The sequence below is a fragment of the Glycine max genome, chromosome 13 (assembly GCF_000004515.6).
Source record: "Glycine max cultivar Williams 82 chromosome 13, Glycine_max_v4.0, whole genome shotgun sequence".
Lineage (NCBI taxonomy): Eukaryota > Viridiplantae > Streptophyta > Magnoliopsida > Fabales > Fabaceae > Glycine > Glycine max.
This window is the reverse complement of record NC_038249.2, coordinates 44791240-44855352: the sequence shown is the minus strand read 5'-3', so window position 1 is coordinate 44855352 and position 64113 is coordinate 44791240. Positions and strand designations below refer to the sequence as shown.

The window sequence follows — 64113 nt, the reverse complement described above, 5'->3', positions numbered from 1 at the left end:
TATATATATAATTAATTTCTGAGTCTTACAATTCCTAAAGGCTGATTTCATGACCCATGGAGAGAAATATATAAATATTGTATGACTTCAAAGACATCGATCACAAATTGTTGCAATTTGGAAGCTAGCTAAGTCATCACTTCCTAAGTATCATTAGTTAAAAGAGGAATTGCTTTTGCAACTAAGCATATATGAAGAAAATAAAAGATAAAGGGGAATAGACAAAACAAGACGTTTAAATGTACATGAAATACACTTTTTCAATATTAGAATTGCAATTCATACCAAAAAAAACTGTAAATATATCGTGGAGGTAAAACTAAAAAAAGATTACAATTCCAATCTTTAAAAATGAAATGACAATTTCCTCCGTCGCGAACTAACAATCTCGTCGCTCGTGAGTTTAAGCTGTCAAGATACGTGAATGATTAATTGTATTACGTTTCTAACACACTTCCTCATGCAAAAGCTCTTTCTGAAGTATATGGACAATACATAATTAAGTTGATCTATCTTGTGATGAATGTCAACTATTTATTAAAAGAATTTGGGCAACCAGGATTGACTATAAACCATGAGGTTATGTTAATAATTATCCCAAAAAATTAAGCTGTTTGGCGTCAGAAACATATATGTGCGTGCTTTTCTATTATATATCTAACACTCTAAAATAAAAGTGATATGAAACTAATTAAAGAATCAAGAATCAAGATACAATCGTGGCTTAATGTGCGCTGGGAATTGGGTGGAGAACTTTTATTTGATACGTGGCAATCAGTTGGCCTGGCACATATATGTACAAGATTTGAATTAGGTGACTGTAGCATATATAAAAGTTTGAAAAAACTGAAGTCTTCACCCACCAACTTGTCTGGTTAATTGGATGTTGTCAGTATCCTTATGTTCAGGAGCAACACTCATAAAGTTTGACTTATTAGATATCATTGCGTGAGTTTGACCTATTAGCAGTATACAGTAGTGTTTTACATCCTTTCATGTGAAGCATTACGTCAGAAGAAGAGAAATTACAAAGCTAAAGTCATTCGTAACTCTTAAGTCTGTTTAAAGATAAAAGCTTTGCATATTGATCATGTCTCAATTCCCATATGAAAAACACAAAATGTTAGCGTAATGATGTAAAATCTTATTGTGTTCACATGATTGAGTAAAACGATTTATTTAATAAGAGAATTCGTATTTGATTTTTATCTTGTCTAAAAAAATTTTGAACTAATAACAATTATACACTGCTAATGAGATTAGTCTCTGACCCAGTCAATTAAAAAACAATCAGAGTCTCTAACCTAGGATCATACAAAAAAATTCCCTTACGAAAACTACTATAATCTGATAGACACTAAAGGTATCTTTATGTTTATGATATTAAATAAGATTGAAATCTACTAGTATGCATTTTGGCCTCCTCTAATTCATTGAACATGTAAAGTACCTTTGAGTACTACGCGCGCAATTTATTCTACTATCCTAGAAGATTGTGTATGTAGTGGGTTGTCCATTATGTTTTTGTATTTCTAACTGCGTGATACCCTTAATGCTTTCCTGTTTGAGGCAGACGCAAAAGATGCCCTTTTCTTGTCACTATCCTTTTTTGTCAAGGATTTGATCCCAAGCCAACATGAACACATTCTGCTAAGGATAAGCAATATCTCACAAGTTATTACTTATCCATCAAATGTCAAAGAATTCCTTGATAGGTATCACAGCCCGTGTAGTTAATATTCAATGCCAACCCCAGTGGCCTCAGTCGCTTGTGTCCAAAACTTTGTATTGGTTGTTGTGACAATAAAATGAGGTTGCGAGTGAAAGAGGTCCAACCCCTAGGGAAAGGGAAAGGTTTAAAGAAAGAAAAGGGGCGGGGGGGACCTTATATTTTGCTCTTAGTATTATTAGATGATTAATATGTAGCACTTTGAGATATTGACTATTAATTGCCGGATTTATGCCTAGACTAAAGAAGCAAAAAGTGTCACAATAATAATTATGGAAACTCACCTAACATTTTCCAAAGCATATCCAACTCTGTCACCTAATCTAGCTAACACAGTCTTTATGAACAAATAACAATTCCACTTGAAAGAGAAACAATAATTCAACTTCATAAAGAGAAGGGGGAAGGGGAGGAGAGGAGAGGGAATGTCCAAGGGTGTTTTGGAAATTATATTTATGTATGGAATCATGCTACAAGTGATGTGGGACAGAAGAAGCATAATGGTGATATAATAAACAACATGAGTGATAGATGGAGCCCTTTAAGAAGAAAGTTGGAATTGGCTCTCTAGATGGGATTTATTTATTTATTTTATATGCTTTTCTAGTTTATGAAAAGACATCAAACTGCCTTCTGAAATTCCTAAAATAGGCTTCAATTTTGTGTACGTCAAGCTAGGAAAAAACACTATATATCATATTAAGAGAAATAACTTTTGGGGAAGGAAAATTAAAACTAAGGGAAAAGAAAGGACCTGTAGTCGTAACTCAACTATGACAAGGTAGAGTTTTGCGCGCTCCTAATTATACTAGTGAACTTCCCTTCGTCTATGATATCATATCAACAATGAGATATCAGAACTAGGACTGAAGCACTGTAATATGGGACTCTACAAACTTCAAATCCCCGAAATTTCAATAGGAACTTATATCATGATTAAGCGCGAGTCTGAAAAGGTTGCGAGAAATATCAAAAGTGTCTTAATGTAGTTGGTGATATTGCTTAGTGCATGCGTACCCTAGCTTTTAGCAACAACGTCTATAAATCTCGGTTTGAGGGTGTTAATATCGTCTTGTGGGAAATCCTGAGTCATCTATTTAATTCGACATTTGAGGTACATGCATTAGGTTGGAAAATAAAGTCTTAAGTCTTAATAGATGTTTAAAGGATTTTAAGATTATCAAAATAGACTTCGAAAAATAAGTCACAATAAATTGATTCTCCAATGATAATTTTGGTTATTGATCAATGGCAACTTATTTAGATCGACCATCAAACATGTGCATTCTCTTATATTGTGGGTGTTTAGTTTAACTAATGATCTCAAGAAGGAATAAAAAAATTATGATCTCAAGTTTGTGTTTTAAGTTTGTATTTGAGTTAAATACTAAAAAAAAATTATCATTCATAATAATCTCCACTCGTATATGATTATCATTAAAAAAAGAAAGATATATATACCTTTGGTCTAAAAAAAGATATCATATTTAGTGATGGTTTGGATACCAATTAGACATTAAACCACATACAGTTAGTCACATTAAAGTAACATTTATATTATTTTAATGTAAAAAATTATTATCAAGTATTCTTTTTAGGATCAAATTCATGTTTCAAAAATCTTTTGATCATTAAAATGAGGGTTTGTTTTATAAATAAAACAAATATGATGTATAAAGCTCACAAAGCTAGATATCGGTATGCAGCATTAAATAAAGTTCGACACCATGCACCTATTTTCTGGGAATAGCAAAGAACAGATGTATTGTGAAACATTGTATTTGGCTTTTTATGGAAGTATTTTTTTGTTGAATCCTCATGACTATCAGTTAAATAGTTAATTGGAATAATTTGCAATATTTTTAAGCAATTAATCAATTAACCAAGCTGCCATTGTTGGTTAGTAGTGTCTTTTATATTTGTCATTTAAGCATGCAAACTCGTACTGTAATTGTCTATTTTATTACCTCTAGGTAAATATATGCAAGTCGATAATAACTTTTTAGAAAGGAAGATAATTTATATTGCCTTTTTATTTATTTTTTATATTTCTTTTATAAGAAATTAATCTCCAGACTCTCCACAAAGGACCTATATACCTACTTACAAGAATTGGGCAATATAATTTTTATACAATTATTGAAGTGGTGTAAACTGTAAAATTATACATTAAAAATGATATATATGAAAAAAAAATCAAATTCTTAAACAATAATTTTTGGTACAACGTACGTGGACAATTCAATTTCCGATCATGAGTTAAACAAATTATTAAACAGGACAAAGATAGAATAGTTTCTGTATAGATACAGCAAATCCACCAACTGGATTAAGAAATTTAGACCAGCACACTTTTCGTAAGTTCTACAATAATTCTGAATTTCAAAAGCAAGCCACTGATCTTACCTTGGATTTTTTTACCATGTCATAAACTATGGACATGAATAAACCGAAAAAGGCAGACCCAAAGACAAGTGGGAAGACAAACAAAAGTTAGAAAAAAACAGCCAATGAGATATGCGGAAGCAAAAGTTGTACATGGGTGTTCCTCATAAGTTCCAATCAAACGACACGACTCTTTCTCTCTGAGCACAAACAGATGTCTTGCTTTTTAGGTCTTGCTATATTAAGACATTGTAACTGTAAAATAGTGATGCCTACTAGCTACTTCCATATACATAACACACAGCATTTATTGTACTTACATCACTTATAAATTTCATCTTTCTTCTTGTTAAACCAAAATTTGAAGGAAACCCTTGAAAACTTCTTCCTAAATGGACCTTATATGGCCAGAGTCACGTCCATCTGAAAATCTGAAGATCCCATTTTTAGAGACTCCACCTCCATGCTCAAAGCCGCCAGTACCTTCCATGGATACCCAGAAGGAGAAGAAGGAGGACAATGAACACCCCCATGAGTCTGCTTCAGACCTTGTACTGGATCTAAGTCTCCCTAGTAAACATTCAGGTGGTGATGGTGAGTCAAAGCCAGAACTCAACCTCATCAACTGTATCGATACAAATTTGTCCATGAACTCCTCAGAATCAAGTCATGGACATGGTGATGAATTGGAGCCCCGGATATTCTCATGCAACTACTGTCAAAGGAAGTTTTATAGCTCGCAGGCACTTGGGGGACACCAGAATGCGCATAAGCGTGAAAGAACATTGGTCAAAAGAGGACACAAAGCTGGTGCTGCAGTTTCCATAGATTTTGCACGGAGGTACTCCAGCATGGCTTCTTTGCCTTTGCATGGTTCCTATAACAGGTCATCACTCGGAATTCAGGCGCATTCTATGATCAGCAAACCCTCTTATCAATCACCCTTTTTTGGTTTGTCCCGTTCTCATGCTCAGAAGCGGCCTATGTTCTCACAACCGCCAATTGGGACAGAAAGTGAATCTTCTTTGACTGGTGGCATCCCAGTCCCACGGTTAGGGAATTTTTCTCCGAGGCTGGTGCCAGAGGGACTCGGAGGTTACTGGTTGGATAGTGTTAACCATTTGAAGACTAAACAAGAGGAGTTGCACAAGCTTGACTTGTCCCTCAAACTCTAAGTGCAACCCTTCTTCGTGTTAAATCATATCCCATATTAATTGTCTTTAATTTGTCTTTTGACCAAAAGCTTTTTATATTTTTTTTCTCTGTTTTCTTTGTGTTCATGTATCACTAGTATCAGCAGCTGTAAATGCATTTTAGCCACATACCAGAGTTCGTGTCTTGATATTATTTGCCTTGATTTGTATTAAATGGATTCTTCTGGGCTTATTTCTCGAACTTCAAATTTGTTTATGTGTAATATTAGAATAGCCAATTAAAGCTCTCGTGGCATAAAGCTAAAGCTCATAGACGTCGCAGGGTAGGAAAGTTAGGTAAACAACTTCGAAACTAAATAATGCAGCCAAACTTTCTCAATTAACTGCGGAGCCAATCAATATTCTTCACTGATTTTAGCCGTTTAAAATTGGATGGATTTCACAAATATCCATTCAAGGGTCTGCATGTGTCAGCTTGGCTCAAAAACACAAGCAAGGTTCTAAATATATTAATATGTGGAGTTGATTTCACTTGGCTAATTAATGATGTTTTAAGTATATCTTGGTCAAGATTCTACTTCATTATTATTGTGTTAGCGCTATCCTACAAGCTTTTGGATACTGTAGGCGTCGTCTTATACTCCCATGCCAGAAATGAGATGTCCATCACTCTGTACGTGTCTTTGGGTTATTGAAGTTTCCTTTCTCAGTCTCATTAAGGAAAAAGATAAAGGTATGCAATGAGGTTGTCGCTCAGTGATGGTAGTTATATTTGACAGTGCACTTAATTGTCAACCTGGGACTGTTGGGATTAAGGTATATCTGTCTCACATTATGGGTGACAAAGGTCCACACACCATGTAGAAACTTGGGTGCTAGTGACTGACGCTGTTATTAATTCTTATGCAAGATTGGTCCCCCAAATGCACATAAATTTAATGGTTGTGATTGTCTAAGTGACTCCTACTTTGACCCACCTGCAGTTGGAGAAATGGACCTTCTCTATTGGGATCAAAGAAGTAGGTGAGGCAAAGGCATGTGAAAGTAAGCCGCACAATGACACTAAGCTCTGCTTTCACATCATTTCAAAAGAAAAATATTAAATATATATAAGCTTGAATTTTGATCGATCCCCTTGATTTCTTACCTACAAGATATGTTAGGGAGGGGTGGGGGGTCCACAAATTTGTAGGTCCATATCTGGCTGATGTTTACAACCTAATCTCGTATTAATCATGAATGGAATATGTTTTGTGATGGGCTTAAGTAACTGAAAATGTAGTGATCATTATAACAGTTAATTAATCATAGTAATCTCAAACTAACTGACGGGATATATATATATATATATATATATATATATATATATATATATATATATATATATATATAAAATATGCTGAAGCGACAGTGGGAATATCTGTGATGTTTGCAGATATGGATTCTGGTATCTTGTTGCCAATGTGGCATAGCACCTTGGTTGGGCTGTCTATTTTGCTTGTGGTGGCATGCCTCAGTCTTCACCGCACCATTTTTTCATTAAAATATTAAGAACCTTTACTTTTGCCTCTCCACCAAGAAAGAAACACTTTAAATATGCACCAATACAAAGGGTTTACATGGACCACGTGGAGCTATCATTTTTCAACGATTAGGTTAAGTTTTGAAGCAAAAACTGCTTCTTTCATAAGATTTTATATGATAATCAAGCTCGAGATACTCGGTCGTATTCAATGAATGTAGGCTAAGAAATTTGATTTGACATCAACATCTCAGTTAGGCTGATTAGACTTTTCTTTTTTGTTTTTATTCTTTCTTCCCTTTCCTACGTACGGCTGTAGCCTGTACGTATGCCGTCTATCGCGATAGTACTATATCAGGTCATGCAGATTAAATATTATTTATTTAGTATATTTCCCTTTTGGTAAATAAACTAAAGTTATATTCACTTTATTGGGTAATTTTAATTGGGGCTTTTATCTGTAGATAATATAATTAAAGGTGGATGATGAAAATTTGGAAGAGGCTAGCTAGGAATAGATTTTGCGATAATTAATCTCACTTAAAAGGTCTTGCTAGCCTTTATTATAAACATATTTCTAAGTTAGCTAGAAGAGGTGACTTTAGTTCTACAAGTAAATAAAAGAGTGATGGAAAGATTTATATTAAATATTAGTATAAACTACTAAAATAAAACTCTATTTCTTCCCAAACCAAGAACAAGAATCATGTATTAATTCCAAGACACTGACAATGTCTTATGCATGAAAACTACTAATATTAATTAAAGAGCCCAAAATAACTTCACATCTTTATTTTATAAACATTAGTTTCCATTCTCAACAATTCTTTCATTAATTAAATTTTTTAAATCTCCACTAAAATATATATGTTAAGCATGTACTTGGATGATTTTTTTTAGTACATAAGAAAAGAGAAAGCTAACACCCAAAATACACCGCAGCTACCATCAACCAAAAGAGATGGAAGAATGTCTGGAGCGGAAGAAGTCCAGCAAACCCACTCTACTCTAAACTCTGAAAAACACCTTTCTTAATTAGCTAGCCAGAAACTCAGCAGAAAAATTACCTTCCTTGATGCTTATATTATTTGTTTCACCTATTGGATTATGATTTGAAAAGACTATTTTAACATAATTTTTTTTATGAATTATAAAAATTATATAAAAATATTATGATTTATCAGATTTTTTTATAAAATTTTTATGATAGTTTTCATTTTAATGAATTTATATTATAAGAATTTAAAAAATTTAAAAGGACTTTATAAATTTATAAAATTTGAAAGCATTATATGAATATCTAAAAATACATTCAAAATAATAAGAGTCGGTAAAAAAAATGATGAGATTTTGATTAAAAAAGAAGAAGTAAAATTAATACAATTTTTTAATCTTTTAATAGTTACATTATTTCTAACTTTAAGTTCTCTTATATTAATCCTTTTAACAATAGCATCTTCTCATTCTTATTTTTGGATTTGAACAATAGATTTAAAATTATACATTAATTTTTTATTTTTTTGAATTATTACAATTATTTCATGATAAACCCTATGACATGTTTAAATGTGATGTAATAATAAGTCTATACTAGAAGACAATGACAAGGGTTACTGAGTTATGGAAAGCACAGAATTAAGGGCACAAAAGTATTGCTTTGAGCATGTGATAAGTATAGTTAATATAAAGAAAACATGATTAGCATTGACACATAAGATAAACATTAATTTAATTTAAAAAAAAAACAAAAAAGTGTAAGGGGAATAAGTATATTTGACCTTTTCTGGCTTCAAAAGAATAGGAGACATATATATGATACACATTTCTTGAAGAATATTATTTTTTGACAATTGTTTGATGTCTCTTTCAATTGAATATATTTCATTTTTGTGTTGGGCATTGAAGAGAGAAGATGGTATGTATGATAAGAGAAAATAAAATTTGATAATCAATATAAAAAGAAAGAAAAAAATTGAGTAAAATTTGATAAAAATATTTTATAGATATTTTATACTAGAAAGTCAGATCAAATACACCTTAAAAAATAATCCATCTAAATTTGTATGATTTTTAACAACAAATTTTTCTTTTAAGTTATAAAAAATTTTAATTGAATACAACCAAATTTTGTTGTACTCCTTAAAAAATTCTAAAAATCTTAATTAAATATCACAAAATTTATTTATATTATTTAAAAATCCTAATTGAATATCATAATACTTTTTTATTAAATTTTTTATAAAATATTTTGAAATCTTAATCCAATACACCTGATTTGAAAACTGAATTAGTTTTTATTTTAACAAATAGGTTCGAACTGGCTTAACCTAAGAAGGTTGGAAACAGGAACAATCAAAGCCATTATGACCATGGTCTGAGAATTAATTCTACTGTTAATTAATCATCTCTTTCTTTCTCATTGCTCTACCTAACTATTTTCCAGGCTTTCAACTGTATCAATTTTTCTTACAAGTGCACCCGCTTATGTTGTGCTCTTGAATTACCATCTAGATTTTTAAACAGAGAAATGTTAGTCACTTCTACTTCCAAGGGAACAATAATGAGGTAACTCTTCAGTCCCTAAGAAATGCACAGACAAAGAAACAGACTTGGAATGTTTTTTATTCTATGCCACTTTCTGAAGTTTAGGAACCAGAGGAAAAATCAGTTCGGTTTACCAACTGGTTTTAATAATTTGGTTTTTTCGGTGAAATTCGGTTTGGTTTAATTAAATCAATTTTTTTGAGCACCACTATCTAGTTTGGTGCGCGCGACACGTGAAAGGAAAATGACAGTTCAAGAACATGCAAGTAATCTCTATAAGGCTCCCTCAAAAAATAAAAAATAAAAAAAGTAATCTCTATAAGGAGTATTATGGCTCCCCACTTATAAATTATAAATTATGCGTTGAGGAAAACAAATTATTAAGTTTTTTGAGATGCATGTACGTAGTCTTGTTTTTAGTAGAAATATGATACGTGTCCTCTAATTTTAATTATATTGTCGTTTTTAAAAAATTTATAATTAAATTATAATAAGTAATTAGTTAAACATATATTTATTCATTATAACTAATTACATGCTCAATCTTGAGTCTTCGACATTTTTGAAAAACAAATTTGATCATCAACTATGACGATTTTCTATCAATTTAATCTTTGACATTGTGGAAGTCCTTAATTTGAAAAATTATCAGTTTTAATATGCATTACAGCATTAATCTCTTCAATTCCTTAACGTCAAAAAATAAACTGATTTATGGTTGTCAAATTTAGATATTGACCGATTTAGTAATGTTAGAAACTAAATTACTAATAATGATATTTTCAGGAACCGAATTAATTGCCAATTATTAAGGTCATAAACTAAATTTCAATTTTTTTTAATATCAGCCAGTGATCAGATCGGTTAAACAATAATACTAAATCAGTGTTTAATTTAAAAAAAAATCATATTCATGATTTAATGTAACTTAGTTAACAACACACTTAAGGGTAAAAAATTTGTGATTAAATTCCAAATGAATGATTATGTTAATAAAAAAAATCATTCACATATTATATTTCATTAAAATTAACGCTAATAAAAATATTTTTTTCTGTCTTATTATTATATATTAGGTAATCAAATTCACATACTCGCTTAAACTTATATTTTTTATAACTTGCTACACAACAAATTTTGGGTAGTATTCTTTTTTTTGTATTCCTCTTTTCTTTTGTCACATTACTTATGAATATCCTACGCCCACAATTTTTTTTTTTTTTATGAATTTCACTTCTTTCTGTCACCCAAAATTGTATAGAACTCAGATAATTAAAAAAAAAAACCAAAATTGTATAGTGTGATTCTTTTTCCTTATACGTTTGTATTATTTTAAAGTTATAGATATCTCTGTTGTTAGTGGTCACCACTCATTACAAACGGAGAAAAAAAACGAACATCTGCTGTTCATCTGAATGTACGTCTGACATCATAATCATAAAAGTGAACAACCATACATGATTTTCCAAACAGGGAAAAAAATTACTTTCCATCACATACGGAAAGTCATTCCCTATTTTGGTATAAAATATTAATTTCCATCAACAAATTTTTCTTCTTTTTATCCATTCAAACAATACAAATTTTTATTTTATTTTTATCTTTTCTATTTTTCCCTCTCTCATTTCATCTTTTTTCTGTTTTAATTCTAATCAAATATTTTTTTCAACGTAATTTTTTTCATTGTTTAGACATGTTTTTGCTTAAGAGGTTTTCACCATTCCCTACAATGTTCAAATTGATGAGATATAGACTAATCAAATTCTTCTTTTTGGAGTAAAACAAAATACCTTAAACCCAAATTAAAAATTTGGGAACAGTAAATCCAAAATGATAAGATGTAGAGAGATGGTGGTTCAAACCATAAGAGAAAAAATTGAAGGAAGTACAATACTAAAATTTACTGTCTCTAAGGTAGATGTAGTAGATCTTAGGATGCTTATTGGTTCAACCCAACTTTTCTATATTGTTACATTTGTATATGTAAACACAAAAATTAATCTGGGTTAGAACTAAGTTAGAAGACCAATGAAATTATGAAAACAAAGAGAGAGAAAGTTAACGAAAGAGATTAAAGTTGAAGTAGCTACCATGCTTAATCTAACCATAGTAAAAACATATAAAAATGCTTAAAAAATTAGTGTACTCACGTCAAACAAAATGTTTTAAAAAATAAATAATAAATAAAAACAAAAGGCTCGTAAAAATACATATGTATTGAAAAACCAATCCCTTGGTTTAAACATGTATGATTGCATCTACATCAACACAATAAAGTAATGTTAGAAACCACAAAGTTCATTAGATAAAAATAGAAATGGATGAAGAAAAAAAATGTAACAATAGTATGTTTTGGAAATCTTTTATGAGAGGGAAAATGGATTAAAAATTGGAGTTGTGCAAGATAAAGTGTGAGATGAAAAACTATATATATATTTTTATGAAAGAAAGGGAAAATAATTAAATTAAAAGTGAGAAAAAATTATAAAAAAAATACTGTCGTATTTCATAGGGAGAAGGTGATATGCACTAATGTGAAAATTAAAAAAAAAAACTTTTCTTTATCTATTGCTATTGTTATAGATTATATATCTCTCTTCCTAACCTTGTTCATACATACGAGGTATCACAATCTCATTGAGAATATTGAAAATCCAACCATGCTATTTCCTTTCTACCGTCCCCATCTATTTTATTGACTGTTTTCTTATCTACTGTACTTTGGGTGCTGGTATACGAAGTGAATTATTAAATATTTGAACTTTCTAGAATGTGAATGTTATTATACGTGTTTTATAATATATTAAAATTTTAAAATATAAATGATTAACAAATCATTGATAACTTATTTTTTTTGTTACAAAAAAAATACTATGTTAATGTTTGTTTTGGCATCGCGTCTTGCAGATCCATGTTCCTTTAAATGTGTATTATAGTAGCTTCTGGATCGTTTCAGTGAATTTGACGTGATTTTTGTGTTGAACATGAGTATGGGACATTGTTTCAAACATGCATTATATGAGATGACAGTGGAAGAAAATTTCCTGGGTCAAACTAAAGTTAACTTGAGTACTCTTTTAATTGGATTAGCTTGGTTTTTAAATTTTGATTAAATAAAAAAGAAATTTAATCACCTTAGTTTTATTTTTTTTGTATTCGTATGTTGTACATATACTGTATGCATACGCTGCTTATGCAGATGTATTTGTACACGCATCAATCAATGAGTTTCCTTCAAAAAAGAGAAAGAGAGTTTGGGTCGGGTTTGTTATCTCTATAATGCTGTACATATTCTGTTCACTCGTATTAAGCAGCCCAAAGGCTGAGTGGACTGGGCAGCGCCATGTTTCCCATTTTTTCTTCTTTATGGAGAACTTTTACATGTTTGACTCCAGTGTAGTGTAGAAACCCTTTTTGAAAACATTCCTTTTCAAATTTATAATCCAAGTCTCAATTTTTTTATTATACTAATCAATATTCATTTTTAGGAAAATTAATTTTTATAAATTATTTTGATTTTTTTATCAAATTATATAACTTTTCGCATTAAATGCTTTATTTTGAATTTATATTTTTATTCTGTTAAAAATTTATTCTTAAATTTATTTAATTTTAACTTGAATGGAAATTTTAAATCAAGTATAAGTTGAATTTTAATATGAATATAATCTTATCATTTTTTACAAACGTTTATTTTCTAAATTATTTTTAAAATTTCTTTTAAGAAATTGATTTAAAAAAATAGTTCATTAATCCGGTTATATTCTGTCATACATAGTCTGAAATCTAAATGTCCTTGTCAGGTTAATCTCTTTCGCCGTTTACATGTTTAGTTCCTGTTTAGAAGATAGAACAACTTTTTGACTAGCAATAATGCATGCAGCGAAGAAACGCTCCCAATTTTTACTTTAAAAAATATGATTATTAAAATAAAATTAATAAAAAAATATATTTGAGTACTTTCTTACGTTTTTTTTTCTTTTTTAATTATATTGTTCATATAATATAGTTTTATAACATTTTACAATATTATTTTTATTTCTTTTTGTCACATTATTTATTTTATTATATGTTTTTATTTATATATATATTAATTGTTATACAAAAATTAAATTACGGGTATCGTTTTTCGTGTTTTGTTTTCCTAACTTTGAAGATCTGTTGTGACAACGTACAGTCGCCGACTCAATTAATTACTTATACTGTAGTAGTGCTTCTGAAAGAAAAAAAATTCAAAGAACGATCACAATGATTGAGAAAATACATCGGCGTATAAACTTTTGGGCCAAAAGGTCGTCAGCAATCACCATCAAACAAATCAACTTCTAGGCTCTAGCTTCCGAGCGAGCAGGGAAGAAATTGGGTTAGTGGTTCCAAAATAATAGAAATATCTAATATAGTTAATGTTTTCCTTTTTATTGGAGTCTAACTAGTTACTCTATCAGGGAATGAAACATCTTCTGATGGAGTTGTGAACTACAAGGAAAATTTGATTGTCTTTTAAACTTGCAGAAACTTCATGTGGCACCTTATTCAATTTTTTCACCCACAGCGTTTTTGTTGCATATGTAATGGGCACGTTGCTGCATGCAGCAATATAAACTATGACGTTTATTAATACTAGGAGGTCGATTTTTAACTTCAAAACTTGTTCTTTTGATTAATAATGTTATGAATACCCAATTTGAGTAACGTTGGTGCTAGCTTATGTAAAATTTTGCAAGATCATGTGAATCTGCATCCAATTATGTAAGAATAAAATGACCATTAGACTAACCAGACCTACATTAGAATCAACTCTAAATTCCCCGACAATGTTTTACAGTTTACCCGAAAATCATAAACAATTAGAGAAACTTTCCATATTTTCTCTCTGCTATTCATTTATTATTCTGTTTTTCACATATTTTTCTATTCTTCATTGTATTGATATATTTTTTTTTTAAATAGTCGCCATTGTGTTGAACATTAATTCAGATGCCTAATTCACATCATGGCCTTGGGTTTGGATATTTGAGTTAAAATGTCAAGCTCATGTGACAGAGGTTGCAAATAGCTAGCCGATGCCAGTTAAGCAAAGAAATTTGCAAATTTTGTTCCCCATGATCGTGAACTCACCTCAAGAAACTACTGTATTACAACATATACTTAACATTTGTTGGAACACGCTGATGTGATTTTCCCATTCGATTATTAAGAGGATATCTAATTTAAGTGACTCATTTTAAATGTTTAAGTGTGCATTTAGATTAAAGTTTACAAATTTAATTGAGTTAAACTTCAGTTTATAAATTGAGTTTGTAAAACTAACTCAAGTATTACTTCTACAAAATTAAGTTTTTAATTAGGCAAAATTTTCATGTGGAAATGTACTTTAAGGGGTAATTAGACATGTTACCAAAATAATTTTATTTTCTAAAATGAGTTCACTCATTTTACTTTAATAACATAACTTAAGCAACTCATTTTTTTATTTTGTTTATTTGCAATTTATTTTATTTTATCATTATAAAATTAATTTTTTTATTCATAAATATTCATTCCTTATATAAGTAATAATGGTTAAATTTAAGCCACTCATCCTATTAGTTAAGTTCTAATGGAAAAAAAATAAGAAACAATTCCTTAATTTAATCAATCTACTTAAGCAATTTCATTGGAATTAATTTGATAATGAAATCTTTTGCATGTTTGCAAGTCTATTATGATTGGATTAGGAGTGCAGAAAAATTTAATCCAACTTTAAAGAAGTTCTACATTTTTGTTAATGTTAGAGCCTATTTTTTGAGAGTAAGTCATATCAAATGAGAATTCTACAAAAAAGCCTTTCAAAGTTGGTTATTTGACACTTTTTAATATGATTTTTAACCGTTTTTAAATTTGTCGTCGTGAAAAGTTAATATTTTTTACAATAATTTTTAAACCGTCTTAGAATTTAAGTTTCTAAATCATTTTTTAGAAATCATCTTAGAATATTTGACTTTTTGTTTAAATAATGTTAAAACATTATTTATTTAGAATGTATATTTTCTGAGAGGAGTTTTTGAAAATCATTTTAAAATATCTATTTTCTAAGAAGATTTTTAAGAAAACCAATGTTGTTTATTTTTTTAATTTTTATTTTGTTTTACAATTAATCCTTTTTAAGACGTTACAATTTTGTATTATTGGTCACTTCCCATGAATAAACTGGTTGACAACATCTTCATCTTTGTCAACATTTTCATGCTATAATTCTATCTATTTCATTCTAAAAATTCATAAGCAAGGCTAGACAAATTTCCAAATGATGAAGTGATAATAAAAACAAGTGATAATAAAATTTTATTCTAAAAACAAGTGTATTTTATGAGGAATTTTTAGATGCCACGTATCATTCCAATCGAGTACTACATGTAATTGAGAGCTATCTATCATTTTGAGTACAAATGTTCATGCCTCTGTATTATTGGCTAATAACAATTATAACTCTAGAAGGAAAATCTCTCTATATAATTATAAAATCATGTAACCTTAACCAAAGTAGCAAATTCAATCTTTCACTGCTAAAAAATTGTTTTTTTACAACGTACATTCTAAGACGGTTATTACAACTATCTTAAAATGTCAAGCGGTGATATTTTTGCAATTAGGGAGAATGAATTATTTTACGACGTACGTTCTAAGATAATTTTGCTTAACCGTCTTAGAATGTACAACGGTGACAATTCTGTGATTAGGGGAAATGTAAACGATGACGGTTTTATGTAAAGAATCGTCGTTGTTTCGTTCCCCCAAATTACAATCTCCTTTGAAATCCTTGGTTATTTTCACGCGTCCCTCACCTCGCTCAAAGACCGGACCCACTCGCCCTCATGCCCTACTTTGGCCTCCCTCACTGAGTTCATGTGCTCACCTCTGGTAGTTGCTCCGTTTATCTACTCACCGACTGTCGAACCTGTGTCTCTCATGTGTCGCCCCGGCGTCATGTGCAACCATCATCAACTAGGTAACTACCAGTTACGATCCATGTTATTTGATTGTTGTTGTTGTCTCTACCTAAAGCTGCTAAGTTGGGGATTTTGTTGGCAGTGTGTAATGAATGTCGTTTTACTTATCATTTGATTGTATTTCGAACTGCAAAAACTCATGATAAGTCCCTTAACCTGGGTACCATGTATGACCATTGGTAGCTTTGCCTCCTCACATAATTCATATGCTTAGATATTACAAGTTCATTGGCTGAACTTTATTTTCTAGGTGCATAACCAAAAATTTGGAGCAAATTAACTTTCAAAAATCTAGAGCTTAGATATTAGTGATGAAAATGTTTTAAAATAAAAAAAGTTGCTTGAATTTATGTGGCAATGAAAAAGAGCAAGAAAGGGAGGGAGTTTTTGAGAGAAAGGAGTTCAAAAAGAAAGGGCTCGTGAGCTGTGTTGAAGGCTCCATTAAAAAATCAAAACAAAACATTCTAATCTCAGTATCAACGATAATTTTACCTAAAAATGATATCGAAAACCTTTTTCGATAACAGTTTTTCAAAAATCATCTTAAAAAAGTTTACTTTTATTTTTAAAAATGTTATTGTATTTTTTTCTATGACAATTTTGGTATAACCAATGTAGGAATGACGTCGTTAAAATATTTTTTTTGTAGTGGTGTGGCCATACAAGTGTAAGTTGATTATTTGTGACTTGACCTACTCAACCAGACGGTCCAACAACTAGTTAATTTTATTCCATTTTTTTCATAAACTATTTTAACAATTTTCTTGTGCACTATACCAATATTTCTAAATTTAAGTATTTTTTAAAATATTATATAAGAAAAATATCATCATTATCAACATGGCTAAATTATGTGTTAAAACACTAATGTATAATTCCTTTTTTAATGATAAATGTTTTATTTTACTATATAAAAATAAATTAAAAAGATAAATCTTATCAAAAGAAATAAATAGAAAACTCCGTTTGCTTACTTTTTGTATTTTGATGATATACACGTACGTTCATTTGATGCTGCTATTTGTATCACACGTACAGATTCAAATAATGATGGGGACGTTATTTTGCTATATAGAGATCATTGGTGAATTTCTTTGGAGGTATACTGATACATTCATTTATGGCTGTTATTTGTATCACATGTACATGCACGGATTCAAATGATGCCGATGTTATTTTGCTATAGATCATTGATGAATTAGTTTTTTGTATAATTATTAACATATTGTAGCTAGGCCTGGGAGGCTTGGCTGTTCACATTTCGATCACTGCATGTGTTATCATCATCTTTCAACGATAAAGTGACATGTTAATATTTTTTGCCATATATATAGCATGTTTATCAAATTAATCCCAAGAATAGAAAAACAGATGAGGTTTAGTTGGTGGAGCGTGTTTTGCGTAATTTTGGCATGTTTATGTGATCATATTCCTACGCAAACTACGTACTACACCCCTTTGAAGCAGCGTTTGTACATGTTTGGCAAAAAAAAAAAAAACGAAAAACAAAAGGTAATTTAGCATTAATTAGTACCCTCTCAACCATTTAGATCTTTTAACAGCCAAGGGAATCGAACGAAAATGACTGACAAGGAACGAAAGTGTACATGTGCAACGCATGCATATATCTACATCCTAAAATCTTGCAATTAATTACTTTCATTTTGTGTTCCGTTTCGTCCCATGATTTTTAAGCTCAAATCACAAGGGAAATAAAGTGAAATCCACTACAGAAGAAAAGACTAATTCAAAACCTTAAGCTTCTACGGACCTTTCTAATGCATGCATGAACAGATGATCATCGAGCACTTCCATTTTTTTGGACAAGTTATCTTTGAGTAGATGTTAAGAAAGGAACATATATAATACATTTGCATGAAAAGTCTTTTCTCATTGAAAATCATTACTCCCTACTTATTTATAATTTCTATACATAATTATAAAAGCACGCGTAATCTTTGCTTTTTCGCTAGCTTGGTTGCTGAAATTTTGGCACTCAAAAACACTTTTTGGCTCTAGATTCTAGAAGTAGAAGTGAAGTATAAAATAATAAAATAATGATAAAAAGTTCAAAACTAGTTAGTTAAAATTGTTAATATATATATCCCAGGCTCCAGTTAACCAAGATTACCACAAGAAACATCAAAATAAATGCAAGATTATCGCATTTGTTTTTTTAATTTGATATTCCTATAAAGTTTTAGTATTTTGTTAATGAAACAGACAAATCTCAAAGTTGCGAGGGAAAATTAGTGTATTAAAAATTGATTAATGTGATTAATTGGGATGCCTGATAATTAATTCTATTCGAATAAATAAATCATTTATTCCTATATCATAATATAAACCTAAATACAGTATTTACTTTCAGATGAGAGAATTTTCAGCAGTTCTTTTTTCATTTGATTTTCAGCAGTTCTTATAAAAGTTATTTTCATTTAATTTCTCAAAAAATTAAGGTACACAAATTGTTTTTAGCTTATTAAAAAATTTAAGGTATTTTACCTTTTTTTCCTTATAAATATTATTTATTCAAAAGAACTTAAGTACATTATATACTTTTATTTTAATATATTCAATTTATCTCATTATTCTTTTCTTTTTTGCATCCAATTTACTGTTAATCAACTTTAACAGCATATGAAATGCATCAAAAGACAAAAGATTCTCATAAAAATAAATTAAACTTTTCACTCTGTCATAATTCTTGATTTCTCTCATCAGAGCTACCAGATATTCGGATAGAGATGCTTTCACGTGTAATTAGAACTCACCAAAAGGTGGGTATGAGTAGTGATTAATTTAACAAATGTTAACAAATAAAATAATGTTTTAATTTCTCCATATATATTAACTGTAGCACTAGCAAGCATTCTATTTAGGATGGCTTTTTGGTTGTATTGTGATCTGTAACAGATTTATAAAGAACGGCAGAAGATGATAATTTCAGGGGAAATTAAGCATAAATCCTGACAAAAATGGTTCAGTTAAAACTTGTGCTAATAATACATAACTTAAGTTCGGGAAGGTTATTCGATTCCATGCTCTTCCACCCGGGATACAAGTTTCTACGAACACTGTGTTCTTCTCAAAGAAAACAGATTACATTGGAGAAGCATATAAGAAGGTCTTCAGCAACTCACAAGAGGTTGCAAAGCAAATTAAATGTGTCTCTGAAATTGCAGAGGACTTGTGCAACAACAAGGTTTTTTTTTTTTTTTTTTATATATATATAGATAAGAATTGAATATGGTATTAAAAATTTATAACACATACATAATTTTTGTTTAACCAATTAAGTTAAACCAAATATTTTAAAAAAAGTTTGTAAGTACAATTTGGCCAGAGGCTTGTTGTGAACATGCCCACGATATAGATGGGAATGAACAATGTTTTTATGATGTTCTCGCTTATCGAATCGACAATTTAGGGCCAGCATGTTTTTAATTTTTTTAAAATACGATTTTTTTTTTATATTTTAGTTCTTATATTTTGTTTTACTTTTCAAACAAGTTTTAAAAATATCTCTAGTATTATTTAATAATAATGTAGCATGTATGTAAATATTTAATACTTTACATGAAAAACCATATATATCAAAATGCCGAGTAAAAAAAATTGAATTTATCAACAAGCGCAGCACACTTGGTAGATAATTATGTTTTGTAAGCTTGTTGACTGGGGATTTAATTTATTGGTTGTACTTAAGAAAAATATTTTGATCGAAAAAACAAAACTCACTTTATATCTCAAGAATTAATCTCATGATTTTGATGGTAAAGATATCTAAATTTCATCAAAAGAAAAAGAGAGAAAAAATGATAGAATTTTAATACCCACGCTTTTGGTATAAACAATGCATAATTACTTATTTATTATGCCAAATCAATTAAAAGAAGGAATCTCAACACATGCATTCTATCTGTTACAATGCTAAAAGTTATGCAAGTTATTACACCATTAAATAATTTTATTGCAAAACCTATCATTGTATATAATTAATGGAAGTTATGATCACATATAGAAAAACGATCAGATATAGAAAAAAGAAAAATAAAACCATACGTGAAAAATCTTATCAAAGTGAGTATAGAAAAATCATGGGACTCATGGAAGGAATCCCAACAACCATCTTCTAGTATACACAATGGGCAATTATAACTTATCTGTTTATGATGCTTGATCAATAAAGGAAGGAATTCCAACATATATACGCACCCAATCTATTTACGTTACACCACTAAAAAAATAATTTAGTTATTACATCATTTAACAACTTTTAATTGAATAATTTTATCTCTAAGTTAAACCCACCATATTATATATTAGATATTCTAGTCATATATATAATATTATGCAAAAAAATAATATATATTTATAAACAAACAGTTAGAACAATAAAATTACATTTTATATAAAGATATTGGCATTACAATAGTTATTATGATTTATAACTATACAATATAATCTCTCTCATATATAGATATAGAACTTGAAACAATACTACGCAAATAAATCTAACTTGCTGATCAGATACTTACTTAGAGTCTACCTTACGTTAAGGTTTAAGTCAATTGAGAAATATAAAGAATCCTTTGAAAACAACAAACATATTAAATTACTCTAAAATCTTTGATAGTGTGTTTAGATTTTTTTTAAGAACACATTTATATTTCTCAAGATAATTTTATTTGAGAAAGATAAAAATATTATGAGATAAAGTTCTCTCTTAACAAAATATTTAATGTAACTATAATTTAAAACTTTATGTTAAGATGATTTTAAAGTTGTTTGATGGAGGAGAAAATAAAGAATAAAAGATAATTTTTTATTTATTTATAAAATGTGAAAAGAAAGAAAAATTTGAATAAATTAAATGACATAAATACTTTATGTTAAAAATATAAGAGGATATTTTTGTCATTTGCACAGAAAGCTACTCACCAGTCCTTTCCACTACCTTTCGTCCAAATTTGGACAGAACTTAAAATCACCTGGGACCATGATACAGGCTCCCTTCCTTCCACTATCTGTGATTACCAAATGAAGGAACGTTTACATATATTGGCCTTTTCCGTCCTTCTACATTTTTCTCTATGTGAATCAACCGATACAAACAGACCGTAAAAGACACTACAAAAATCATATATTAAAGATTTGAACTTTCACATTAAATTAATTCCCATTAATATAACTTTCATCTGACAAAAATCAAATTGTCGATACAAATCTATGCTAAGAATATGATACATCATTAATAGATAATATTTTTTCTATAGAAAATTTATGTATTCTATAAGTACATCAAATATTCCACTCTAACAATTTAATTTTCATTTGGCGTAAAAGAGATAATCTTAACACTTAATTTTTGTTTGTAGTGAATGACTTTTTATTTTTATTGTGATGCATACCCATTACGCTAGCACTTGTGGACGAGATGTAGATCAAGTTTCACACAAGAAGAATTTTAAGGAGTTGGTAAGCCTCAAATTTTAATTGCCAAGATGAAGATGGAAGTAGCTTGGCAATGGCATGCGAAAGCGACCTAAGCCTCGAGAGAACAAGAAGGGAAACAAGATGGATGCCACATTCATATATTTTGTCAAAATCAATATTGTTTTTGCTAATAACTTGGATATATATTTGGTAATGAAAGTGAGGTCAAATATAGCAGCTACTACCTTACAAGGCCGCAACACTCGCGCGAGCAGAGGATGGGCTTGAGAATTTCATCAAACATTGCTACAGTCTTTGATCAGCTTGCATTGTGGTATATGTATGGGTTGAGAAAGTTGTGATGTGAGCCACGTACCCATGTCAATAATATACCAACATCCTCACTTCCTTTTTTACACATGCTGGCCATCGCAAGGTTATTATTAGCAAAGAAATACACTCACGCACCACTTGTGAAGGTTATTATTAAAGTACCTACCTAGCTATATATACTTCATTATTTAGGCATCATCATTGTCTGTCTTATTCATACCTAATTACTACTACTACTACTACATATTGAATTTTAATTTATTTGGAGCATAACTCTCAAGTGTACGCAAACAGATGACATGGATTAAGTGACACTGAAATCAAGTCAAAGCAGAGAAGAAAGTCCAGTTAATTAGTACTCTTATTTTCTAAATATATCGTACCAAATAGTGGAGAATGATAAGATTATTTGTGAAAGAATGTCTTGATAACAATTTACTCATGCATTGCACGGAACAGCAGGGGAGAAGTACTTTTTTCGACTAGTCTTAAATTATTTAATTTTTCTCCCCAACCATTATTTTCTGAACACCCTCTTACCTGTCTGCCTTTAAGTAGTCAGTAAAACCTTGGGTGAGTGATAAGAACTAGAAGTGAGCTAGTCACTTGATAGAAACGACGGCTAATTTATGTATTAATGAATGGAAGGATTTGTAATAAAAATAGGTAAAGATTAATCGGATCCTATAAAATTACCCAGCTTGGATAAAGAGGGAATTCTGTGGGGCCATATGATTTGTAGATTCATAGAGGAGAAAGCCGCAAAAGACGATTATATAAATCAGTGTTACAAGCCTCTCCGTGACCACTTCACTTTCTCAGATTCTCAAAGACGCTTCACGAACAAGTTTGAAGCAATCTCCATCCATATCATGGCTAGACCCCAACAACGCTATCGAGGTGTCCGCCAGAGGCACTGGGGCTCTTGGGTTTCTGAAATTCGCCACCCTCTTTTGTAATACTCTCTCTCTCTTGTTCTTTTTAATTAATTTCACTTATAATAAGCTCCCTTGGTTATTTTAATGTTGCATACTAATTAACATTGTTGTTGTTTTGTTTGTGTTCACAGGAAGACTAGAATATGGCTGGGAACGTTTGAAACCGCAGAGGATGCAGCTAGAGCGTACGATGAAGCGGCAAGGTTGATGTGTGGGCCAAAAGCACGCACCAATTTCCCTTACAATCCCAATGAGCCACTTTCATCTTCATCGAAGCTCCTCTCTGCTACTCTGACTGCGAAGCTACACAAGTGTCACATGGCCTCTCTTTCCCTTCAAATGAGCAAGCAGAAACAATCTCAGACAGAGCCTCATCAAGGATCATCCAGCGACTCAGGCAATGCCATTGCGGGAACAAGTTCAGACAACACCGGCTTTAGATGGCCAGAAGAGGAAGCACAAGTTGAAGTGCCACCAGCACAACAGCAACAATTTCAGCCAGTTCTTCAAGATGATCACATTGAACAGATGATACAGGAGCTGCTTGATTATGGCTCAATGGAGCTTAGTTTTGTTGACTCAGCCTAAGCTCTATATTATAAATTAACAATGCAGACCCCTTTTCAGGGAGAGGGATTCTACTATTTACTAATGCGCCATGTAATAAAATATAGCGAGCTTTAGACCTTAGTACCATAGGATAGGAGAGTTTCACCATGAGTTTCAATTAATGGTCAAGCATGTGGAACCAGAATGTAATCAATCATACAAAAAACAACGCATGCATATATGGTGTGGACTATATTATAGTAGATACCATTAGTAACATCAAAAGACTACAAATTTCCAACTTCTATTTTTGTTTATATCTGAATCTGAGCAATACTCATAGGTACCCAAAATTCTTCAAAAGTCCATTATAGATGTGGGACCCATGTCTGTCTTAGACGTTATATTTATGTCTTTATTATAAACTATATGGATTATGTGGCAAAGAAAGACATCATGAAAAATGGGGCTAATCATCTTATTAGTAGTCAAATTCATCTTTGTTAACAAAACTAAAACCATTGAATTATGAAGGTAAAGACGAATCATTCACAAAGGGTTAACGCATTGTTGTAAGAAAGCCACCATCTTGGCAGTAGCAGGCGCTGGAGTCGATAGTAACAATCACCTCGAACCATGATTAGAAGAGAAGAGAGTGATGGAAACAGAGCAAGCAACATTTTTTTTCCCCATCAAACTCTGTCCAAACATAAAGTCAATCCTTTGGTGTATATCGAAGAAATGTCTACAAATACTGCCAAATATGAATGACAAAAGATGCCAATTTGAAGTGACCAAGATGGGCATTACTTCTTTAACAATAAACATTCTTATTGTTTTCCCATTTGCTTTTTCTAGTTGATAGCATACCGGACGACCTTTTTCTATTCTCTTTTGAAGTATCCTTCCATACCCGATCCTTTGTTTTCTGCAAAAGCACAACTTTTGACCCACATACTCGTCTTTTTTACTAATCGCAAGACATATCCATTCACAATCCACATACACAATTCCTTTTAATTTTTTTCCGGATTTCATGAAGCCCCTTGTTATATTCTCTTTTTCATTTTTCTGATATAAAAATGGAGAAATTACATTCGCTCCTCCTAAAGGGTCTTAAAGGAAGTAAATGGGTTTAACTTAGTTGATTGAGAAGTGTAGGTGAATTATTATAAAATGTTTTGAGTTTGATTCCCATGAAAAAAAAAGTGTTATTAAAAAAACACTTGACTCTCTTATATATTTTATAATGTAGTAAACATTGTATTATTTTATCTAAAAGAATGCTAGTGACAGTGTTAGAGATAATTCGGATAAAATTCCTTTTTTATTTAAAAATAAATGATTATTTTGATTTTAAATGTGTAACTCGATAATAATTTAGTAAGTGAACAAATAATTGATCCTTAAACTTTAAGGTCTAATGTTAAATTAGTTCTAAAAATATATAACTTAATTTTTAATTGAATATTCAACATTATAACTTAATTAATAACATAATGATTCGATAAGTTTAATCACACTTTTACACATTTAGGAATTAAATAAAAAAAATTGTTCTATCAAACACTAGGATACCCAAATAATTGTTTATCCTTCGGTTAATAAAGTGTCACACCTCTTTCTTTAATGTTTCTCTAAGTGCTTTCCAAAAACTAAAGTTGTTAGTGCAATTTAAAAAGACATCAAGTGAAGTAAGTACAACTAATGCTATTAAAATTTTATTTCAAATATATTATAATTTTTTTGCAATATTTATGTGTCCACAATTCACAAAAACTATAAAATAAATTCTCTTTTTTTTTTACGCACATATCTTACAAACAAGATAATCTTATTCGAAATACAATTCAGCATTAAATATAATTTATGATTTCATAAGGTCTAATTTCTTTAGCTAAAGTGACTAGATCCAAAAAAAATAAAGAAAATACACGCCTTTAACAACGTGAAGTTGTGGATTGAGCTTTTCAAAATATTGCAGTCACTTCAATTGCAAAAAAAGTAACTAGTTAACTAAGTAAAAAAAATGAGGTTATAAAACTACAATCTCTCAATCTGCTCTATCGTCTCATCAAATCTCAAAATAAGGATTGATTCATATGGTTTACTCTCTTTCTTACCATTATTTTCATGTAAAATATTAAAATTTCAATGTATTGCGAGAACATTTCTCTTGTTGATACAATAGCCCAGAGTTAAAAGTCCACATGATGCAAACGAATCAATACAGAATGTCTTTCACATTTTCTTTTATCACTTAATTTTTTTTCAGAAGAAAAAAACAAATTGGTAGCCTTATCTGTCACTTTTGTGATGCAATTAATTCTTCATCCGGCAACTTTAAGCATGTGCATGGAGACTGTCTTCCATGCTTACAATCAAGACAATGTTTGTTTCCAACAACGCGGACCAGTATGTCCCTTGAAATTGCAATCATGCCAAAGTCATAATATGATTGTTCTGATTGCAGAGGAATAGTACAGACACCAGAGAAAATAGTGTCAAACACTGAAGGTAGTGATTATACATTGAGATAAAATGTAATGCACATTTTCTAGCCATATGAGATCATCTTATACCTTCTTTTTTTTTTAAGTACAAATGCATAATTTGCCAGATTTATCAAGTACGAAATTACAACATGAAGCTACAAAACCAAAACAACCAGGGAGGGGGTAAAACAGTAAAAATATTGAGCTCTAGCACTTTGGAAACCCATACTAAGTTTGTCAATGTAATTATGTAAACAAAAATGGGTTTACTGTTTTTTGCGTCTGTTAGTGGGCTCTTTTTGCATGCTCACGGGGTGAAAAGAATGGCTGTTATAATCTTAAAATGTTCTGCTTCATCATTTTTTACTACCATGTTGATCTAACTTTCGTAAATTTAAATCTTTGTAAAGGTGGGTGGTACAAAAAACACCACTATTATAACCTCATGCCTAATGATTATTCATCTATCTGGTAATTGATTTTGTCTCCCACAACCGTTTAAAGCACAAATTTGATAATCTTAAGGACATGACTATGAAAAATATATTTTCGGTGTAGCTGAATCATAATCTCTTTCTTTGATGGGATGTTTCGCCTTAACCAGCCCCTCCCTCATCTCTTCCCCAAAATAAAAGGAGGATACCATAAATCAAGGTCATATCATATCTCGGTCTAAGCTAGTTAAGATGCTAAGCAATAGGCCCTCAATCAATTTGGCCTGAATTATATAAGAGGGGGGAGCTCTACTTGGAACAACATAACTGATAGTGACAAATGGAAAAATTGGGACAAATTTGAAACTATGCTAGTTAAAACTGCGAGAGTCAAATTAATGATGAGTACACCTGGAATCAAATGTTTTAGTCATTTGGAATTAATTAAGATCCGCAAAAAAAAAATAAAAAAAAATAAACCATGTGAGTCGTGCAAAAAATTACCTAAAGACAAGCTTATTTCTATGTGAACAAACTACCCTACGTACAGATCTAGCTCTACTCCAATTTTTGGTTCAATGGAACCGAACTTGTTGAGCTCATTATGGATACATTTATGTCACCCCTTTTGTTTTTACTTGTAAACTAGATTTGAACACCATTTTAATATTGTCCAAGAAAGGAAAGCCCCAAATTCAAACTAGCTATTAGTGCAATATGTTTTCTGAAAAACATGGTGTTAAAATAAAAACTTAATTTTACTTGGGCCAGAAAGTGAGTCCAAGGGGTTTGGGCCAAGTTTCTATATATTATTGGATTGGGCCTAGCTAGGTCCATGAATGCGATATGATTTGACCACGTAATGCACGTTCTGTATGTGAATTGTAGATTAGAAAACTCCACTGGTATAATAGTAGGACTAAGAATAGACAAGATAAGAAAATTCATACCCGTCTAAATTTATTTCGACTTTGATGAATAATATCTTAATTGATCGAATATGAGTTCGGATTAAGGAGTCAATATCCATTTTCAGTCTGTCCTATTGTCATGTCTAACGATGAATTAGATGAAAGGTAATGAAATGAATTGCCACGTGCGAGAGCCCATCGAAGCGCATGACTGGGAACAGCACGAGTCCCGCTGCTTGGCTATTTTGGAACACCACGTGTTACAAAATAAAAAATAAAAAATAAAAGAAAGAAGAGAAAGAGAAGAGACCGAGTTTGTTAGTGAACGAGTGGGGATGAGTGATTTTAGTACAGAGAGAATTGTAAGGAGAAACTCTCACTCACACACCAGAGAGAATAATGAATCATCATCCGTCCTCTCTTCCTCCTTTCCTTATTATATATACACGTACTTTGACACTTTTTTTCTTGAACTAACTAACTTACTTCTTTCTCTCTCTCTCTTTATTTCTTTGAATCGAAACTAGTAATCATAATAACAGTTAGAGATCCAACATGGGAAGTCTCGAAAACATCAAGAACGAGACAGTTGATCTCGTTAGTTTTCTCGTTTCTAACTTGTTAATTTGTGTTGTCTTATCATCAGATTTATGTTATTACATGCAATGCAATTTGATTAATTAATTAATTTGCGTTGCAGGAGCGGATACCTGTTGATGAAGTGTTCCGAGAACTGAACTGTTCGAAGGAAGGTCTCTCAAATGAGGAAGGCCAAAAGAGGTTGCAAGTTTTTGGACCCAACAAGTTGGAAGAAAAGAAGGCAATGCAATATCAACAATTCATTCATTCCTATTCCTATTCCTGTTCCTACTATAATTACATGTATCTAACAAGCATGCATTATTGTATGTTTGAATTAATCAGGAAAGCAAGTTGCTGAAATTCTTGGGTTTTATGTGGAACCCTCTCTCATGGGTGATGGAAGCCGCCGCCATCATGGCAATTGTATTGGCAAACGGAGGGGTAAGTAGATGGTATTAATTAATTTGTGACATTTCATTTGCTGGTGGCATTGGACATGTGTAAGGATCATTAGCAATGCATAAAGTTGTTTGTAATTTTTAAAACTATTTAGACACTTATTTGTAATTTCAAATATGTCAATAACCTATTAGTAATATATGAAAGATTATCCTCTCGGTCCTCGGATCACATTATCATTTTCATTTACATTTCGTCTCTCTCCTCTCATAAAAATTGTGGTGTATGTAATGCATGCTAATGGATTTTATAATTTTATTTTGGTTTCTTTTATGTTTCTCCAGTACTTAATAAGGGATGCAAGGGATAAATTAATCGAGACAAATTTATCTTTATTTCAGCTCATTTTAAATTTTTGATCGAGTTACTATTTTATCTAAATGCTACACGTGTCAAATTATTTTATATTTAAATTCCTATTATTATTTTTATATTAAATTTATGCTTTATTTGATTTTTTTGACCGGTACTCTATTAAAAACTTCAAGATAACGTTTTATTATTATTTAATTACATTCTTATAAAAAAAAGAGAAAATAATAATATACAAAAATATTAAAACAATAAATATAATTTGTGTTATAATCTTGATGGAACGTGTGAGTCTAAAATTATTGATAATATAATATGCAGGGTGAGCCACCGGACTGGCAGGACTTTGTGGGAATCATGGTGTTGCTAGTAGTGAACTCAACGATCAGTTTTATAGAAGAAAACAACGCGGGGAATGCTGCTGCAGCGTTGATGGCAGGGCTTGCTCCGAAAACGAAGGTTTTGAGAGATGGAAGGTGGTCAGAGGAGGAGGCTTCAATACTGGTACCGGGAGACATAATCAGCATCAAATTAGGAGACATAATCCCAGCTGATGCTCGTCTCTTGGAAGGAGATCCCCTCAAGATCGATCAATCCGCACTCACCGGCGAGTCCTTGCCTACAACCAAGCACCCTGGCGATGAAATCTTCTCCGGCTCCACCGTCAAGCAAGGAGAGATTGAGGCCGTCGTCATCGCCACTGGGGTCCACACCTTCTTCGGCAAGGCTGCTCATTTGGTCGACAGCTGCAACCAAGTTGGCCATTTCCAGAAGGTCTTGACAGCCATTGGTAACTTCTGCATTTGCTCCATTGCTGTTGGCATGATCATTGAGATTGTTGTCATGTATCCAATTCAGCACCGCAAGTATAGGAGTGGAATTAACAATCTCCTGGTTCTCCTCATCGGAGGGATTCCCATTGCCATGCCAACAGTGTTGTCGGTCACAATGGCCATCGGTTCCCACAGGCTGTCGGAGCAAGGTGCTATCACCAAGAGGATGACGGCCATTGAGGAGATGGCTGGAATGGATGTTTTGTGCAGTGACAAGACTGGCACTCTCACACTCAACAAGCTTACGGTAGACAAGAATTTGATTGAGGTTTTCGCAAGAGATGCCGACAAGGATACAGTGATGTTGCTTGGAGCTAGGGCCTCCAGGGTCGAGAACCAAGATGCCATTGATGCTTGCATTGTTGGGATGTTGGGCGATCCAAAGGAGGCCAGAGATGGGATCAAAGAGGTGCATTTCCTACCCTTTAATCCAGTGGACAAGCGCACCGCCATAACATACATAGACACTGAGGGTAACTGGCACCGAGTAAGCAAAGGTGCACCTGAGCAGATTATCGAGCTTTGCAAGCTTCGGGAAGATGTCAAGAAGAAGGCTCTTTCCATCATTGATAAGTTTGCTGATCGCGGTCTTCGTTCCCTTGCTGTTGCCAAACAAGTGAGAACTGCATATCATTGCATGTGAAGTGCGTGCACGGTTAATTATTTACTAATTGTTTTTCTTGAATTGATTAACAGGAAGTGCCAGAAAAAAGTAAGGAGAGTGCAGGAGGACCGTGGACGTTTGTTGGTTTGCTGCCACTTTTTGACCCACCAAGGCATGACAGTGCTGAGACCATAAGGCGTGCTCTCAATCTGGGAGTGAACGTTAAGATGATCACTGGTGATCAACTTGCTATTGGTAAAGAAACTGGTCGCAGGCTTGGCATGGGAAGCAACATGTACCCTTCTTCCTCTCTCCTTGGTGAGCACAAGGATGAGTCCATTGCTGGCCTTCCAGTCGATGAGCTTATTGAGAAGGCTGATGGCTTTGCCGGTGTCTTCCCTGGTAAATTAATTAATAATCGCGTCACATGCTTAATTATATTAATTAATTGAGCCTAATCATCATTAATTTCAAATGATGTATCTAGAGCACAAGTATGAGATTGTGAAGAGACTTCAAGATAGGAAGCACATATGTGGGATGACAGGAGACGGTGTGAACGATGCTCCTGCGCTGAAAAGGGCTGACATTGGAATTGCTGTGGCGGATGCAACCGATGCAGCTCGAGGTGCTTCTGACATTGTCCTGACGGAGCCTGGCTTGAGTGTGATTGTGAGTGCAGTGTTGACAAGCAGAGCCATCTTCCAGAGAATGAAGAACTATACCATATATGCTGTCTCTATAACAATCCGAATAGTGTTGGGCTTTATGCTGCTTGCTCTCATCTGGAAGTTTGACTTCTCACCTTTTATGGTTTTGATCATTGCCATACTCAATGATGGCACCATCATGACCATTTCCAAGGATAGGGTCAAGCCATCTCCTGTGCCAGATTCATGGAAGCTCAGAGAGATTTTTGTTACTGGAATTGTGCTTGGTACCTACCTCGCTGTCATGACTGTTGTCTTCTTCTGGGCTGCTCATGCATCTGATTTTTTCTCGGTGAGATTATTATTTTCTTTGATATTTGTTGCAAACTATTATTATATATATATATATATATATATATATATACATGAAAATTAAACCAATGGCATGCATGCAGGATAAATTTGGCGTGAGATCCATCAGGGAGAACTACAGTGAGCTCACAGCAGCTGTTTACCTTCAAGTGAGTATTGTAAGTCAGGCTCTTATCTTTGTTACTCGGTCAAGGAGCTGGTCTTATGTTGAACGTCCTGGCATGTTTCTTCTTGTTGCCTTTTTCATAGCACAACTGGTACGTGTATGACTTGTAATCATTTCATTCATTTTCTGATTGATATTCTTACTGGTAGTCTTGCTGAGTGCTGATATATATTTCTTAATTAGATTGCCACGGTGATAGCTGTGTATGCAAACTGGGAATTTGCAAAGATGAAAGGGATTGGATGGGGTTGGGCTGGTGTCATTTGGCTCTACAGCATTATTTTCTACATACCCATGGATATACTCAAGTTCATCATCCGATATGCATTGACTGGGAAGGCATGGAATAATATAACTGAGAATAGGGTAATTAGCATCTCAATCTAAACCTCAATGTTTTCATGTGAATATATAGGTGTGTGTGTGTGTGACTCCCTTTGACTCTGACGACCTTGTGTGATGCGTCATCGATCAGGTTGCTTTCACCACAAAGAAGGATTATGGAAAGGGAGAGAGAGAAGCACAATGGGCTGCAGCACAACGCACATTGCATGGCCTGAATCCACCTGAAACGGAGGAAATGTTGAATGAAAAGAACAACTACAGGGAATTGTCTGAACTTGCAGAACAAGCCAAGAAGCGTGCTGAAGTTGCAAGGCTAAGGGAGCTTCACACACTTAAAGGCCATGTTGAGTCTGTCGTCAAACTCAAGGGACTTGACATTGAGACAATGCAGCAACACTACACCGTTTGAGTGCTTGCTGCTACTGGAACATAGGTTTAGAAGACAAAATAAAAGGAGAGAAATAGACATTTTTATTACATTGCCCTTCATGACGTCTCAAATCTCATTTGGATTTTGAAGAATGCCAGGGGCTCTAGAATAATATCCAACACTTCGAGATTGTGCAACACAGTCCATGGTTGGGGAGGTTTTTTTTTTTTTTTCTTTTTGCCGATGTTATCATCAATTTGTCTTATCTTTTTGTTCTAGAATAATCAATCAATGAAGATTTCCTTTCTTCACTTTTTGCCTTACTATATCACTATATTGTTTCCTCAACGGAAAGGAGCAACGTCTAGATCTTGTTCTAACCAATTCGTCTCGCCCTATAATGCATGACAACTTTAAATTCTCCACTCAACTTCGCGATCGACAAAAGTGGAATTTTGATTAAAAGTATCATAGAATTCGGTAAACAAGTTATTAACAAATTATTTGAAATTCATCAAAACTTATCTTAACATATAAAACATTTATTTATTGTTATTATCAAATTTATTAACAATTATTTATTTATTCTATATGTTCTAAAATTTATTAACAAGATATTAAAAATTATATTTTAAATTTACACCAAGTAAATTATATTAATTTAATAACTTTTGAGTACCAAAACATTTATGTTTTATAAACGAATCCTAATTCTTAATTATTTTAATTAAATGCAAATAAATACAAATAATAAAAGTTGTGACTAATATGTTATTAGATCATGATTTTTGTGTTTAACATTTAAGTAATCTATTTAAAACTTTCATTTAATACTTTATATCTAAGATTTTTTTATAAAAAAACATTCTCTTTTAAGATTAGTCAAAATCCTATGAAAAATTAATAAAATTGGTTATCTGAAAAATATTGATCGTCATCATGGAAAAAAGAAAGCAGCAGACCACGCAGCTGAGGGAGCATTATTGTATCTAAAAGTATACAAGATATATGATGAAAAACCAATAAATAAAAAAGTAGATTATTGGATATCATCAGCAGCCAAGATTTCCACAGCCACCAAATCTATTTCATTCTTCAGTGATACTCTCTAGACTCGGTTGCCAATGCTCAGAAGACCATACATTCTTAGGAGAGCTTCTTAACCCATTTCCTGTAAAATCTTTTGTCCTCTTCCTGGTTAATGTATTGCCATCACAAAGGTGAGCACTGCTTGATGGTGTTCTTGTTTCTTTTGCCACATCACTAGCATTTGCTTTAGTCCTGCCTCCATTAAACAGACTCACGAAACAACTATCATGTGATAAACCACCACTCTTATCATTAATATTTAGACTCAAATTTCTTACATCTGCTCTGATTTCAGATTTCTTGATCTTATTTTTGGAGTATTGCTTGTAGATATTGGATTGCTTTGCACTGCTTTTATTCCTGAAGACACAACAAGTGGAGAGCACACCATCATTTTCCTCTTTGCTGGATTTTGTGTTTCTAATTTCATCAACTGAAGAACTGATTGTAATTTCATGAGCAGGAGAAGAAGGAGAAGGAGAGCTTCTTGGAGAAAGCCTTTGAAGCTTTCTTATTGTGCTATTTGGAATTACATAGTACTTTTGTCCAAGCATGAGCACTGTCTCTGGTTCAGCAACTGCCCATGGTTGCTGGAACACATATGGATATGCAACACGGCATCTTGGATAGCGGCACATTATCTCTGCTGCAGTCACTGGTCTGTCATGGAGTTCAACATGGCCACCAGCATGGACAATCTGGAGAAGCTGGGTTTTTGAATTATTAGCACAAATCCATCTTGATAATGTCATGGTTTTCCCTGTGTCTTGTCTTGGGAGTGCAGGGGGAGGTAGAAAATAGAAATGAGAGCAAGCTGTTCTAAACTCATTTGGAAGAGTATATAAGTAGTTCATCAAGGTCAAGTGGAAAACATGCGGTCTTAACTGTTACTGATCTCATTCATTGGTAGTATCGTAACAATTGTTTCCTATCGAGGCATAGTAGAATTTGTATTATTCTCTTGTTTTCTTTTACTAGAATGCATTTCAGTTATGCCCTACTAAGCTGACATTTTATAACGCATTATTTTTTCACCATGGAACTATACAAGATGCCCCATTAGCACACGCTTTTGACTTGCTGGAACCTCTACATATCTCTCATCTCGGTGTGCATAATAAAATGATCAAATGGGTCAATTTAGATAAGCTTTATCACAGTATTTATCAGAGAATAAAATGAAGTAAATCAAATAAAACTTATTTCAAAAGTTAAAATTAATTTACTAGATTCAGTTTTTGAAAAATTTAGCTGAAAGAACTTGTTAGGAAGTTTATCTAAATAAGGTCAATATAATTAGAAGCTAACATAAGTTATACGATCACAGAATCATGATGATGTTTTGTTCGTTAAGATTTATGTAGTTGTTGGAGTTTTTGTTGGGAACAAGAAACATCTCGTGTACTATACTAGAAATTTAGATGCATTGGCGAAAATTATCTGTCTATGATGGCAGTGACTACGTTTTTCCTTCGTGATTAATTCAGATAATCTCTTTCAAATGAACATTATTGCCAAAACGGACGGTATCACAAATATCCTAATCAGATCCATTTAGAAGTTATAAAGCATATGCTAAAGCTGAGTAAGCAATTGTTTATTCGGAAAGTGGATAAACTCCATGAAATTGATGATTACGAAGGAACATCAGATTCTTACAAAGATGGTTAGAGGAATTTTACATTCTCCGCGCGTTCATATCTGTGGAATCCAAACAAATGATTAAGCATGCAGGTTAATTTATAGTACTCAGAACTCTGAATCGTTAATATCGAGAACGCAATCTTGGATTATATTTTCTGTGTTTTCTATCTCGTTCTTGTTGTTTTCCATGAGTTGACTTGAAAACAAAATTTGCGTGTGCCCTGTTCTTATTAGATTGCTTCTTGTTAGCCAAAATGCCAAATTGGAAGAACGTGTATCCATCCGAATAAAAAAGATTCGGGACTTTATACATTTGTAAGTTTGATCCTCGGAAGGATTCTCACCTTCATGTCTTTTTCTCAATTATCAAGTGAGACAACAACGTGAAATGTATTTTTTTTTTTTTTTAGGAAAATGTTAATTGTAACTCCTCATCATACCCAAAAAATATGGACCGAGTTTGATTCTTTTGAACAGTGAAAATAAGAGTTATGAGAACTTTGTGACTTCAAGATATTGAAGGTCTCATACTATAAAAATAAAAAATAGGAAAATACTTCCTATTATACAACTTCCACTTTGTTTAAGAAATCAATAAAATAATACCTATGTGACCCTTATTATACCTGCTATTTCTTAAGTATAAGACTGAGCCACAAACATCCAACTTTTTAGTATCCTCACTATCCTGTAACTGTAAACTTATAGAATAATAAGGTTGAACACGGTTTTCATGTTCGAATGTCATGAAAGAAGACTAGAAGCGGTAATCATGATGAAAACCCCGTAGATATGTTTTTCTTTTTTTTAAGATTTAGTGATTTATATATTGATAGTTGCATTCGTCTTGAATACTCACAAACAACCCACAAAACAAAAGCATCTTTCAGCTAGACAGCCACCAAATTAATCTAAGAGTGTCCTCATAACTTGTAAAGATGGTAATATCACCATGATTTACGACTAAAAAGAAGAACCAAATCACAATCATGAATAATTACAATTGGATAATAATTACAATAACAAAATGTTAATAAAGTGAACAAATACCATAGTTGAAAAATGAAAACACAACTTTTCAATATCAATGAGAGTTCTATGAGCTGATTGGTTCTGTAACTCTTAGTGACCCTCCAAGCTCAACTGGTACCAAAGGGATAAGAGAGTGCAACACATCAGTTATTAGTGGCCTATAACTTGGTTCTGATTGCACACAGAGTACAGCCACTGCAGCAACCTGTAGAATGTTAACATGAACTTAAGATTATAAGATATATAGCATTTATCACAGGCAGGAAAATTTGTGATTATGGTGCTTTTAGTTAATGAACCTGATACAAATGCTTCAAATCCATTGTGTCTCTGATAACAGGATCCAGAATACTTGGAAGCTTTGATCTGTCGGTTAGCTGAGGCATGGCCTGCAAATTGAAAGTTGTGACCATCAAGTACTGCAGAATTGAAGTTTTCTTCATAATTCTCCATTCAAAAAGCATGAGAGAAAACATACCCATGATACAAGGGATTGATATTGGTTCGAGGTCATGTTTTCCATGGGTTTTTTTCCGGTTAGGAGCTCTAGAAGGACAACCCCAAAAGCATAGACATCGCTCTTATCAGTTAGTTTACCTGAAAATCTGGCTCTTGTTATATATTCGTTTTGAAGGAAAATGAAAAAAGAAAAAGATCAAGTTCCATAGTTCTACCAAGTTCTTTTAATGTGTTCCACAAAAGTTTTCTAAGGCTACGTTTTATTGAATGTCTAATTATGAATGGAATGAAACATGTAGGAAGGGAATGGACTAGAATAGAATGGAAGGGAACAGAGTTACCATTCCATTGTTCCGCTATTTTATCATGGAATAGATGATTCCATCCTCATGCCCTCCAAATTGAAGGGAAAGAAAGGAAAAGAAGGGTTTATTCCATTCCATCCGTTTACATCTCATTCTGTTCCACTTCATTTCATCTCTTTCAATCAATTCAAACTTTCTTTTAGGTCTACCAGCTTCCTCTATTCCTCTTAATTGGACTATCTTCCTTTATATTATAAATCACAACAAAAACAGGAGCAATGAAGCATCTCAACAGAAGGTCAAAGGGTAGACAGAAGTAATGTTTCTAAGGAAAGACTAAACTACAACCACCTGATTCAAGAAAGAAGCAACAATGTAACAAGGTTTATGTTGACAATTTTATGATAATAAATATTCTTCTATACCATGCGATATGTACTCAGGAGCCAAATATCCTAAAGTTCCTGACATCTTCATGTTCTTGTGTTGCATTCCCAAAACCATAGCAAATCCAAAATCTGATAACTGAATCACAAAACTCAGTAAAGGAAAGTAAGTAATATTATTAACTAATTGACAACATGTAAGACTAACAAGTCAATCACAATCTAACCTTGGCATTAAAGTTAGAATCCAGAAAAACATTAGACGATTTTAGGTCTCTATGAACCACAGGAGGATTGTTGTGCTCGTGGAGATATTCTAGTGCTCTAACAGACAATATGCATTAGATAATATAGATAAGACAAGGGACATTAAATTAGTCTTAAGTAGAATAAGCGTCATAAACTCACCTGGCAACATCAACAGCAATTCTTAACCTTAGAGGCCAAGTTAAAGATGACCCCCGATTAGGCCCTACAATTGTTGATACCAATGAGCAACATATGATAATTAAGTTCCCAATATAAGATTTCTTTTACTATCTTTTCTTGATCAACATTAATGAAAAATGTACCATGTAATTGAGTTTCCAGAGATCCATTCTCCATCAATTCATAAACAAGAAACCTCGATTCACCATGAATGCAATAACCCATAATTTTTATGATATTCTGATGCTGTATCTTGCTCAACCAACTCACTTCATTCTGCAATTTAGTGCAATAACTAAAGGTGAATTCAGAAAAGGGGAATATCAATCAGATCCGAGGAAATACATACTCAAATCTAACTCTAAAGGATCATCACCTCAAATTCTCTATCAGCGTCACTATCTGCTTTCTTAACAGCTGCCTGGAAATGTTCATCAAAATGAGCTCTGTAAACAATTCTAGAACCACTCTCTCCCATAATATTACTTGTGTTAAAGCTGTTTGTTGCAGCCTCTAACAGCTGATAGTCAAAAATAGCAACTGAACTCTTTTTATCTGCCATCTTAGAGTAGTTAAGTTTAGCATTAACCGAGCTTATGGTTTCCCCTTTTGCAGCCTCTGCGAGTTCAATAAATAAATGAATGAGCAGTGGAAAAGTAATTTTCTATGTTTGCATTACCACCGTCCAAAAGCAAAAAGAAGACCCAAATAAAAGTTTCACCAGAGAAAATAGTCATACCGATGGTTTCTTGGCTTTTACTTTTGGAGCATCTTAAGTTTTTATGTCGACCGAACCAGACATATAACAGGAATAGGAAGACTCCAACAAGAAGAGCAGAACAAGCAACTAGTGCGATTAGAATTCTCTTATTCAAATTCTGGTGGTGCACTGTTCTAACCTCCTGAATTCCTGTTTCAATATAGGACAAAACTACAACTCATTAAGCAGCATATACTGAACTTATATAAGAATTCACATCAAATAAAATGTTGATGGGGGATTACAACTCATGAAAATAAATTTAATATGAACAAATTGGTAGGGAGGTGACTCAATAAGTTGTTTGGAATGTCAATTCAAAATTCTCAACCATTAATTCAAGTGTGATTTTGAGACACAATAAATTGAACGTGTGATGACAATTTCTAAGAGAGGTGACTCTTGGAATTGTAGTAAGCAATCAATTAGTGCTTATTCAAGAAATCTTCAGAAGTCCTGCCCCACATTATAAATAGAGGTTCTTGAGGTTTGAAGAACAACCCAATTTGAAGAGGGGGAAATGTGCCCAAGCAAAAGAGACCTGACTCTAAGAGAAGTGAGATAGTGATTATCGTTCTTCTCTGTAACTTTTGAGTGAGAGACTCAGGTTTGTTGGGTGATACAATTTTTGTTGAGATGTTCTCGTAGACATAGAAAAGAGGCGTTGAATCACATTAAATTCATGTCTTCAATATTTATATTAATCATGTAGAGTATGAGGAAGTTTTCCTCAGCCAAAGTAACATGTTAATGTCTACCAATGAAGGTTTTATTATTTTCCATGGACATGAGCACCAAACAATGCAAAATTTACTATCCTTTAATTTCACGATTGCATTTTTCAGAAATCACACTTGAATATATTATGAAAAATGATGACATGACACCAACCATAATTCAAGGAAAACTCACGATGAGAGAGAAAATAGGAAGTAAAAACAGCGGAGTGAGGTTTTGTAGTTTGGTGTTTCAAGTTCAAAATTTTGTAGTGTTTAGAACAAATGCCAACTCATAAGAAGGATTAAAATAAACAAAGGAATTGTAGGTAGAGCACCTGGAGATTCAGCTTGTGCATTTTGAGAAAGAGAAATGGAGGAAGCAGCATGAAGAATTGGTGAGGAAAAAGAAATGCTTAGCACCCAAACAGGCAGGAAGAGAACAAGAAGATTCATCAAGGGAGTGGAATAACTTGTTGGCAAGAGAAGCTTCTTTCTTTTCTTGTTCAATTTTGAAACGATTTTTGGCAGAGGAGAAATGGACAAAGTCACAAAGGTTCTTCTTTCAGGAAAACCGAGAAAGCACTTTTTAATCCATTTTTAATTTGGTGATTGATGAACCAACGATGAAGAGAGGATGGAACCTGAAATCACGTGGCAGCTATCTAAAGGCGAGAGAGGAGAGTTCAAAAGTTATTAAGACACACAGGGTTTGTGAGATGTAGAACCTGCATGTGGGTCATCACCATTTATGCAACACCAACAAAAATTAATGCAAGGATTTTTCTAAGGTGCTTTGCGAATTGCCTTAGCCAACTTTTGGAACATAATGGTCCAAGCCTTCTCTTTACCTATTTACCTCTTTTTTCTTTTTTTTTTTTCCAAATAATAGACTGTCCTCTAACTCCTTCAGGGTCCCCTTGTTTTTGTTATAAAAAGTACATCCAACGCTACATTATATATACTTCGTCATTGGAATTAAATCTTCGTATCTCTGTGTTTACTTAATTAGTAGTCTCAATTCTCAAGCATATATACATTCGGATTACTCAATTTGGAAGAGAGAATGGAACGTTTATTATTACGTACTGCGCGCCGCTACTAGTATAATATTATTAAAAGTTTAAACCATACTCAGAGAATAATTGTTAACAGTATGTGACTACTCCATCTTGATGAATAGTGATTGCATTAGCATTTAGCTAACACTAGATTGTCGCAATGTCAGCTGTAATTTTCACGAAACAATACAGCTTGCCTGGAAAACCCATGGCCGAAGGAAAGGGAGAAAACAGCAAAGAAATACAATAAACTAAAGGAAAATAAAACAGAAAGTTAGCCATAATTATAGTCATGTAATGCATATTGAAGGTGCTGGAACGTGTGATAGCATCACATATGTCACGTGAACTCTTTATCATAAAAACCATCGAATGATTATGTTCTTTACTTTGTGATTAATTAGTCCTTGATCAACTTGTCAACTTGACCATGCCTTAATTAAACATCCCGTAAGCTGTGGTTCTCTCCATCCAATTTAGCACTTTTTTGTTTTTGATTCTTTTTTAGTTCTGATCAATTATGTTTATTTTATTTTTAATTAGTTTTTAAGACAGTTTAGGTAACATTTTTATTATTATTCAAAATATTATATAAAATATTTTAAGAACTAAAAAAATCAAACACAATTTACAACAACTAAAAATAAAAAAATCATTTCGTAAATTACAGTAACTAAATATATATATATATATATATATATATATAATTTGTTAGCATACATAGTTTTTTAGTATTAATGTGTTAGTAAAATATGATTAAATATTATCTTCAAATACATTAATATACTAGTTTGTTAGCACACTTATATTAAAAAAAATAAGTGTTTATTTTTTTTAGTATGAGTATATTAAAATTATTAATGAAGTTTTTATATAATATGTATAAATAAAATATTTCATTAATAATATTAACTATTGTATTTATGAAATGTTATTAATTTGAATAATATTATAAATCTAAAAAAAAACTTGATTTATACTATTACATTGAACTCATCTAATCTCCAACACCGACTTGAAAACTCACGAGAGACTCATTTTTGCTTTAGACTGGCCATGAATAGTATTTAATTTTTACTAATACTTCTTTTTTAAAATAAAAATAAAATGGCAGCACGTCTTTATAGATTTTAAAAATATTAATAAAAGATTTCATAAAAAAATAAAATATTACACTATGAATTATGCTAAGTAGCACTCAACAACCCCACATAGTCATGCATCCCCGTGAGTTGCTCAGATTAAGCATGGTTCATGGCAGATACGTACCAATCTATATGTCTCTGATCTATCAGAACTCGGAAGTCATAAATGTCTAGTCCTGGCCACCCATGCCAACGATTCATCCCTTTGTATTTATAGTGATGTTTATTAAATGCTCATATTGCAATTTAAGACTTCTAAGCGATAACGACAAAGATTTCCGAAAATATAGATTATCATACAATGGGCAATGGCTTATGAATAATTTTAGACTCACACGTTTAAGATTATAACACAAATTAAAAAAATAATTAATCTTATGCTAATTTGAAAATCATTTATAATTTATAATATAATTTTTTATCTCTCCTATTTATTGTTTTAATATTTTGTATATTATTATTTTCTCTTTTTTTATAAGGATGTAATTAAAAAATAATAAAACGTTAAAAATTATTTAAAAGTGAAAGATTGTAAAGTAATAAAACAAAATGTTAATGAACAAGATCAATAATAGAGTACTGGTAAAAAAATCAAATAAAACATAAATTAAATTTTAAAAAAATAGGAATTTAAATATAAAATAATTTGACACGTGTAGCATTTAGATAAAATAGTAACTCGATCAAAAATTTAAAATGAGCTGAAATAAAGATAAATTTGTCTCCATTTATCCTTGCATCCCTTATTAGTACTGGAGAAACATAAAAGAAACCAAAATAAAATTATAAAATTCATTTGCATTATATACCTACCCACATATAAAGTAATGTTATTGTCTATACACCACAATTTTTATGAGAGCAGAGAGACGAAATGTAAATGAAAATGATAATGTGATCCGAGGACCGAGAGAATAATCTTTCATATATTACTAATAGGTTCTTGACATATTTGAAATTACAAATAAGTATCTAAATAGTTTTAAAAATTACAAACAACTTTATGCGTTGCTAATGATCCTTACACATGTCCAATGCCACTAGCAAATGAAATGTCACTAATCCCCAAGAGCCAACCTCTTAATCCATTTGAACTTTAAATTAAAAGGTTTTATGTGGACCATGCTAGCTAATGGACCAATAAAATGAGCAAATTTTTTAGAACCAACATCTTCATCCTTTCGAACTTAAGGCTAGGTAGGTTGTAGATCATCCCAACAAGTGAATCGGTGAAGTGGCCAATAGTCAACCTCTTTGCCTCTTTGGTTCAATGACCAAGGGGGTTGAAGCCCTTCTATATAAGCTAGTATTTTCGCTCCCTTATGTACTCGATCAAGTCAGAAGACAGAACTGGTACAATCTCTATCCATTCTAAATTTCTAATTATGTAGACTTTGAACCATTGCTTGCACACTGTTACGAGAACGTTATAGAATAATTCTAATCGGGAATAAAAATAAAACAGCTACAACATCAATATTTTCACCTTCTATTTGACACTAAATAATGCAAAATAGAACAATCGATCTGACAATAACTGTCGTACATTAAGAAACCTAAACTTAAACTGAGCACATATGCGGTCATCAACACAAAATTCTATGGACAATACAAGATTAAAAAAAATACCATATATAATTCCATCAACTGAAGAACAACACAAGTGCACAGCCAAGGTTATCAAACTGCATATAAAATAACATAAATAAGAAAAATAACAAATCATAGTCAATAGTTACTTAAATAAAAATTACACAGAAGACGAACAGGAACTGAGGAGCATTTTCACAGCAGCAAATAGAGGGACAGAAAATATTAGTGTTTTTTTCTGATTGAAATGGCTTTCAACATCAATCTAACAAGTTCGTGGAGAAGTGAGAAAACATGTCTACTGACACACATAATTAAGTTTACAATTGTAAGACAAAAGGGAGATTTGTTAAGAGGGCAGAAACAGGAACCATAAGACAAAGAGAGAAGTTGAACAAAGATCCATGCTTGCAGAACAGAGATTGACGATAAAGAGGAACAAGGTGATTCTGCTGATTGTAAAACTCCCTTGAAATATAAAGAATCAGATTATCCTAGGTCAACAATCTTTGTACTAGGGATCAAATCCGCTTGGAACAAATATTGAATCATTCGAAAAATGGTTAACCGTGAAAATTATAATTAATTTTTGAAAATATTTCTTAGTTATAAAATGATAATTTTCATGATTTTATTAACAAATAAATCTTTAAAAATAATGACACATAGAATTTATTTTTGATTATAATTTTTTTTTGTCAAACAAATAATTTATAATTTTTAACTTATAAAAGAATTGTCTAGCATCTAATCTTATAACTCTTTGAAAGAGTTTTCACTTCTTGTGTCAACCTTTCCCTTTATCAATAAAGAGAGTTATCTAATTTTTAATGAAGATAGTAATAATAATTTCAATAAAAACATTCATAAATAATGATAATTTTTTTATAAAAATTTGTATAATGTCTACATGTTTTAAATAGTAATTTTGATGTAGTTGCTATATATTTTGAATATAATAAATAAGTAAGATTGGATAAAAATAAAATTTAAAGAAAAAATGAAGATCGAAAGAAATAAAGTTTTAAAAAAAATAAAAATAAAAATTTTAATAAGATACAATAAAGTAAACGAAACAATAATTTATTAAAAGTGAGATGAATATATATATATATATATATATATATATATATATATATATATATATATATATATATATATATATATATATATATATATATAAAAGTTGTACGTATATGAAGAATTAAGTAATAATAATTTAATTCATTAAAAATGAATTATGAAGGTCTTTATTTATAAATTTGTAATACTAGCACTCAAATTATACAAATTCTAACATATATGTATAACAGTTTCCTAATACATCTAACCATAGCTGATGTTTTTGGGTAATTTAATTCTTTCGTCAATCACTTCAATTATTAATTTTGAATTTGAAAAAGATTTTGTCTCTTTTAACTCCACCTGCTTTAATATATTTATCAAGACCTTATTTTCACTGAAGTAGATAATTTTGACAACAGTTTTAACTTCTTGCTGTTTTAGTTCGCATCTTGCTTATCCATTGACTTGCTCCCTCTTTATCACCCAAATAATATCTATCAAAATTATCTAAGTTTCATAACTTAACAAATTTTACATAATAAAGCTAACAACAATACAGGAAATTGAAAGTTTCAATTTCCAACATCTGAATCAAATGACTCTACATGAACGGAACTATCAACCATATGCTTTTGTTCATACCAAAACATAAATGCAGTTTAATGGAAGGCCCCACCGACACTGAATAAAGCGCAAGAACCAGACCAAATCGATGCACGCAAAGTTCTTTTTTTCAAAACGTATAGAAAGATGAGAGCATTTTTTTTTTAACTCACCTGATTTCATACATATAAATCACACCTTCTGAAACTTATTGTTTTGAAAATTAAACATTAAGATTATCTCCTTCAAGTCATGATGAGTATTATCTTAGCCTAATTATTCACTCTAAATCTACAGACAGACAAAACAATGGAACCCAACCCCGTTGACACTATGTTCTAAGCTAAGAACATTTTATCTTCATCAATTTTCCAACAAGTGTGCAATCCTCCACTCCAACACTCAAAAGTCAAAATAAGAAGAATATAGATAGCTTTTTAAGAAGTCTTACAGATCCAATAGCCATTGCCTTCTTTCAAGAATTAATCATTAAAAGGAAATATATATATATATATAAAAAGATGGGTACTATCTACAGAATCTTACAAGTTTTTTTTATAAAAAAAAAACAGTTAATCACATGCAACGAAAAAAAAAACTTTACAAGGATCAACATATGAGTAATGATATATTAGGCACAAGCATAATTAAGGAATATAATGCATAGTTGACTTTCGTTGATGCAGAAACCACTTCCATCGATAATCATCGCAACAATCAAATGACCAAAGAAAACTATACTTACCATTTCAACTATATACTCTTAGGAGGTTCCAGCCAATTAAATGATCCAATAACATATCCAGTCTCTGCACGGGAAAGTTTATACTTTATACAATTAATAAAAATGCCAGATGAATGCGGAGAAAAAAAATGAGGACTTGGATCCCAACCAATTGTGGGTCTTTCTTTCCAGCAGGAATATATCCTTTTACGCAAGCACAGTAGATTAAGCAAATCCAATAATAATAATGTATACGTACAAAGACAAAGACTCGAATCTATTCCTTCTTCTCAAGTCAAAGTTTTGATGGTGCAAGGCTAATCGAAATTGAGTCTTGAGAGAGTAGGTAACCAAAAGAAAAGGACAAACTCGGTATTCACTTCCATTGTTAATGTCATCATCAGAAACGTTTCTCCTACGATGTTTCTTTTTTTGGAAATCTAAATGACTATTTTAAAGTGAAATTTTCTCTCCTTATCAAACTTTTTTGAACCTACTATAATTTTAACAATTAATAAAGAGGAAGGGAAAAAATTAAAATCAAATTAAACCGTGCTAAGGTTGTTTTTTTAACAGGTAACATTGGTTGCACTTGCATGGGTCCAATTAATTGATTGTTGAGGCGGAAACTAATCATACATTGAAATTTGAAAAGGATAAAAGAGAAAAAAAAATGGGTATCTTAATATAAAAAAATGCACGGGAAAAAGAAGAAGCGTATATTATAATACGGAAATGAATAAGTTTTCCAATGAAATTTCCACTCAGATTCTTATCTTCGGAAGGGAGACATTCCAAAGGACCAACACTTTTTTTTCCCACCTGAACTTCAAACTCTTCAACTTTATTCTTTTGCTGTCAATTTTTCACGGCTAGTCCACTAGTCCCTTTGCCATCTTCAAATGTTTCTGAGCAAGAATTACACATGAATTTGATTATTGATTAATATAGGCCTTTGTCATTTGTCAAGGCAAATTGGGACCTGTGAAATTAGCCTCATCCTTAAAAGAATGATATATAAATAATTTTCTTTTTAATACAAGAATGATATATAAATAGTTATTAGCACCCTAACATATTTAGATTTTTTTAAATGGTATTTTCAGTTTTTCATTTTGAGGTATATTCAACTCTAGGAAAACATACACATTTCACCAAAAATCCATGAATCTATTATGGTGTAGCCGTATTTGGGGTTATAATGTTAATCACATATCATTTTTTATCGAAAGCATTAGACTTTTGGCTTAATTGTCATAGATTATTTGATTTGAGACTTCTAGCTTAATATAGTTCACCCAAACTACTTAAATTACATCTAAGTAATAACTCACAAACAATTATTAGTACAAATGATAGGAGTATATGTTTCTTAACGATTCAGGATTTAAATCTCAGTTGATATTTAGGTATGAAATAAATTATGTTGAGAAAAAAAATACATATTTTATATATATTTACAGACCTCGATAAAAATTAGTGACTAAACTTATTTTATTTTTTTAAGCTTAAGCAAGTTGACAGGAGATGTAAAAAAAAAAAACATGTTATAAAAATTTGATTTCTTAATCATGTGTATGAAAAAAAATTATTGGAAGGAACAAAATGTACTTTAATAATCTTGACACCTCAAGAGATGAATTTCATGACTTTAATTATCTGAGATACCTCAGTCTTATAAAGGGGGGAAAAAGTTACTTTGAAACATGAATAAGTCTATGCATGAAATTAGTTGCAAATCTTTTTTCCCACCCATACATAAAAAGTATATTAAATATGATTGTGAAATAAATCCTAAATGACATTGTTTTATTTATTTTAAAAAAAAATTCAAGTAATTTAATGCTATCGATTTAAATGATTCAATGACAAATGGCTTCATCATTCTCCTAATCAAATAAGCATATGTTTGAATAAACGTTAGGAATTGAAAACGACTAAAATCCATAATTGAAGATGTCTAAACGTGTTTTAATTTTAATATGCTTGGAAACATTGTATAAAGTCGTTTTTTATTCAAAATCATGGGTGCTTTTGTAATCAGAAAAAATCCAGTTGGATAGATATTGACAAATATATGAATTTTTACTCTATTTTTTAAGAAATTTATAAATTTTATCCTGTCTAATCATAACAGAAATTATAATTTTTACCCCAAACTTTTTTTTTTTACAATTTTTACATCCAATTTTTTTATTTTGACAAATTTTACCTCAATTTTATTTTTTTTACAAATTTTATTCCTAATTATTGTGCTTATTAGTCGATAAATGATTAAGAATAAAATGTATCAAATTAATTTGTTAGAGATAAAATTTACTAAAATTAAAAGAATTGAGCTAAGAAATGCAATTAAACATAAAAAAAAAAATTTCTTCCTAAAATTTTTAAAGAATGCGAAAAAAAAAACTAATAACGTGTGAAAAAGTAGCATGTAGTAGTTTTTTTTTTACACTTTCTTTTTTCACCTTGTAGTAGTTAGTAACATAAAGAACTTAGTTCCATAAAATAACATGAAAAAATAGTAATTCTTATAAATAAATAATATTTGTAATAATAAAATAACAAGATATAAAGTCTGAAATTTATTCAAAAAGAAGTCTGAAATATATAATACAATAATATAAACAGATGACTTTTAAAAAATAATAGACAAATCCCACTGCAATTGGGGGTGGTTAATTTATTATTACATAGATAAAATTTATATCTCCATAAATAACTAATATTTATAAAAATAATATTTTTATTTTAGTTTTAGATTTTTTTTAAATAATAATAAAATATTAATCCCCTATGAATAATTTGCCCAATGCATCACCCCGGAATATACACAAATTATAATATAAAAAATACATTTATAATTACACTTTTATCATAAAAAATACATAAAAAAGAACAAAAAAGTTAAAATTACTATTTTAGTCTTAAAATTATGAGTGAGAGAAATATTTTTTCTTGGGGATGAGTAACTATATAAAATTACTCTTTTATCCTTAAGAACATCTTTAATAGAAGAACTTGTTTTGAATTTTTAGATAACTTTTTGTAGGTCTTATAATTCACATAAAATGCAAGAACTTTTATCTTTTTTTGTTCTAGTGGTAGAACCTAATTTAGGATTCTTAAATTTTACTTACATGAAAAAAAAACCTAGAATCTCTCTTCCTCTCAAATGACATTAAAAAATAATATTTAAAAAAAAATTTGAAATTCTTAAGAGTTATTTTCCTAAAGTCCAACCTCTAACATGAAGAACCCTTGATCAAGAATAGTAATAGATACGATGGATATGAGTTCTTAAGCTCAAGAATCAAACTCAAAAGCTTTATTATAGATACACTGAAAAAGTAAGAAAATAATAATTACTAATTATCCTTTATACTATACAATCCATAAACTTGACATATATGTTCATTGTGGCCCTCAACTCTCTCCACGATCACACACGACACTTAGAGAAGCAATTAGTCAACATAACTCTCCAAAAAAAGATAACTTCCTTAAGGTTTAACATGTATATATCGATTTAGGAGAAAGATCACTATGTGTGTTTTTAATTATTCCACATACAAAAATTTAAACACTTTGGACTCAACTGATTTGACTTGACTGTAGAAGTTCTTTTTGCAAGTACCTCACCTCACATTGAAATAAAAGATTAGAGATCACGTTGAGACTAGAGAGAAACAAGAAAGCTAACAACTTATCTAGAACTCAGGTGGAAAAAATGGTTCTACCACCAATTTTCCTACACCTTGCTTGTTCATTCGCTATCTAATGACCATCCATGCCTTTTCTTTTTTTAACAAAAAAATTACTCGAATGATATGTTGTATTACAAAGCAAACACTCGATAAGTTATAATCTTGACAATTGTGGAATCTCTAAACTTTTATCACATTTTCTGCCATTGTTGAGGTGTCTAACGATGAGGTTTTGCAATCCAACCCTGAATTCATGGTAACAATAATTTCATCAAACTTCCCAGGCATTTTCTTTTCTTTTCTTTAATGATAACTTTGATAAAAAAAAATTATTAATAAAAATATATTGAAATTAATGATAAGAATGAAGCGGTAAAATATTAAATATAATATTTGTAATGATAATAATATTTTTATCCTCTTACACAATTTTTTTATTTCCCATGGATGCTTCTTTAGTCTCGTGCTTTCTCCCTTAAAAATGATTGTTCAACCCTTTCTCATGGTTGGTTGTAATTTGACATAATGTGCAAATCCACCCTTGTTTGGGTTTCTTCAGCAAACTAAATGAACAGTGTTCATTATTGTCATCAACTGCAAGGGGATTTGATTGCTTTGTGCTTGCATCATAATGACGTGGCTTAGCCTGCAATGGAATAAATAAGAAAAGAACATGTAAAAATCGAATCAAATTAAATCGCACTTATTAGTTTAATATATGACTCATATTAGTTAGTCACATACGTATACAATAATGTAGCTTTGAGCTTATGTAAAACAACAATACTTAGTTACACTTATATTCTCCTTGTATTTGCAACAATAACTCTCTCCAATAACAACACTTACTTAAAACTCTATTTAAATTTTTTTAATTTTGTAAAAATAAAAAATTTATAGAACAATAATTGATTTTTGCCTAAAGCTCTGTAATTATTTAAAATTAAAATTAATTTATTATTTTAAAATAAAATAATTATTAATTTATATATAATAATAAATTTAATTATATGTTATAAAATGTGTTTGGATTTTTAAAAAATAAAACTTCTTAACTAATCCATACATTGAAGATCTGAATGAGTTTGATCGAATTAGACCCAAACTCTAAAAAAAAAAACTAATTAGATCAACTGGGTCTGAATGAATTTGATCCAATTAGACCTAAACTCTAAAAAAAAAAAAAAAGACTAATCGATTTAATTTGGATGGGATCACATGTTCCCAATACTGGTGAAGACCCCAAACTAGTAGGTACCAGATAGTAGTGCTTTGGGTAATATGCTCTCTTGCCTTTATCGTGTTTCCCGTATATCTTTATTTAAGGAACAACTAGCAGTGAGGGTATTTACTTTTCAAAACCAAACAATGCTTCGATAGGGGTAAATAAACATGTTTTTGTCAACAAAATATAATTTTCACGATAATTAAACACACTTACATAATATGTAGAGCTTTTAAAATAAATCTTGTGGTAAATTTATGTAATTCCAATATATATGATGATGGTAAATAAAATTTGAAAAAACATGCATATGTTTAAATTTCAAATGATATTATTCTAACGCATTAAATTTTTTAACCCGTTTCAAAATATTATTCTGAAACATAAAATATTTTGTTTTAGCGCAGATTTGTCTAACATTAATTTGTTCAAAATTAAAATGAAATCCGTTACTATTCTAATTATTTAGACTTGATTTTCGATGAGTGTACGTATTTCAGCATCATCTCACTGTACGTTTTCTATGTAGAATATTAAAAAAAAGAAGAAAAGAGAATTGTATATTATATCTTCCCCCCTCCCTTTATTCTTTAGAGAGGAGTGTTGTCCTTCTAAGTGGAAGCATTGTAAATGCCAATTCATGCTCCGTTATGGATTTTCCAAGAACTTTCTTTCGGTTGCTTGCCAAATTTAACATATTTGTCGCTCCTACGCAACTCATTTCCTTCTATGAACCAGCACGACCCTTTTACTTTTAGTTACATCAACTTAATGCTGCACACCTCTTTTTTACCACAATCACTCTTTCTTCACCTGATTTAAGATTTGGCTGCTTTAATTATAGACACGAATTTGGAAATATTTTCTATATTTAAAGAATAATTATTAAATATTTTCATTCATTAAAAAATTATTTATTTTATTTTCATGACCAATATCATAAAAACAGCCATTAATATTCTTCATAAAAGCCTTCATTTCCATTAATAAACTGCTCAAAATTGTGGTTACTAATTATAATTTTTTAGGTGAGGTTCTACTTATCATTCTCTTGAAATCTCGAATACGTCATTAACACGCACTCATATTCATTCTGGTTATTTATACAGTATTTTCTTACTAACTCTTTTTCCTATTATTTATTGTATTATTAAAATCTCCCGCGTCTTATTTTTGTACAATTTAAATTTGTAAATCATAATTTTAATTATAGTTATATTTTTTACTTGTCAACGCAGGTTGATATAAGTAATTAAGGATCGGATATAAATTTACACTTTTTTTATGGTGTAAGTTCGAACATCACATTCTCCACTTGGCGAATAATTCTATCCAAAGGAATTTTTTGGTGCCTAAAAACTAATTGAGTAGCTGAAATTAAATAAAATTACTTATAATTTGAGTCTGCACATTAATCCGTTAAGTGAGTCAGTACTAGCAATCCCAACATGTTATTAGGATTTGCCTCATAGTGCAGTGATATCTTTCCATTATATGCATAAAAAAACACTTTTAGATCCAAAATTTAGAAAAAAGGTTTAATGATATAAAAATGTAAAGTAAATACATTAACAAAGCTAAAAATATAAGAGGATTAATTGTTCTTCACCCTAAAGTAGATTGTATCTTAAAATAGGATTTGCTTACCATAAATCCTCCGATTAGGACCCAATAGAAAGGGATTTGAATTCTGTTCAACACTTTTTTCTCCATCCCTCTATATTTTTCTCTAAATTTTCTTTTTCTCTATCATTTACCCTTTTTTTTTTCTTGCTTTAATACACCTCCCTCTCTTGTTTGTGTTGGCCATGGATACGACTAGAGGGTCGTAGAGAATCCAATTTTAATAGGAAGGTAGGAAAAATGGTGGCAAAATAAAAAAGATTCCAAGAGTGTAAATGTGTAATTTATCTCGTCGTTTTTTTCTTATTTAATAAAATTATTTGTGAACTTATTTAATAAATTAAGTCTAAAATACAATTTTAGTTCTTTATATTTTTAATTATATTCAGTTTAGTGTCTTGACTTTAAAAAATTTAATAAATTAAGACTAAAATACACTTTCAGTAATTTTAGTATACATAAATTTAATGTGACAAGTTTAAAGTCTTGATTCAATAAAGAAATTTAAATTTAATTTCTAAAATTGAATAATCATTGTTTCATAAATATTATTTTGATTCACTTTAACAACATAAAGGATTAAATCAAACTTTCTCTATAAAAAAAAAAGATTAAATCAAACTTTTAAAAAATAAAAAAAGATCAAAATAAACATAATAAAAAACATTAAAGACTTTTAACCTAATTTTAATTATAAAAAATAATAAATGTTGCCATAAAATTTAATAAAATAAACTTCAAAATACTTAAAGCAACTTCTGTTTTTCTTGGAAGACACTTAAGCCACTTCTATAATATTAAACAGACTTTGAAAAAGCCTTTCTAAACGTCCATATCATGTTACAGTATTCACTTACAAAAGCACTTAACCTCAACTATTTTATTTTATTTTGCTGACACTACTTATATTTTTTAAACTCAAATTTACATTTCACGAAAATATTTTATATTAGTATACTTTATTTGAAATATTTATAAAATGTTAGAATTTAACTGTTTAAAGTATAAATTTACATATTTTATGAGCATCTATCTGGTGGCAACGCAATCCTAAGGAAACATGAAAACAAAATGGGGCCGAATTGAGTCCAGAATATAATGCATATGCTCATAAAAGAATCAATGGTTACAGATTGGAATTGAGTTTGTTGCGATTATTGCCCGTCGTCTCCTCCGCTTGCGTCTCTTGTTGCCCACGGAAAATGGACATAAAAAAATAAAAAAAAGAATTGAGGTTTGACACGTGCAACAAAGGTGGGACCACACAAGAACATTTTTCCTTTATTTTTTCTCTTTTCTCTTAAATAAATAAACAAAGGATTCAATTACTTACTTTCTTGTCCCAAACTTTTACCAATTTCTACTTATTAGTATTTACATTTCTGGATGGTTTAAACTCAATGTCTTAGGCTTTTCAATCAATTTAAAACATGTAGAGACGAAGATACTGGCACGCAGATTTTTATAATTTTATAATTAGATTTCTGATTTTGATTTATTTATTTAATTGAAAGTTGATATAAATTGAGAGACTGAATAAAAAAAGTAAAAGTTTAGAAGCAAGAAACCTAAATAAAACATAATTTAATGTGTGGTTATTTGATTTGTGATGAGTGGTGATATGCAGCACAGAGGGAGGCAGGGAGGCACATCATATAAACTCATCCCTTCCATTCATTTTTATTTAACATTCCAACGACACCCACCACTTCTTCCCATCAGATGTGCGACGATCACTGGGTCAAGGTCGCCATGGCCGACGACTCCCTGGTCGTCGACCTTCTCCTCCGCCTCCACCGCTCTCCGCCTCCGCCGCCCTGCCTCAACCTCCACTGGACGGTGCGTCAGCGCCGCTCCAGATCCGCTCACAACAAAGCGGAGTCCACCAGGGCCAGCCCCACCACGCCGCTCTCATGGAGCGGCGCCACGTCAGCAAGCGGCGGCAACCTCGATGGCTACGAGGAGTCCAAACCATCCCAGACCTCAAGATCTAAGGTTCGCTACTCTCTCTCTCTCTCTCTCTCTGACTCTGACTCACCCTGCGTGTCTCACGCATTCCTTTCACGTGTCCTCGCGTCTCAGTAAAACGCCCAACAACAAACTCTGTTTTTGTGTGTTGTGTGGCTCCATAACACGTTGGTGTGGTGTGGTGTGGCGTGTCACTTTCTTCTCTTCGAATGGACGAAAATGCCATACACGAACACGAGCCTTGCCTCCATTTCCGCCTACCCTCGCCGCTCGCCGCTCGCCGCTCGCCGGAGCCCCCGTGTCTGTTGTCAGCGTTTTTTCTCTTCTTGAGGACTACCCTATTCCTGTTGCCTTTAATTTAAAACTAATATTATATTTAATACTGATTCATTCAAGTTAAAAGAAAAGGAGTTACAGTACCTTGATTCAATTCAACGCATGGCTTGATTCTTCTTAACACGTACTAGTATTCTTCCTTGGAAGGAAGTTGCAACTGTTTTTTGGATGAACAGCCTGTGCCTGTGCATGTGGTGTGGTGTGGTCTTGGTGATAGTTGTTGGTATTCGCGAGGGGTAGATTCTCCGCCAGGGGTAATTTCGTAATATAAATGGTGGGAAGATTATTATGTTGTTTTGGTGGCAAATACTACTGGCTAGCTCCTCTATTTTGTTTTGCCACTGCATAATGTTTGGTGTAGTTGTTGACTGGTTGTGTACTTTTTTTGGTGTTTATAATTACGATGCTGTGAATATGAAATGAAAGGGTTGGGTGGGTGACTTGTATAGTGTCGTGGCTCCATTGTTACTTTTCCTGCAGCCGCACTCTCTCTCTCTCTCTCTTTAATTTTCCTTCATTAATATTAATAATTAGTATTTATAACTAATCCCACTCCATTTCCGGGTCTGCGTCGTCGATTCACATGTGAGTTAATTTAAGATGACAAACGTCACAGTTTGAACGCAACACAGCCACAACCCTCTCCCTCTGCCATGTCAAATAATAAGATAGTGCACGACCAAAGTCAAAACTAGGAAATGGGATCTTTTTTATTTTAAAATAAATAGGTAGGAGTGCCAGTTTTTTGTTTTTGATTGGGAACTGTTATTCCATAGAATAACAGGCTGTTGGTGTTTTGGTGCTTGGTGGGGTCCCAAATGTAAGAAGCTATGGTCTAAGCGTGTGACGAAAATAAATGAAATGGGTAAGCGGTGTCGTGAGCGAAACCTATCTATCTCGTGTTTATGTGTTTGATCAGGGGTCCAAAATAAATAAATAGTAGAAAGTAAAAAAGATGAAGGAAGGAAAGAAAGGACAAGGAAATTGGAAAGAAAAGGGGTTGCTTCTTCTGCTGTGCTGTGTTAAATGTCACCAACGATTAGAGCGATTTTTGGTAGCTCCCCAACGAAAATGGGGACCACATAGTTACCAAATACTCGGGCTGGCTCGTTAGTTGTGTTTTGTATTAATCTCTACCCATCCATTGCTTTCATTTTCAAACATACTACATTTTAATTAGCACTACTAGTATTTGGGTGCATGCAAAGAATTTAACATTTTTCCATTTATTTTGGATTGTTTCTCTTTACCCACCCCAATATCACCATTCTTTCTTCTTCCCTCTCAAAATAACGTGCCTCTCTCTCCCGCTGTGATGGTACACGGAGCCATAGCAGTGTAACTGTAAGGTATAAATAAGATTTTTTTGGATTGGAATATGGTACACTTCAATTTAATGCTACGTTACATTGAGTACTCTAGTGTAAGTAATTATTTCCATGGTCATTCTGTGATAGTAGTAGTTGGAGAACAAACATGAAAAGTATCATATCCTTAAAAAAAGGTTCAAGTGAACGGGTTTTCCTAGATTATTTGTCCCTGATCCTCAGATGTCATGAAATGGTAAGCATTCTCATTTCTCAAAGCCCATGTTATTGTTTAATTTATTGTTTATCTCTACTCTAATGTAGGGTTTAACTTCTTTTTTTTTTTTAAAAAAAAAGAAGAAATTGGGCTAAATATAATATTTTAAAAGCACTCAGAATTAGTAGTTTTTTCTACTCTTTTTTTTCCTTAAAAAAAGCAAAAAAATTCGTTATAAAGAAATTTAAAATGTCCACAAGTGGTGGCCACCCCAAGCCGAGGTACATGAAGTTTTTTTCTACTGAACAAAACTTCAATAAAGAGCTTTTATAACAGCTAATTAGGGGAGATTATATTTTTAAGGAGAAAAGAAGCCAAAAAATTTATATCTAACACTACCTAAATAACTGTTCTTCTCCTTGGTTTGTTCTTTGCCTTGAATAGTATCGTATTATAACGTTTTTTCGCTCCATAATTCCATATTGTCTGGATCCTAAATTCTCTTATATTTGATATTTTGCAGGTTGCTAATCCCAGCGAAACAGCCACTACCAGAAAGACAAGGAGAAAAAAGGTAAAATATGAACCTTTTACAGTTTTACTTGATGTCCATGTTCTCGGATCTTCGAATAATTGGAGCGTTCCATAAATTTAGTTTTTCGGGAACATGAACGGTGATGCACGTATGTCATGATATTTGATGGGATAATAAAGAATATATATTTGTATGTTATGTAAGAATTATAGGAATATGAGTCAAGGATAGGGCGATAGATGGTTTCCTATCCATGACAGGATAAATACTTTTGTAGACCATGTTTGGGAAAGTTGGGCAGACAAAATCATAAACAGTATCACTTTATAGTACATAATCATATAAATCTAGACTACCCAACTTGTCTATCATTGATTGGTCTAGACTACCCAACTTGTGTAGATAGGATCTATACAGCGATTTTTCCTACGACAATTACTATATTCTTGTATAGCAAAAGAAACTAGAGAGACGAGGGTGAGAGAGAGAGAGAGAGAGGGGGGGGAGGTAAAGGAGGAGTTTAAAATTATGTGTCCTTAACCTAGTTGAGAAATTTCTGTTAATTGAATAGACTAATTCTAGTTTACATGTTTTCATTGAGTACATTGAAAGCCAAGTGCAAAACATTGGGACTAAAACGAAGTTCGATTTAGCCAACAACTTTGGATTAAAGCCAAATTTGTCAGTGTTTTTTCAACCACTCCCACATTAAAGACATTGTTGGCGTTTAGATGTTGCTAGTGATTTTATATTAGGTTTAGTTTGTGGTATAGTTATAATATTAACAAGTTTTCGTGCAATTGTTAACGTAAAAGTCTATATGGTAGTTTCAATATTATCAGCGACTATAATTGGAAAATAACAAGTAAATCTATTTGCATATCGCTATGGCCCCATGTTTTACGTGTTTTCTTGTCATTACATTTATGGATTAAAAAAAAAATGTCTGTTCTCCCTTTGTGTAAGTTTTTTTCTTTCTGTTTTCAGTTTCCTGCATAACATATCTTAAACTTAATGCTTATCGTGTCTGCAGACCTTAACTGAACTAAAAGAGGAGGAGGATTTGTTGCTGAAAGAAAGAAGAAATTTGGAAAAAGTATGGTTTTGACCTTACTTACCTAGATACTTTATTTGTACTTCACCTGAGTTGTCTCAACTCTCAACCCGTCTTTTTGGAGATATTATAGTGTGTTTACTAACATTGTGTGAATTTGGGAATAGGAACTGGCATCCTTGCGTCTCACTATTCAGAAACATAGAGCCACAAATGAAAGCATAAAGAGATTGAAGGTAACCTTCCCCTTATATATTCTACCTTTTCTAAAACCTTATCGTTAGTTTTTCTCAGTTCACATGCCTAACATATACTTATAATAATAAGCTGTGGTATACTGTTGCTTTCCGTTTCTAAAATCTCTAAACTTGTTGAATTATGAATAAATCTATAAGAGAAGATATAGTGAATTAGAATCTAATATGTCCTAACCTTTTACAACAGCTTGATTTTGAGTCACGGCAGAATTCTAGTGCTGCTGCTACGGCCTCTGAGGTGTCTGGGAAAGCTGTGAATGGCCCATTTCAATTTGTAAAATCAGAGTGTCATCCATCTAATTCCGTCACACATGACGATTCACCTGTTTGTGCAGCAAATGCTTCTCCCAAAGCACAAGATAATATTGGTAACCGAGAATCTACATTCGTGCTCCCTGATCTAAATTTGCCTGCCGATGAGGATATCAACGCCAATGTCATGCATTGAACTGAATTAGCTAATAAAGGATAGGATCTCGAATGACATTCCGCATACTGATAAGTTGGACAAACGTCATCTTGCAAGTATGCCTAAAAGTAATAGTATAAGGTATAGCATGTCAGTCCTAACAAATTAGATTTTGCTACTGTAATTGTAGATGTTAAACCATTCACTTTTCCCACTTGGTCAAAAACTGATGTGGAAATTGTTTTTTCTTCTTCTTTTTTTTCATTCGTGAATCTGAGGGTAGTGTAGAAATCCTAACACATCAGGCTTAGTTCCATTCTTTTTTCTTCACATGTTTCTACATTGTCCAAAATTCTTTGTGGCAACCCTCGATCGTCCTTTATTATAGATATATTTTATGATAAATGTAATTACGTGTTCTATACATAATTCAAGAATTTTGGTTCTTTTAGTGAGGTTGTCTGTATTTACCATGATTTGTTTTCTTGTTGGTTCTATTAAAAAAAACTTAGGCATCGTTGAAAAATATATCGTTTTCGGATTCTCATTACTCGCTAAACCCGGGTTTTTAACTTGCGCTTTATAAGTGTGAAATCATATAGTACATATTGCCATTGTAGTTTGGAAGAGGGGGGTCACTGGACAGTGATAGTCTTTATTAGAATTCGAATTGAAGCTTTCATAAGATCAGTTATATTTGAATTTAATTTAATCTAAATTTAGTAATATATGGATATATGGGGCTTTCATTTGGGATGTAAGGTTGGTTAAGTGGTTAAGTAGAAGAATGAGGGAAAGGTTGTGGAATCGATCATTTATGTTAATAAAAATTAATAAACTAATGAATAATATTTACTGATAAAAAGATAAGGGCTTTGAACTGTCAGATAATTCTGTTTTTGACTCCACCTAGCTAAGTTTGTTTTGCATGATGCTACGGGTTTGGGGATCATGTGCTTTGTTGTTTTGTAGTTGTTTTTTGTTTCCATCATTATAAAAACAAAAGCATAATGGGTTATTCTTCCTACACTAGCCCAATTTCTTTTATACCCACCAATTGAAGTGAAATTCTTAAATTATCTTTTAGTTAAAACTCAAATACAATCAACCCTCGTCACACACCATTGCACTGTCGCTGTTCATCTTCCTCCCCACTGCACCGTGAATCTCTCTCCTCCGTTCATCTTCACCGTTCTGTGGTTGTTGAATTTATGGTTCATCTTCTTGGTAGTCTCGCCTCTTGCTGTGGTCGTGAGTACACCTGTCTTCACAACTGTGTTTTTTTTACTACATTAAACCCATACAAATTGATAATTTCTATGGTACATGCGAAATGAGAATCTCTATGGCTCATACAAATTGACAATCTATATGAATCATATGGATTATCAATCTATCAGACTTATTTGAATTGGCAATCTATATGAGTTATACAGGTTGGTAGGGTTTATACGGATTGTCAACCTGTATGGTATATACGGATCATTCGCAGATGTAAAAAACTAACCTCCTTCGATGTTGCCACCACAACACCCACCATAATGACAACCACAAACTCAATATAGGAGGTAACCAATCACTGTGATAATGTACCTCGATGGAACCAACCATAATGGAAGGAGAAGAAGCTCAGCTAACAACTAACGCAAGTGAATGGTATAAGAGCAAAAGGAAAAAAGAAGGAACAAAGAATAAGTAAAAAGGGTAAAATTGATTTTTTTTTAAACATGCTGAGTGTAAAAAAAAAATAGATTTGTGCAAGAAGAATAACTAAGCGGTTGAAATTTGTCAATTTTTTGAAACTTTAGAGATAAAATTTATGAAAAAGAAAATAGGTGGAATACTCACCCAACCAACTTAAAATTGACTAAATGTTAAAATTTCTCATTTTTTAAACTTTGGAGGTAAAATTTATGAAATAAAAGTCAAGCTCTGAAACCAAAATTTAAAGTGAAAATAAAACAATAGATGGTTTAGAATGATTAAGATATAACTTCAATCTTTTCTCAGATTACGTGAAACTTAATTTTTAAAAATTTAAATGAATAAATATGTCAATTAATTTTGAAGAGATTAGTAGGACGGAATGAATTACAATGATATGAGTCAGGGAAATGATATTTTTCCATGGCAATTGGCAACGCCGTACGATAGCAGAGGCAAAGTTCATGGGATGGATGAGGTTTTTTTACGCACCGGCCGAAAAGTCGGGATTCTCATACCCGAATTCTAACCTTTTTTTTTTCCTTCCTTTTTTTAAAATAATAATAATATATTAAATAATTGTTTTAAAATAATTCAGGATTCTCGTAGCGAATTCTAACCCGCAGTATAATTACTTATTAAATTTGTAGTCTATATATAAATCATATAACGAAATAATATAAGCAATTATTTGTAATTAAAATATAAAAAATAATTATATTTATTTATTTACATTAAATTCTATTTATTATGTTTATTAAATTTAATTATATTTTTCAACTATATTTAAATACAAAGTTGTATTTGAATATAAATAGGCAATTCTTAGTATTCAGCAAAAAAAAGTAATTATGAGTTAATATATCAGTTTTAAATAATAAATAATATAAATCTAAATTACTAATACTATTAAAAAAACAATACATAAAAAATTGGCAATGCACATGATAAATTAAAAAGAAAACATTGAAAATCACAACCTAAAAACAACAAATAACAGTGATAAAAAAAACCAGATAAAATCACAACCTAAAAATAGCAAACCTCAATGACGACCAAAATATAGAAAATAATAACATAAAACATCAGATGACAAGAACAACCAAGTATAGTTGGTTGTTTGATTAAAAGTTTCTTCTTCTAATCTTAACAAGTTTTGATGGTGGGGCAGGTTTTCACCGTAGAGGTCAAGCTCTCTCCAATATCTCCATTCATCGTTCAATTTGAGATTATTTTTTTAAATTTCTTCTAAAATGTTGAATTAAAAATACTTTTTGATTGAAAAATAACACTTTTATGTATTATTTTTTTACCAATTAAATATATTCTTTAATTATGTTTAAATTTATTATTATTTGAATATGATCATTAAAATTAAAGTTATTGTTTATATTATTTGGTTATTTATCTTATTGTTTATAAAAAAACAATTATATTATTTTTGTTTATTTTACAATTTTATCATTTAATTATATTATTTAAACATGTTTTTAAATATATTTATATCATTAAGAAATATTATTCATTTTATTAGTTAAAAAAACTTTATTAAAAAACAAAAAAAAAAGGAGTTTAGAATTCGGGTATGGAAATCCGAAATTCATAACCAGTTTTTAAAACACAAAAACAAATGTGACTTAAGAATTTGGGATGGGCAGCAACGGACTGTAAAGAGGAACTGGAGACAGTTTGGTTAATAAAACGGGGAGGCAATAGTCTAGGAAATAAAAATATTAATAAGTATAGTTGGGTAAAAAAATCAATTAAAATTTTGTCACCTTTGCTCCATTATTATATTTCATAGTTGTTTCATTTTGATACATTAAGTCTTTAAAGTTGCATTGGTCTTTCATGTTTTCGAAATGTTATTTTGGTCATTTTTCAATTTTTTGTTAAAAATATTAGTGTTTTGTTAATTTTTAAATTTTAAAATGGTTTAATGTTATTTTTGATCCATTATGTTTTATAGTTATTTTATTTTGGTATATTATGTTTTAGAGTTTTATTTTGATTCTTTATGTTTTTAAAATGTATCATTTTAATCATTTTTTTTCAATTTTTTGTTAGAAACATTACGGTTTATTAGTGTTTTAAATTTTAAAATAGTTAAGTTAACAAAGTGATTAGGGATGACAAAAAAATTCACGTTCGCCGATAATCATAGGTAAAATCCACAATGGATATGAAACAAGTAGTGTAAATTGATATTCGTTACCCATAAATACAGGTATTTCAGCTACCGGTTAGATACGGGGACACGGATGAATATAGTAGTACCCGCACTCATGGGTACCTGCTACCCCTAAAATAATCAAAGTACCCTCATACATATATAACATAAGTTAGAATTTAAACTTATGTTTTAAAGAGACTAATGTTATTTGAATTTATGCTTTGAAGTTATGCAATGAACATGTTTTAAAGATTCTACTTCTAATGGAGTTGTTGAAAGGTTTTAGTATAAAAATTTTGTATTGTTCTAGCAAAATCATGTGTTGATGTCATTTGATTCGCATGGTACTATATTTTTTTTTTCGGATATGAAAGAGGTTTGAGGAAATGATGAATTTTTTTAGATGTTTATTTTTTAAAAAAATAAAATAAAGATAACGACAATTTTTAATCGCCACTACTTAAAGTTAATTATTTTAAAAGGTTTAACTTCACTGTTGATTCATTATGTTTTGTAATTATTTTACTTTGCTACATAAGTTTTAAAAAATTTATTCTGATTATTTATATCTTTTAAATGTATCCTTTTGATCTTTTTTAAAAGTGACAAGTTAATATAACTACTAATATTTCTAACAAAAAATTGAAAAAAAACTAAAATAATTTTAAAACAAAAAATAAAAATAAAACTTAATCTATATATATATATATGTGTGTAACTTGTGTTTGTTTGTTTTCTTGTAGAATCCCAATCCCCTTTGGCCAATATTGATTTATTTATTTTGTACGCTAATATGCTGTATGCATCGTTTTTAGTTGCTTCCTAAAGGAAAATAAAATACACTACATCGTTTAATTTGGAAATTCTATTTCATCTTAGTTTAGTTTTTTTGGCTAATCAAATTAAAATTTTAAAAAACATTTTTTTAAAATTTATTTATCGAATAAAGTTGATTTTACTTCAGGATTCACCATTTCTTTTATATATATATATATACATGTATTTTTCAGTTATTTAAAAGTATTTTAAATATTTACAACCAAAAGGCATTTTAATTTCTGTATTATATAAGATGCATGTTTATTTTATATGATTAAAATGTATAGTAAATATATATTTTTGATATATAATTTATATTAAAATTAAAAACTATAATAAATAAATATCTCTAAATATATAAATTATATTATAGATTTTTCAATTCTTCTCTTCTTCAACAACCTCTGTGCACACGCCTCCAGTGAAGATAGTGTCCAATCTTAATATTTCCCAAAGCCTTTAAATTGTTCCATGTCCACTACCATATAATCAAATCTAGGTGATTCTCTACAATCACTTATCAGTGATATGTTCACCACACCCCTTCATGAGATTGATGAGGCTCAGAACCCGGGTAAAATAAATAATCTGAAATCTTGTGAAGATTTTCTATTTGCAGTAGCTCAAATTGTCTTCTCGACATTTGAAATCTCACCTTCTTCAATTTGTCTCCATCAGCATGACATTTCCCCAATACATTGATGCATCAAATGCATGGCTTTACAATCTTTTTTCTTAGCCTCCTCTGTGCATCGGTGAGAATTTCACCCTCAATTCCTGATGGCTGATACTCACTCTTCACAATGCCAATTTGGAAACCAAAATGGCTTGCAATTGTAAACACCACCAATCCCAATTCTTCCCATGAAGATTTCCATTTAGAACGTGCAAGGCTCTTAAACCAATTTTGTTAGAAGAATTAGGGCACTCACACATACACTCGGAACCCAGATGAGAAGGTTTCTATTTGGTAGTTAATCAGTTAAATTAGTGACTAGTGAGTTAGTTATGTGAGATAATTTGGTTAAGGCATGTTACCTATAAGTAAGCATGGGTGTTGAGAGGGAGAGATATCTTGTCATTTTATAAGAGGATTGGACCCAATATACATTAGTACTTTCCATTTATAATGCTGCTCAATATACATTATACAACTGTAACATAACTTTCATTTTCATGAAAATGGCAGTATATTACTAAGTGTGTCCTCACCCTAAATTGTCTCAGTTTACAGTGCCAGAAAAGTGTTATAAAGTGGTCCAAGATTAGCACATTTTAGGTCAGCCAGCCCATCCCAACTTCGGGCAATTTTATTAGGATTATTTAACAATTGAATAAAGAATTATGTTCGGACACATCAAGCCTCTTTATTTGGAAATGGCAAACACAAAGAATGCTGCTCAAAACCCGGTTGTTATTCTGCGCTGAAAAGCTCGTACATGCTATTCAAGACAAATTGTCTTCCTCAGTTTCTACGCTGTTTGTAGCATTCTTTTCCGTTGCACACAAAAAAGATTGTTCCTAGATCGACATGAATATAAAGAAATTCAATCAATGTTACAAAATCATTTGATAGATGTTATATAAGTTCAGGAAAAAAAGAGGATAGCTTACAGTCAATAACGAAAAGTAATTTACAGGCATAAAGATCTCACC

At 31.3% G+C, this 64113-nt stretch overlaps 5 protein-coding genes and 1 long non-coding RNA gene across 6 annotated transcripts; 4 read left to right on the top strand and 2 right to left on the bottom strand.

Annotated features, from left to right (window-relative positions):
- The first annotated feature begins 4066 nt into the window (after nucleotides 1-4066).
- On the top strand, nucleotides 4067-5618 carry LOC100812573 (zinc finger protein 1). Its single transcript, XM_003542085.5, has one exon. It carries the CDS (start codon nucleotides 4507-4509, stop codon nucleotides 5287-5289), a length of 783 nt encoding a protein of 260 aa, XP_003542133.1. The 5' UTR covers nucleotides 4067-4506; the 3' UTR covers nucleotides 5290-5618.
- A 17163-nt stretch (nucleotides 5619-22781) lies between these two features.
- Nucleotides 22782-24110, top strand: LOC100812021 (ethylene-responsive transcription factor ERF003). The gene is made up of 2 exons (XM_003542084.5): nucleotides 22782-23050; nucleotides 23165-24110. The coding sequence occupies exons 1-2, from the start codon at nucleotides 22827-22829 to the stop codon at nucleotides 23619-23621; spliced, it is 681 nt and encodes a 226-aa protein (XP_003542132.2). The 5' UTR covers nucleotides 22782-22826; the 3' UTR covers nucleotides 23622-24110.
- A 3867-nt stretch (nucleotides 24111-27977) lies between these two features.
- Nucleotides 27978-32662, top strand: LOC100796240 (plasma membrane ATPase 4). The gene is given in 9 exon segments (XM_041008576.1): nucleotides 27978-28019; nucleotides 28123-28242; nucleotides 28347-28445; nucleotides 29097-30224; nucleotides 30305-30634; nucleotides 30666-31214; nucleotides 31318-31491; nucleotides 31584-31766; nucleotides 31876-32662. Coding segments are annotated over 9 exon segments (2904 nt in total). The 3' UTR covers nucleotides 32155-32662.
- Nucleotides 32663-35690: 3028 nt separating this feature from the next.
- On the bottom strand, nucleotides 35691-39691 carry LOC100811491 (probable receptor-like protein kinase At1g80640). Its single transcript, XM_014766145.3, has 10 exons — nucleotides 39274-39691; nucleotides 38199-38369; nucleotides 37836-38077; nucleotides 37603-37735; nucleotides 37439-37502; nucleotides 37258-37354; nucleotides 37070-37169; nucleotides 36359-36477; nucleotides 36180-36269; nucleotides 35691-36085 (listed from the first exon to the last, which is right to left on the bottom strand). Exons 1-10 carry the CDS (start codon nucleotides 39389-39391, stop codon nucleotides 35945-35947), a joined length of 1275 nt encoding a protein of 424 aa, XP_014621631.1. The 5' UTR covers nucleotides 39392-39691; the 3' UTR covers nucleotides 35691-35944.
- Nucleotides 39692-53150: 13459 nt separating this feature from the next.
- Nucleotides 53151-58166, top strand: LOC100810953 (uncharacterized). The gene is made up of 5 exons (XM_003542082.5): nucleotides 53151-53673; nucleotides 56030-56080; nucleotides 57075-57137; nucleotides 57263-57331; nucleotides 57540-58166. The coding sequence occupies exons 1-5, from the start codon at nucleotides 53401-53403 to the stop codon at nucleotides 57798-57800; spliced, it is 717 nt and encodes a 238-aa protein (XP_003542130.1). The 5' UTR covers nucleotides 53151-53400; the 3' UTR covers nucleotides 57801-58166.
- On the bottom strand, nucleotides 53437-54529 carry LOC112998794 (uncharacterized). Its single transcript, XR_003263976.2, has 2 exons — nucleotides 54067-54529; nucleotides 53437-53997 (listed from the first exon to the last, which is right to left on the bottom strand). It is a non-coding gene; the product is annotated as an uncharacterized lncRNA (long non-coding RNA).
- Nucleotides 58167-64113: the final 5947 nt, after the last annotated feature.

Bases quoted from the DNA above. Each gene is read 5' to 3' on its own strand.
- LOC100811491 (XM_014766145.3), bottom strand. From the start codon at position 39,391: ATGAATCTTCTTGTTCTCTTCCTGCCTGTTTGGGTGCTAAGCATTTCT. The intron at 38,370-39,273 runs GTGCTCTACCTA...ATATTGAAACAG, and splicing joins TGCACAAGCTGAATCTCCAG to GAATTCAGGAGGTTAGAACA. The intron at 37,736-37,835 runs GTGATGATCCTT...ACTAAATTGCAG, and splicing joins ACGCTGATAGAGAATTTGAG to AATGAAGTGAGTTGGTTGAG.
- LOC100812573 (XM_003542085.5), top strand. From the start codon at position 4,507: ATGGACCTTATATGGCCAGAGTCACGTCCATCTGAAAATCTGAAGATC.
- LOC100812021 (XM_003542084.5), top strand. From the start codon at position 22,827: ATGATTTGTAGATTCATAGAGGAGAAAGCCGCAAAAGACGATTATATA. The intron at 23,051-23,164 runs GTAATACTCTCT...TTGTGTTCACAG, and splicing joins GAAATTCGCCACCCTCTTTT to GAAGACTAGAATATGGCTGG.
- LOC100810953 (XM_003542082.5), top strand. From the start codon at position 53,401: ATGTGCGACGATCACTGGGTCAAGGTCGCCATGGCCGACGACTCCCTG. The intron at 53,674-56,029 runs GTTCGCTACTCT...GATATTTTGCAG, and splicing joins CCCAGACCTCAAGATCTAAG to GTTGCTAATCCCAGCGAAAC. The intron at 57,138-57,262 runs GTATGGTTTTGA...ATTTGGGAATAG, and splicing joins AAAGAAGAAATTTGGAAAAA to GAACTGGCATCCTTGCGTCT.